Source organism: Oncorhynchus kisutch, linkage group LG25, assembly GCF_002021735.2.
Source record: "Oncorhynchus kisutch isolate 150728-3 linkage group LG25, Okis_V2, whole genome shotgun sequence".
Taxonomy (NCBI): Eukaryota; Metazoa; Chordata; class Actinopteri; order Salmoniformes; family Salmonidae; genus Oncorhynchus; species Oncorhynchus kisutch.
This window is the reverse complement of record NC_034198.2, coordinates 45,397,768-45,458,715: the sequence shown is the minus strand read 5'-3', so window position 1 is coordinate 45,458,715 and position 60,948 is coordinate 45,397,768. Positions and strand designations below refer to the sequence as shown.

At 34.0% G+C, this 60,948-nt stretch overlaps 1 protein-coding gene across 2 annotated transcripts; it reads right to left on the bottom strand.

The window, feature by feature from the left end:
- Window positions 1-278: 278 nt before the first annotated feature.
- On the bottom strand, window positions 279-23,548 carry LOC109879242 (myosin-7-like). 2 transcript variants are annotated; one of them, XM_031805096.1, is made up of 40 exons: window positions 23,488-23,548; window positions 23,295-23,337; window positions 19,692-19,900; window positions 19,378-19,521; window positions 19,130-19,286; window positions 19,008-19,035; window positions 18,808-18,913; window positions 18,394-18,486; window positions 18,223-18,286; window positions 18,034-18,132; window positions 15,966-16,069; window positions 15,732-15,870; window positions 15,515-15,633; window positions 15,166-15,315; window positions 14,438-14,608; window positions 13,941-14,250; window positions 13,133-13,203; window positions 12,755-12,960; window positions 11,408-11,531; window positions 10,386-10,522; window positions 10,040-10,295; window positions 8,984-9,226; window positions 8,730-8,906; window positions 8,472-8,617; window positions 8,280-8,370; window positions 7,801-8,190; window positions 7,529-7,655; window positions 7,310-7,428; window positions 7,023-7,219; window positions 6,389-6,572; window positions 5,482-5,647; window positions 5,249-5,373; window positions 4,845-5,153; window positions 3,981-4,184; window positions 3,584-3,880; window positions 3,342-3,446; window positions 3,145-3,240; window positions 2,918-3,052; window positions 777-824; window positions 279-392 (listed from the first exon to the last, which is right to left on the bottom strand). In XM_031805096.1, the coding sequence occupies exons 3-39, from the start codon at window positions 19,890-19,892 to the stop codon at window positions 804-806; spliced, it is 5,811 nt and encodes a 1,936-aa protein (XP_031660956.1). In that variant the 5' UTR covers window positions 19,893-19,900; window positions 23,295-23,337; window positions 23,488-23,548; the 3' UTR covers window positions 279-392; window positions 777-803. The 2 variants fall into 2 exon arrangements, with proteins under 2 accessions (XP_031660956.1, XP_031660957.1); XM_031805097.1 differs by having other exon boundaries at window positions 23,295-23,334; window positions 23,488-23,518.
- Between the last annotated feature and the right edge of the window lie 37,400 nt (window positions 23,549-60,948).

The window sequence follows — 60,948 nt, the reverse complement described above, 5'->3', positions numbered from 1 at the left end:
TACAGAACCAAAACAAACACATAAAACATGCACTGTCCCAATACTTTTGGAGCTCACTGTATTACTACAATATTATAATAATGTAGGCGATACATGTATCTGTTAAACGTCTTTTTCTCTGGTACCATTTGAGGTAAGTTATCAATATATTCTATTAAAATCAGTGTTTACATAATTCCTATTCTTAATAGCATCAACACAAACTCTTTACGTCTATACCAGACATGAAAAAACCTTTTTCGCACACAGCGTAACATATTACAAGCAATACACAGAGATGCAATTTCAATTGTCTTTATTCCGCTCATGTTACATGGAGAATAGAGAGAAACTAAAGTCAGGAGATTTTCAGAACGGTCCGTCTGAGAGCTTCACTCTTCATCGTGTCCTTTCTGTGGCAGAAGGTAGATAAAGGTTGTGAAAATTAGCTCTATATTCTGGAAACATTTTGTATTTTATACTTTGTGTCATTTACATTTCAAGACCCAATGAGGCAACTCCAATGAGTGTTTATGCTGCACTAAAACACTGTTCATTGAATAAAACATTTACACCAACTGTGTTTTCTAACAAATTCACTTTGTTATTATTAGCAACATTTAAAGGTGCAATGATGTCAAATCAAATAATTAAATTAACATTAAATTCATTTGGCTATTGCTTTAATTTCAACTACTGTCCTTATTACAATAAACATCTCCAAAAAAACGATGTAATTGCATTGTAAGTGACCACTGAAACCAGGAAGTGTGCAAATGATAACCAAAGCAACTGACCTGGGAGCAGGATCACAACTCTATGTCTCACTCCTCATCCTTTCCTTTCTGTGACAGAGAAGATAGATTGTCTATGAGATGTGTAATCCTACTGGAAAACCTTTATTTTGTCATATACGTTACAATTACAATAAGCTTCAACAGGTAAGTAGTATACACTTGGAATGAACTATGAACATCATGTTGTCCCCATACAGATACCAACCCTGTACTGGTCCTGCTTCTCCTTAGATCTGCTATGTAATCAATTCAAAGTTTACAATACCTTTTATAGTTGCAATATTGTCCAATGAACAATTCAAGTAAAATTAACAGTAGTTTAATTTGATTCTTAAACTGTAGATATTACATCAAATCTGTTAGTTTTTTTAAATGGTCCCAGTTCCTTTAGATCCTGTGTATTACCATGGTAGTAGCTACATAGGTAGGTACAGTGGTATTACCATGGTAGTAGATACATAGGTAGGTACAGTGCTATTACCATGGTAGTAGATACATAGGTAGGTACAGTGCTATTACCATTCCTACATAGGTAGGTACAGTGGTATTACCATGGTAGTAGATACATAGGTAGGTACAGTGGTAGTACCATTCCTACATAGGTAAGTACAGTGGTATTACCATGGTAGTAGCTACATAGGTAGGTACAGTGGTAGTACCATTCCTACATAGGTAGGTACAGTGGTATTACCATGGTAGTAGATACATAGGTAGGTACAGTGCTATTACCATGGTAGTAGATACATAGGTAGGTACAGTGCTATTACCATGGTAGTAGATACATAGGTAGGTACAGTGGTAGTACCATTCCTACATAGGTAGGTAGAGTGGTATTACCATGGTAGTAGATACATAGGTAGGTACAGTGCTATTACCATGGTAGTAGATACATAGGTAGGTACAGTGCTATTACCATTCCTACATAGGTAGGTAGAGTGGTATTACCATAGGTAGGTACAGTGCTATTACCATGGTAGTAGCTACATAGGTAGGTACAGTGGTAGTACCATTCCTACATAGGTAGGTACAGTGGTATTACCATGGTAGTAGCTACATAGGTAGGTACAGTGGTAGTACCATTCCTACATAGGTAGGTACAGTGGTATTACCATAGGTAGGTACAGTGGTAGTACCATAGGTAGGTAGAGTGGTATTACCATAGGTAGGTACAGTGGTAGTACCATAGGTAGGTAGAGTGGTATTACCATAGGTAGGTACAGTGGTAGTACCATAGGTAGGTACAGTGGTAGTACCATAGGTAGGTAGAGTGGTATTACCATAGGTAGGTAGAGTGGTAGTACCATAGGTAGGTAGAGTGGTATTACCATAGGTAGGTAGAGTGGTAGTACCATAGGTAGGTAGAGTGGTATTACCATAGGTAGGTACAGTGTTTCAGTGGAATTTGCAGTGTAGGTACATATTCTTACTAAAGACCAAATTCAGTAAGTGAAAGCATGAATATCAATGTTGCGTAGTGGTTTTATTACATACAGTATAATTGTTAGTAATTATAATGCTATGGGTAATCACCCTATAACATAATACTCTTCAGTGATGTTCTACCGAGGGAATGACTTGAAGCTATGATAGACACAAGGTTGACAAATCAAAGTTGATATTGAAGTTGTCCTTTAATTTGAATGAGTTTATCAAATAAATGAACGTCTGGCACTGCAACAGGTATGAAGTATAAATCTGTGACTGTTATTACACTGTACGTACTTATAAAACTACCATGGAAATATATTTCATGTTAAGTGGGGGCCTTTTTTTTTCTTCAGGAAATGTATCTATGAAACCGTTGGGACCATTAGCAGTTGGCTATTACGTTTAGAGTTGATCCTGTCTTGTATAGTTTTAGAACACAATGGATGCCCGCAAATGAATTCATATAAACGTAGCTATTCAGATGTTAAATGATATTATGGCTATTGGATATCATATGCCTTAAAAGGCTTCAGCCATTCATTACATGGGGGGGGAGTCATTAAATCCGTGCTTCTACACCTGCATTGCTGTTTGGGGTTTTAGGCTGGGTTTCTGTACAGCACTTTGAGATATCAGCTGATGTACGAAGGGCTTTATAAATACATTTGATTTGAAATTATAATTCATTAAAGATTAAAACAGCAACTACTGACCTTGGAGCCGACATCCCGACTCTTGGCTCTCATCTTATTGACCTGAGACTCAGCAATATCAGCCCTCTCCTCTGCCTCATCCAGTTCATGCTGAATCTTGCGGAATTTGCCCAAATTGGAATTGGCTTGTTCCTCCTGTGAAAAAGAATATGGATGATTTAGTCTCTAGCAATCGCAACAATTCATAAATGATGCATCAGTTGGACGATGAAAGGTTTTATACTTACAGCCTCCTCTGCTGTTCTCTTGAAGGATTTGACCTTCAGCTGCAGTTTGTCCACCAGGTCCTGCAGACGGCTCAAATTTTTACGGTCTTCCTCAGTCTGCACCAGTAAGTAAACAAGGGGGAAAACAAGGGTCATATATTAAGCTTCATTTTATTCATAGTTCATAGTTCATAGTTCATAGTGCAACTTTGATGTACCTGGTAGGTGAGTTCCTTGATGCGTCTCTCATATTTACGGACTCCTTTCACAGAATCGCCACTTCTCCTTTGTTCACTTTCCACTTCAGTCTCTAGCTCCCTCACCTAGTAAAATATAACGGATGTTAACTTTATTTCCAATCATGTCGTTACAATGACATTCAACATTGAAGCTAGAAATATGAATTAATATTTATTTATTTATTTATAGAATACAAGGTAGGTTAGTCTCAAACACTTACTCTGGCCTCCAGCTTCTGGATCTGCTTCTTGCCTCCCTTCATGGCAATTTGTTCAGCTTCATCCAGGCGGTGCTGCAGGTCCTTAATGGTCTGCTCCATGTTCTTCTTCATGCGCTCCAGGTGAGAACTGGTGTCCTGCTCCTTCTTCAGCTCCTCTGCCATCATGGCAGCATCAGTAATGGCCTTCTTGGCCTTCTCCTCAGCGTTTCTGCACTCCTGGACTGCCTCCTCCACTTCAGTCTGAAGCTGGGATGTGTCGCCCTCTAGCTTCTTCTTCTGGCTCAACAGACTGGTGTTCTACACATATGTTTTAAGGAATTACTTTCATATTATCTTCAACATTTTCAAGTTGTGTATATTTAGTAAGGCTATCTATTGTTGTCTATCAATGCCTTACCTGAGAGTGCAGTAGCTGAACTCTCTCACTAACATCCAGCAGTTCCTGCTCGGCCAGTTTGCGGCCTCTCTCAGTCTGCTCAACCATGGCTCTCAGCTCATCCAGTTCAGCCTGCATCAGGTTGTTGCGTCTCTCCACAATGGCAATGTTCTCCTTCAGGTCATCACCACCACGTAGAGCATCATCCAGCTGCAGTTGAGAATCCTGTGGAGAGAATTTTGGTTTTGTTAGAAAGAGGTCCCCCAAATGACCCCAGGTCTGTTTGACAATCGTTGTTTTTGGCTTGGTCTTCATAATAAACAATGTAGTAGGTATTGTGTTTAAGATTAAATCAGGATTGCGGTCAATTCCACTAATTCAATTCTAATTCAATTCCATCTCCCTGTAAATTTAATTCAATTAAAATTCAAGTTTAGTCTTTAAAATCAGAGATAATTCAATTCCAAGAATGTAATTCTCAATTATCCCAAACAATTATATATGTTTTACCTTTATTTAACTAGGCAAGTCAGTTAAGCACAAATTCTTATTTTCAATAATTGTTTAGGAACAGTGGGTTAACTGCCTTGTTCAGGGGCAGAACAGCAGATTTTTATCTTGTCAGCTCTGGGATTTGATTTAGCAAACTTTCGGTTACTAGTCCAACGCTCTGACCACTAGGCTACCTGCCGCCCTCTTACACAAATATGAAATTGATTTACAATTCAAACAGTCCTATTATTATTATAACTTGGTCATGAAATTAGAATTTAATTCAAACTAAATTCAAGAATTTAATTCAACCTAAATTCAAGAATTGAATTGTAATTTCTAATTAAATTGGAATTGACCCCAACTCTGGATTAAATGCTGTGGAAGTGTTACCTTCAGATGGGCATGAAGACCCTTAAGTTGCTTCTGGGCCTCTCCTGCCTGCCTGTTAGCCTGGCTGAGCTGGATCTCCATCTCATTGAGATCTCCCTCCATCTTCTTCTTCAGCCTGAGAGCTTCATTCCTGCTGCGAGTCTCTGACTCCAGGGAGCTCTGCAGGGTATCCACCACTCTCTGTTGGTTCCTCTTATTCATCTCCATCTCCTCATCCTTCTCCACCAGTTTGCGCTCAATGTCAGCTTTGACCTGGTTGTACTCCAGCTGTGCTCTCAGGATCTTGCCCTCCTCGTGCTCGAGGGAGCCCTATGGGAACAACACACATTGTATGTAAAATATTCTAGTATTTTAGCCTTAGTAAATGGTGTCTATCCCTACCAGTAAATATCTTCCAGTCTCACCTCAGCTTCCTCTAGTGCAGTCTGTATCTCAGCCTTCTCCTGCTCCAGCTGTTTACGGACCTTCTCCAGCTCATGGATGCTTTTTCCTCCCTCACCAAGTTGCTCAGTCAGATCAGAAATTTCCTCTGTGTGGGGGAGAAAAAGACAAATGTACATCAGTATCTTGTGATAACAAATCTCTGTAATAATATTGAAATGATTGGCTGAAATGGCAATAATACTGATGCTCTGACCTTGTAGGTTCTTGTTCTCTCTCTTCATGGTCTCCAGATGATCCAGAGACTCCTCATAAGAGTTCTTGAGTTTGAAGAGCTCAGTGCTGAGAGATCTGGCCTCTTTCTGGGAGCTTTCCAGCTCAGTCTGAGACTCCTCAAACTTCTGCTTCCATTCAGCCAGGACCTAGTAGAATCACACAGGTATTGTAAATGGTTTGAATAAACAGCATATGATTATTTGCACCTGTACTTAGCCTATCTGTAAACAGCCCATCTACCTACCTCATCCCCATACTGGTATTTATTTATTTTGCTCCTTTGCACCCCAGTATGTCTACCTGCACATTCATCTTCTGCCAATCTACCATTCCAGTGTTCAATTATATATTATATAGCTATATTGTAATTACTTCGCCACCGTGGCCTATTTATTTCCTTAACTTACCTAATTTGCACTCACTGTATATAGACTTTTTGTTTTCTTTTTTTCTACCATACTATTGACTGTATGTTTGTTTACTCCACGTGTAACTCTGTGTTGTTGTTTGTGTCGAATTGCTACGCTTTATCTTGGCCAGGTCACAGTTGCAAATGAGAACTTGTTCTCAACTGGCCCACCTGGTTAAATAAAGGTGTTCTCAACTAGCCTACCTGGTTAAATAAAGGTGTTCTCAACTAGCCTACCTGGTTAAATAAAGGTGTTCTCAACTAGCCTACCTGGTTAAATAAAGGTGTTCTCAACTAGCCTACCTGGTTAAATAAAGGTGTTCTCAACTAGCCTACCTGGTTAAATAAAGGTGTTCTCAACTAGCCTACCTGGTTAAATAAAGGTGTTCTCAACTAGACTACCTGGTTAAATAAAGGTGAAATAAAAAAAAATAAAAAAAAGATCATGTATTGTAATAAAAGTGTCCCATAATAATACCTTGTCGAAGTTCCTCTGCTTCTTGTCCAGAGCGGCAGCAGCCGCATTGGATCTCTCCACATCCACCATGAGATCTTCAATCTCATTCTGGAGTCTGTGTTTAGTCTTCTCCAGGGAGGAGCATTTAGCATTAACAGCTTCCACAGCTTCCTCTGCATCCTGCAGACGCTGAGCCAGCTTCTTCCTAGATCGACATGGATGGGAAGCTCATTTCAGAGCATCTGATTTTATTTCTCTCTCTCTATGTATCTCTATATATATAATGGCCAGCTTCTTCCTAGATCGACATGGATGGGAAGCTCATTTCAGAACATCTGATTTTATTTCTCTCTCTCTATGTATCTCTATATATATAATGGCCAGCTTCTTCCTAGATCGACATGGATGGGAAGCTCATTTCAGAGCATCTGATTTTATTTCTCTCTCTCTATGTATCTCTATATATATAATGGCCAGCTTCTTCCTAGATCGACATGGATGGGAAGCTCATTTCAGAGCATCTGACTTTATTTCTCTCTCTCTATATATATAATGGTTGTTTATCACGTAATTCATGTATCATTCATCATATACTGTTGTGCATCGCTCATTCAGCCAAGGTTGAATAGCCTTGAAAGAAAGAAAACATCCTTACTTTGCCTCTTCAAGCTCCTCGGTCTTCTGGATGGCATCAGTTTCATACTTGGTTCTCCACTGAGCCACTTCAGCATTAGCCTTGGACATGCCGCGCTGCAGCTCAGCCTTGGCCTCCTGCTCCTCCTCATACTGCTCCCTCAGCAGGTCCGAGTCATGGCGAGCAGACTGCACTGCATGGGCGAGTGCGTTCTTTGCCTTGGAAAATAAATGTCAAAAAATAACATGTAGTTATGCCGCAGGATGAAAGTAGTTGGATAGCAGATTCTACATTTATTGTATAAATACCTTGACTTCCTCCTCCAGTTGTCTCTTGAGGTCTTCAATCTGCTGAACATTGGACTGCTTACCCCTGGTCAGTTGGGAGACCAGAGAGTCCTTCTCCTCCAGTTGTCTGGCAAGTTCACCTGTTTTCATCGATTTTTAATTATTTAAACCAGTCTCTTATTGTGGATGTGGCTATTCATTGTAGCGGTTTGTGTGAATGTTCATGTTAAGTTGTTGTACCGTTCTCAGTTTGAAGCTTTGCTTTCTGCATGGTGAAATCATTGATGGATCGCTGTCCTTCTTCAGCTTTCGTCCTGTATTCACTCATCTGGTCCTCTAGAGTGCGGCACATTTTCTCCAAGTTTGTCTGAAAATGTGTTTTAAAAAATAGATATAATGCAGCAAAACCTTCATAGATCATATCTCTGAAACTAAGGACATGTGCAGTGCCATTTGCGATATCTATCTGATCTCATAAAATGCTTGTATTTCATAATGATTAATCCACTGACCTTAGTCTTGACAATCTGCTCCATGTTGGAGACCACGTCATCTAGCTCCAGCCTGAGCTCACTCTTCTCCTTCTCCAGCTTCTGCTTCACTCTCTGAAGGTTGTCAATCTGCTCTCCCAGGTCAGCTACACTGTCAGCATTTTTCTTCCTCAGAGTGGCAGCTGTAGCCTCATGCTGCAGAGTAGCCTCTTCAAGGTCTCTACGCACCTTCTGGAACTCAGCCTCCCTCTTCTTGTTCATCTCAATCTGGGAAGCAGTGGCTCCTCCAGCCTCCTCCAGCCTCTCGCTGATCTCTTCCAGCTCTCTGGACAAGTCTGCCCTCTGTTTCTCCACCTTGGCACGGGCAGCTCTCTCGGCCTCCAGCTCTTCCTCCAGTTCCTCAATGCGGGCCTGAAATGGTCGGAATTCAACTTTTCTGGTAAAAGCAGAACATAATCAAGTGTAACAGAAAGATATTTTCACCGATAATATTGGAATACCTGCAACTCCTTCAGTTTCTTCTGAAGCTGAGCACTCATTGCCTGCTCATCCTCAATCTTACTGCTGAGTTGGCTCATCTCAAAGTCCTTCCTGATGAGTGAAAATGATTAATTATTTTTTGGGGAGTTGTGGTCTTTTCTGCTAAAAAATAATATTAGTATGTAAACAGTTGAATTGATTTGTGATCTTACTTCTTCATCCTCTCCTCCATCTGCTGCTTGTCGTTCTCCAGGTCCATTAGGCTCTCCTGGGTCAACTTCAAATCTCCCTCCAGCTTTCTCTTGGCTCTCTCAAGGTCCATCCTCACCTTCTTCTCCTGCTCCAGAGAGCCTTCAAGCTGATAAAGGATATATTAAACAATATTAGGAGTAAACCATTTACTGTAGCCTATTGTGTTAGGATATGACTAAATATGTTGTCATTTTTATCAAGACTAATTCGATTCTCACGTCATCAACTTGCTGTTCCAGTTTGGCTTTGGCCTTGGTCAGCGTGTTGACCTTGTCCTCCTCACTCTGCAGGTCATCCAATGTTTGCTGATGAGCCTCCTGCAGAGCCTTCTTCTCCTTGGTCAGCTTAGCAATGATTTCATCCAGAGCTGCCATCTCCTCAGTCAGGTTTTTAACCTAAAAGAAACACTTGTGTCATTACACTTATCATCATCCAGAGTTTTAACAACCCAAGAATGAAGAGAAACTTTGACCTTGTTCTCTGTGGCGTGCTTCTCCTTCTCCACTTTAGCCAGAGTGAGCTCCAGATCATCAATGTCCTTCTTGAGTTCTGAGCACTCATCCTCCAGCTTCCTCTTCTTAGCAGTCAGCTCTGAATTCATCTCCTCCTCATCCTCCAGCCTCTCGGTCAGCTCTTTGGCTTTGGCCTCGAGCTGGATCTTATTCTTGATCAGCCCCTCACATCTCTCCTCAGCATCACCTAGAGTGTCTTCTGACTGTCAACGTGTCAATATATTGTAAGTATATATCAAATCCTGTCCAATTTCAGAAATTTGGTTGGTTTGTAAAATATTCTGTATTAATTAATTGTCTGACATATCGATTTATCAAATCATGTCTCATCCCTCTCTTGTTTTTTTCTCTTTGTGAATCCCAAACCAGTCCCTTCCCGTAGTAAGCCCTCAATTTGCACGTTCACAAGTGTCTCCTCCATATTCACAAAGCCGAGGGAGTGAAAATTAGAGACCCTCCGACCCTTTGACCAGCCCCTCCGTAGGCTCCAGGGCAAAGCGCTATCCCAACATGCATCGGAATATGTTTGGACTTGGCCCAATGTCATATGAAATAATGCAAAGTCTCGCCTAATGATATGACACCAGCATTTGTTTGTGTCTTATTTTCAAAGTGTGAAACATGTAACAAAATGAAATGTTTAACTGTTATTGAGGTTTAGATTTAGTTAATCTTGTATCTTATTATATCTTGAAAGAATTTATAAAATACATTTTCATTATTGTACTTTTTTCCTTAAATTGCATCATTGAAGTCACGAACGTGTCCTGTAGTTGATCGGGTTTATTGATTATTATTATTATTATCCTACTCTGCTCTGGAAGTCACCCTTTGAGTTTTGCAGTGTGGCAACAGATGAACCTTCAAAGGAGTTAAAGCTGGTTTGGGATTGTGCCTCAGTCATGCTAAGAACTCGAAAGGCCTTTTTTTTTTTTACAAAGGATGCGAATGCAACAAAAGGGACTAGTGCCGTTAAAGTTAAATCAAAGTAGTTTAGCAATGTGTCTTTTACTCACAGACAGGACTGCCATTTGCAGGTCGTTCTTCTCTTGGAGAAGGGAGACCATCTTCTCTTCCAGCTCCTTTCTACGGGCGTCCGTTTTAGCAAAAAGCTCTTTAAGCTTCAGGAATTCTTCCTTCATGTTGGCCATCTCTTTCTCAGTCTCTGCTGAAACCAGCAGAGGTTTGATCTTAAAGAACATCTTCATCCAGGGCCAATTCTTGACGCCCATGAAGGCACGAATGTTCCATTGGATCACAAGCAAGGCGTCCCTGTGAAATTGTTATAAAATTAGCTTGTCATACAACCTTTTCCACCTCCACCATATTGTCTGCAGAAGTTCTATCTATTGTTTTTCCAACCTGCGGTCAACAATTTTCTGGAACTCAATCCTGGCAAGTAGACCACGTGCTCTGGCCTGCATGCCGGTGATGATGAGAGCAAGACGGTCATCTCTCATCTCCTCAAGGGTACCCAGGAGACCAGCCTTGAAGAACACCTAATAAAGAGAGAGAGAGATAAAGGTGTGTATATATGCAGTACACATCAATGATTTTACAGATCACAGAATTCCATTCAGATCAGCAGGGGTCAGCCAATGAATTATATTCCTTAGCATTCAGTAACAGCAGCCAATTAATTATATTCCTTAGCATTCAGTAACAGCAGCCAATTAATTATATTCCTTAGCATTCAGTAACAGCAGCCAATTAATTATATTCCTTAGCATTCAGTAACAGCAGCCAATTAATTATATTCCTTAGCATTCAGTAACAGCAGCCAATGAATTATATTCCTTAGCATTCAATAACAGCAGACAATGAATTATATTCCTTAGCATTCAGTAACAGCAGCCAATTAATTATATTCCTTAGCATTCAGTAACAGCAGCCAATGAATTATATTCCTTAGCATTCAATAACAGCAGACAATTAATTATATTCCTTAGCATTCAGTAACAGCAGCCAATTAATTATATTCCTTAGCATTCAGTAACAGCAGCCAATTAATTATATTCCTTAGCATTCAGTAACAGCAGGTGGCGGTAAATCACCAACTATGTTGCTTTTATACTTCTAGATTGTGCACTCCAGCTTAGTAGGTGCTAGTATGAACCTTTTCAGTTTATTTACGAACTTCCAATAATACACACATGGAAGTTGACCTCTTTAAAATAGATTGTCCTCAATGGCGCTGATCATTCTATCATAGAAGTGGCCATTGCATCAGTTCTCTAGTACAACTCTGTGGGTATTGCTCAGGTTGGCCTGGTTTTGGTGATAGTGGTGTAATGGCAATATGTTGCTAGGACCCTTTAGTTGGTCCTATCTTTCCCTCCTGATCCAACAGGCCATATTGCCTTCCGTCTATTTAGAGAACTTACCTTAGTGTGTCCTAATCTGTACTGGGTGTGGTCAATGTCCAGAGAGCCCAGCAGTTTTTCGGCCGCCTTCACGTTGTCAATGAACTGACCCTCAGGGATGGCATTTGGATTGAGGATGCGGTATCTGAATGAAAATCACCAAACAATTGTCTTCAATATTCATTACAAGTCAAAAGTTTGACACTCATTCCAGGGTTTTTCTTTATTTTTACTATGTTCTACATTGTAGAATAATAGTGAAGACATCAAAACTATAAAATAACACATATGGAATCATGTAGTAACCAAAAAAGTGTCAAACAAATCAAAATATATTTGAGATTCTTCAAAGTAGCCACCCTTTGTCTTGATGACAGCTTTGCACACACTTGGCATCCTCTCAATACTTTAATATATTGTTGGTACTTTGTATATTGTTGGTTACTACATGATTCCATATGTGTTATTTCATAGTTTTTATGTCTTCACTATTATTCTACAATGTAGAAAATAGTTGTAAAATAGTTGTAAAATAGTTGTAAAAAACTTGTAAAAAACTTGTAAAAAACTTGAATGAGTTGACTGGTGCTGTACGTTTTATTTCACTTAATTTGAACATTCTTTCATAAACAGCACATCTTAACAAAAACATGTTTTCCCATCTCAAAAGGTAAAAAAAAAAAAGACTATCATAAGTACTATCATTAAGTCTCAAATAAAGTGATAGGGTTGACGACTTAATCTTCAATCATTCATAATTCGCCTTGTAAGGGGGGAATGGAAGCTTATTGTGTGCAACAGGGAAGGGCAATTGAATGCAATCTTCACAAGGAAATGGACATTTCTAGCCTGTCTATCTATGGCTAACAGTGTTGACATGTTGTGCTTCACCCACTCCGTTTCCCACCACAAAACATCAGAAAATGAGCAAAAAGAGTAGAACCAGCTCATCTACTTTTACACTATTGGATGTCCATGTTGTTTTTCTTCTCATTTTTGAAGGAACAGTTTCAGTTCGGTTCATGTAACAGACCTTCACATTATTATTATTATTATTATTATTATTATTATTATAAATAATACTCTTCAGATATCAAAGCAACAAACTAGGGCTTTAGAATTATGGTGAAAACTTGGATTAATGTTGCTATTGAGTTGGTTAAAATCTTCCCGAGAGGTCGCATAGGATGCACATCTTAAGGAATTCTGTACTTTAGCAAATCTGATTTATTGAATTTTCCATGTGGACTATATTAAAGGGCACTTCATTTAATCTAAACGGGCTTAAAACAATTTCTACTTAAATTGTCAAAGGGACTCAAAAGGCCCTCCTTTCCTGTTAGAAAGAAAATATATAACCTTATTTACCTTTGTTTGAAGTCAGCATACAGGATCCTGTTGGGGAAGCCCTTTCTGCAGATCCTGATGCCTTCCAGCACACCGTTACAGCGTAGCTGGTGCATGACCAGAGGATTCTCCATGGCCCCAGGAGTCTTGGTCTCGTTGGGGATGAGGCAACGCACAAAGTGAGGGTGAGTAGACCTCAGGTTGGTCATGAGTTTACCCAAGTTCTCCTGTCAGTATGACAAATGTAGAATTCTCCATCAGTGAATGAGTCTCAAGAGTACCTCACGAGTCACAATGGCATTAAATGCTAACATGCCAATCCACAACATACTGACATCTCAAATGTAATGTAATATGGTGCTATGTGAAAAGCTAGATTAATGTTCATGTCAGATCTACCCTGTGCAGTGCAGACACCGTCTGGAAGGAAGAGCCTTTCTTCTTCTTTCCTCCAGCCGCTTTGTCTTCACCTGATAACCACAGAACACTTAGATTATACATGTTGTTATTGTCTTCACCTGATAACCACAGAACAATTAGATTATAGATGTTGTTATTGTCTTCACCTGATAACCACAGAACAATTAGATTATAGATGTTGTTATTGTCTTAACCTGATAACCACAGAACAATTAGATTATAGATGTTGTTATTGTCTTCACCTGATAACCACAGAACAATTAGATTATAGATGTTGTTATTGTCTTCACCTGATAACCACAGAACAATTAGATTATAGATGTTGTTATTGTCTTCACCTGATAACCACAGAACAATTAGATTATAGATGTTGTTATTGTCTTCACCTGATAACCACAGAACACTTACATTATAGATGTTGTTATTGTCTTCACCTGATAACCACAGAACACTTAGATTATAGATGTTGTTATTGTCACATACACCGGATAGGTGCAGTGAAATGTTTTGGAGTAAATTAGTTTTAAGTGCCTTACTCCATGTCGGTTCAGGTATTCGAACATTTAACCTTTCGTTAACTGCCCCAACACTCTAACCGCTAGGCTACTTGTCGCTCCTCTTTCGTTAACTGCCCCAACACTCTAACCGCTAGGCTACTTGTCGCTCCTCTTTCGTTAACTGCCCCAACACTCTAACCGATAGGCTACTTGTCGCTCCTCTGTTCTATCATGCCAAATGTTATTTACTTTAGTGGTTTGTAGTCTTAGCAGATAGAAACATATAGTACCTCCTTCTGCACCAGCATAGCTTGCAAAGAGATTGGACAAGAACTTAAGACTTGACTTCTGGAACAGTCCGACCACAGTCTCATTCAGCGGGTCCTTGTTCTTCACCAGCCAGTTACCGATGTTGTAGTCAACAGTGCCAGCGTAGTGAACCAGGGAGAAATGGGCTTCCGGTCTTCCCTTGACAATCTTGGGTTTCTGGAAACATGCGTTTTTTCCCAGATGTGTGTCATACAGCTTAGCTTTGAATGTAGAATCACTGGCCTTGGGGAACATGCACTCCTCTTCAAGGATGGACATGATACCCATGGGCTGGTGGAAGGAGTGGAAATCCATTAGTACTAAGGGAAAAGCATAGTGATTAAATATCAGAATCATTTGTCTATGAAGATTTCCCTTGTAATGCTCATTTTAAAAAGTACTCCCGTTAAATGTTTTGAAATCTCAAAGATAACTCAGGACACTTCATATAAACTACTACAAAACTGAAGACACCAACCCTTTCAATGAGGTCAATGCAGGCAGCCAAGTCCATGCCGAAGTCAATGAACTCCCAGACGATGCCCTCTTTCTTATACTCTTCCTGCTCCAGCACAAACATGTGGTGGTTGAAGAACTGTTGCAGCTTCTCATTAGTGAAGTTGATGCACAGCTGCTCAAAGGTGTTGAACTGGAATAGAAGCTCGTAGTTACTTCATGTTGCTGTGATGTTTTATCATTTTATGATGTGTTCTTTTTGTTGTTGTTGTTGTTGTATTTTACCCCCATTTTCTCCCCAATTTTGTGATATCCAATTGCGATTCAATTACGATCTTGTCTCATCGCTGCAATTCCCCGAGGGGGTTTGGGAGAGGTGAAGGTCGAGTTGTGCATTCTCCGAAACATGACCCTCCAAACCATTCTCCTTAACACCCGCCTGCTTTACCCAGAAGCACCAATGTGCCAGAGGAAACACTAATCAACTGACGATAGAAGTCAACCTGCAGGCGCCTGGCCTGACACAAGGAGTCGCTAAAGCGCAATGAGCCAAGTAAAGTCCCCCTAGGCCAAACCCTACTGTAACCCGGACGAACACTGGGCCAATTGTGCGCCGCGCTATGGGACTCCCGATCATGGACAGTTGTGACACAGCCTGGGTTCGAACCCTTGTCTGTAGTGACCGCTGCGCCACTTGGGAGGCCCATGATTGGTTATTTTTACGAAATATAGCCTACATCAAACACTCACATCAAAGATCTCAAAGCCAGCAATGTCCAGCACACCAATGTAATGCTGCCGAGCGTTCTTGGTGTCCAGAGTAAGGTTGATTCTTATCACCATCCAGAGGAACATGTTCTCGTAAATTTTCTTTGACAGTGCACCAATAGAGTAGTACACCTATAAAATATAGAGAGAAAATGAATTACTAAAACATAGGTTCAACATGAACGAATAGGGACAGTTTCCCAGACACAGATTAGGCCTAATCTTGGACTTAACATCCTGCTCAATGGGGGAATTAAAATATTAGCAACTCTAAACAGAAGTTTTCACAATTATTAGCTTCTGGAAATGTACAACGTTTTTTTAGACTCACCTGGTCGACACTCTGACCTTTGGTGACCCATTCATTTCCTACTTTGACCCTTGGGTGACACAGCCCCTTGACTAGGTCCGCAGAGTTCAGGCACATCAGATATGCGACTTTGTCAACATCTGGAAAGGAAAGGTTTTATGGTTGTAGGAGGAGGCATTCTGACCGTTCGATTTTTCAAAGATCCTATATATTAAAGTGAGAGGTTTTATTTCCTCACCCTCAGTGCCATCAGATTCTGCTTGCTCCTCCCTCTGCTTGTTCTTAAACTTCATGTTGCCGTAGTGCATTATGGCCCCAGTCAGCTTGTAAATGCCATTAATCTCTTCTTGAGAGAAGCCCAGCACATTAAAGGCATCCTAGTTCAGAATAAAATAACATTTTTGCATTGGATAGAAAGTTGGACAGATGAGCAAGGTGAGATAAATGTAAATTGTCATGAAAATTGACTTACATCAGTAGCCATTAGCTCATCAGAATCATCAATGGAAGTTACTTTAATCTCGCCTTGGGAGATGAAGGCGTAGTCATAGGGATTGCTGGTGATGAGGAGCATCTCTGAAAAGATTTCAACAGCACAGTTGAATGTGTTTAGGGTACTGTTTATTATGCATTGTTTCTCAATCTTTTTTTTTGTAACTGTGGCAGCTAATTTAACTGACAACAGTAACATCTCAAGGACTGGTGCTGGTCCACAGACCTGAGGTTGAGAGTAGAGGTCGACCGATTAATCGGAATGGCCGATTAATTAGGGCCGATTTCAAGTTTTCACGACAATCGGTAATCTGCATTTTTGTACACCGATTATGGCCGATTACATTGCACTCCACGAGGAGATTGTGTGGCAGGCTGACTACCTGTTACACGAGTGCAGCAAGGAGCCAAGGTAAGTTGCTAGCTAGCATTAAACTACCTGTTACACGAGTGCAGCAAGGAGCCAAGGTAAGTTGCTAGCTAGCATTAAACTACCTGTTACACGAGTGCAGCAGGAGCCAAGGTAAGTTGCTAGCTAGCATTAAACTACCTGTTACACGAGTGCAGCAAGGAGCCAAGGTAAGTTGCTAGCTAGCATTAAACTACCTGTTACACGAGTGCAGTAGAAGCCAAGGTAAGTTGCTAGCTAGCATTAAACTACCTGTTACACGAGTGCAGCAAGGAGCCAAGGTAAGTTGCTAGCTAGCATTAAACTACCTGTTACACGAATGCAGTAGAAGCCAAGGTAAGTTGCTAGCTAGCATTAAACTACCTGTTACACGAGTGCAGCAGGAGCCAAGGTAAGTTGCTAGCTAGCATTAAACTACCTGTTACACGAGTGCAGCAGGAGCCAAGGTAAGTTGCTAGCTAGCATTAAACTACCTGTTATGTGAGTGTAGCAGGAGCCAAGGTAAGTTGCTAGCTAGCATTAAACTACCTGTTACACGAGTGCAGCAGGAGCCAAGGTAAGTTGCTAGCTAGCATTAAACTACCTGTTACACGAGTGCAGCAGGAGCCAAGGTAAGTTGCTAGCTAGCATTAAACTACCTGTTATGTGAGTGTAGCAGGAGCCAAGGTAAGTTGCTAGCTAGCATTAAACTACCTGTTACACGAGTGCAGCAGGAGCCAAGGTAAGTTGCTAGCTAGCATTAAACTACCTGTTATGTGAGTGTAGCAGGAGCCAAGGTAAGTTGCTAGCTAGCATTAAACTTATCTTATAAAAAAACAATCGATCTTCACATAATCACTAGTTAACTACACATGGTTGATGATATTACTAGGTTAACTAGCTTGTCCTGAGTTGCATATAATCAAAGCGGTTAATTTATCAGCGAATCACTTTGCTTAACAGGTGATGATGTAACAAGCGCATTCGAGAAAAAAGCACTGTTGTTGCACCAATGTGTACCTAACCATAAACATCAATGCCTTTCTTTAAAATCAATACACAAGTATATATTTTTAAACCTGCATATTTAGTTAATATTGCCTGCTAACATGAATTTCTTTTAACTTGGAAATTGTGTCACTTCTCTTGAGTTCTGAGCAACAGAGTCCGGGTATATGCAGCAGTTTGGGCTGCCTGGCTCGTTGCGAACTGTGTGAAGACCCTTTCTTCCTAACAAAGACCGTAATTAATTTTCCAGAATTTTCCATAATTATGACATATCATTGAAGGTTGTGCAATGTAACAGCAATATTTAGACTTAGGGATGCCACCCGTTAGATCAAATACGGAATGGTTACATATTTCACTGAAAGAAATTATAGTTTCTGGATTTGACCATATTAATGACCAAAGGCTCATATTTCTGTGTGTTATTATGTTATAACTAAGTCTATGGTTTGATATTTGAAATAGTCCTATAATTCCTATAATAACTACAACCTAAAACTTCTTACCTGGGTACATTGAAGACTCATATTAAAAGGAACCACCAGCCGATACCAATAATCGGTATCGGCGTTGAAAAATCATAATCGGTCGAACTGTTATTGAGAGGCACTGATATAGTGTTCAGTACCTAATTGAGTGGTCTATTACTCACCTAGCAGTTCTGGTTTCTTTTGGGACAGAATCTGGTAGAAGATGTGGTAGTCTCTCTCAGCCTTGAGCTGGAAAGTGACACGTGACTTTTCCAGAAGATCTGATATGCATGAAAAAGTGAATGTGTATTGTATGAATCTGTTGTCAAAAGAGATTTGTTTAAACCTGATCAAATTGAACTTTTACTTACAAGTCTCAATGTCAGCAGAGGACAGCTTCCCAGTGACTCCAAAATGAATTCGGATGAATTTACCCTGTAAGGTTTTACCAACATATTAATGAATAGGTACATATGCACCTGACAATATGATGGTAGGATTTGATAAAAAGACATGTTCTCAAACAAGAGGGACAAACGTACGAATCGGGAGGAGTTGTCATTCCTGATGGTCTTGGCATTACCAAACGCCTCCAGTGCAGGATTGGCCTGGATGATTTGATCCTCCAGAGTCCCCTACAAAACCAACATCCATATTATCATGTTACATTTCTGTCATGAATATCTCAATGTATTATTTTTATTGTACCTTTATTTAACCTTATTTAACTTTATTTAACCAGGCAAGTCAGTTAAGAACAAATTCTTATGTTCAATGACAGCCTAGGAACAGTGGGTTAACTGCCTTGTTCAGGGGCAGAACCTTGTCAGCTCTGGGGTTTGAACTTGCAACCTTCCAGTTACTAGTCCAACGCTCTAACCACTAGGCTACCCTGCTGCGCAATGAATTTGTTCAACATGCTCATGCAGCCAGGAAGTGTTTCATTTAGGATGGACCTTCTTTTCTTCAGCTGCACTTTTCTTCCCAGCAACAGCAGCAATGCTGGCGAAGTACTGAATGACTCTCTTGGTGTTCACAGTCTTTCCAGCACCGGATTCTCCACTGGGAATGGAAATACAAATGTGGATTTTTCAACATTTCTCCTAATTGGAAATAGCCTCATAATTGATAAAAACCTTTTGGTTGAGGTGCTTACGTGATGAGGACAGACTGGTTTTCCCTGTCTGTTGAAAGAAAATGGATTATCAGTAAATAGCACTTTACCAAATAATAGTTTGATGTTTTAAATGTACTTAGAAAACAACAGTTGCATTTTACCTGATAGCATGTACTGGTAGGCGTTGTCTGAGACGGAGAACACATGAGGAGGAGCTTCAGTCCTCTTCTTGCCTCTGTAAGCATTGACAACAGACTGATCGTACACCGGCAGCCACTTGTAGGGGTTGACAGTGACACAGAACAGCCCTGAGTAGGTCTGTGGAAGACGCGAGAAAGGTGCAGATTGAAGTTCTATTCATTTGAATCGATGTTTTGATATAATGGAGAGCAGGCAGGTCATTACTTACGTAGATCATCCAGGCTGCGTAACGCTCTTTGAGGTTAAACAGCACAGCGGGCTCGTGCAAGAAGGTGAACATCGCCATGTCCTCAATTTTATCAAACTTTGGCGGGTTCTGGGGGTGGCAGTCAATCTCCTTCACGACAACAGTCTGAAAGAAGAGTAAATTACATTTCCACAGTTTATTTTTCATTTCATTTTCAAAGTACAGCGGTATTCTATTTAATAATCAGTAAAGGAAAAATAACATTAATCATTATATAGACTACATATTGTTCCTGTTGTCTAGCCACGGTAAAAGCATTTTATTAAAACATTCACCTTCCCGAACTCCGTGTTAACTGTGATTTTGTCCCCATCTCTGGTGGTGATTGTGCCCTTGACGTACTCAACCTCAGGGTCAGGCACATAGCACTCCCTTTTTATGTCAAAGGGTCTAGTCTGGCATTCCATCCTCTCCTTGTCTGGTTTACGCAGAAAGGGAGCTGCTGCCCCGAACTCCTCCATAACCATGTCCCCCATCCTGAAATCTGGACAGGGAGGAACAGACGATATCTACATCCATCCACAGTTTCATTCAAGATATCCCATTCTGATATCCCATTCTGACATTAGTAGTAGTAAGGCCAGCAGCATTACCACCCTGCATACCACTGCTGGCTTGCTTCTGAAGCTAAGCAGGGTTGGTCCTTTTTGTTAAACAAAAAACCCAGACATATGGCAGCAGATCCACAAGGTCTGCCATGAGAGGTGACTGTATAGTTCCCCTAAGGAAAAGCACCTTTAGTAAATCTGCATTCTCTGTGAGAGCTTCCCATGTCTGGAATACACTGCCATCAGACACACATAACTGCACCACATATCACACTTTTACAAAATGCTTGAAGACATGGCTAAAGGTCAATCAGATTTGTGAACATGGTCCCTAGCTGAGTGTTGCCGCTCTCCATGTTGTCTGTTGTCTGTAGCTTGTGAGGTGTGGAAACACTTTGTTGCTTTTATGAATTTTGTCTTGCTGCTTTTTGTTTTATGCTGCTCTGTCTGTATGCTACGTCTTGCTTGTCCTATGTTGCTCTGTCTGTATGCTATGTCTTGCTTGTTCTATGTTGCTATTGTCTATATTGTAATTGTTTTTAATAACCTGCCCAGGGACTGCGGTTGAAAATTAGCCGGTTGGCTAAAACCGGCACTTTTACTGAAATGTTGATTAATGTGCACTGTCCCTGTAAAAATAAAAATAAACTCAAACTCAGTCCCTGGATGGGAGACCAGATGCTGCTGGAAGTGGTGATGGAGGGCCAGTAGGAGGCACTCTTTCCTCAGGTCTAAAAATTAATATCCCAATGCCCCAGGGCAGTGATTGGTTACATTTCTTTGTGTAGGGTGGTCTTTCAGATGGGATGTTAAACGGGGTGTCCTGACTGTCAGTGGTCACTAAAGATCCCATGGCACTTATTCTAAGAGTAGGAGTGTTAACCCTGGTGTCCTTGCTAAATTCCCAATCTGACCATCATGACCACCTAATCATCACCAGTTTACAATTGGCTCATTCATCCCCCCTGTAACTATTCCCCAGGTTGTTGCTGTAAATGAGAATGTGTTCTCAGTCAACTTAGATGGTAAAATAAGGGTTAAATAAAAAAATAGTTTTAAAATAATATTTATTCTGTGCAGTCTGAATTGATTTGCAGTTTTGTTTCACACTGAATACGTGTTTTTGTGGAGTACAATGCTAAAGAAGACAGTTTATTTACATCACAGGGATTGGCCCTTCAGTCTTAGAATCATTAGGTAATAGTTAATTCTGTATAAAGGCCTTCAGTCTTAGAATCATTAGGTAATAGTTAATTCTGTATAAAGGCCTTCAGTCTTAGAATCATTAGGTAATAGTTAATTCTGTATAAAGGCCTTCAGTCTTAGAATCATTAGGTAATAGTTAATTCTGTATAAAGGCCTTCAGTCTTAGAATCATTAGGTAATAGTTAATTCTGTATAAAGGCCTTCAGTCTTAGAATCATTAGGTAATAGTTAATTCTGTATAAAGGCCTTCAGTCTTAGAATCATTAGGTAATAGTTAATGTTGTATAAAGACCTTCAGTCTTAGAATCATTAGGTAATAGTTAATGCTGTATAAGTCAATTCCATTTGAATGAGATGCTGACATGGTTTATTTTGTGTTAATGGGTTGTGGTTATACAGTTATAATGTATTGTCATTACTGTTATATGTATGAGTCCTTATAATGTTTCATAATTCAACATATATGTTGTCTTTCTATATGACAATTTACAATAGGTTCTACATGACTGGTAATAACTCCAGCTTCTTGTAATAGAATACTGCATCCAATACTTGCTAATACGAGCCAAGTTACAATTCTCAGTAAGTCAACATTGGTGTTAGAAGTGGAATGGTGGTCATGAGGGAACGCGCAGACAGCCGTGTGAGGGGGGCTAGAAGTGGATTGGTGGTCATGAGGGAACGCGCAGACAGCCGTGTGAGGGGGGCTAGAAGTGGTCGAAGCACTGGGATGCTTCTTTCCTGTTCAGAGCTGGATGGGTAACGAGCCTCACTAATGTGAGCCATGTTACAATTCCCCCTAAGTGAGGTAACCCTATCAGTGCGATGTGTTTGCCTTTTCTCCCCAGCGCCCCGGGTTCGTTTCCCTGCCCCGCTGTTCGCGGGTTCGTTTCCCTGCCCCGCTGTTCGCGGGTTCGTTTCCCCGCCCCGCTGTTCGCGGGTTCGTTTCCCTGCCCCGCTGTTCGCAACAATACTTACATATTATAAGCAGTTCATAGTCACTTATGGCAAGTCTTATAATGCTTAATGATCGTGTCATAATAATATTTGTATGGCTTCAATAAAATGTTACTCTTGGCTAGGATTCTCAATTGGTGTTCTGGTTGAAATACACACTGATCTCAAGCTAGAGAGACTGACCTGACCTGAATATCAAGTTGATCTCAAGCTAGAGAGACTGACCTGACCTGAATAACAAGTTGATTACAAGCTAGAGAGACTGACCTGACTTGAATATCAAGTTGATCTCAAGGTAGAGAGACTGACCTGACCTGAATATCAAGTTGATCTCAAGCTAGAGAGACTGACCTGACCTGAATATCAAGTTGATCTCAATCTAGAGAGACTGACCTGACCTGAATATCAAGTTGATCTCAAGCTAGAGAGACTGACCTGACCTGAATGACAAGTTGATCTCAAGCTAGAGAGACTGACCTGACCTGAATATCAAGTTGATCTCAAGCTAGAGAGACTGACCTGACCTGAATATCAAGTTGATCTCAATCTAGAGAGACTGACCTGACCTGAATATCAAGTTGATCTCAAGCTAGAGAGACTGACCTGACCTGAATGACAAGTTGATCTCAAGCTAGAGAGACTGACCTGACTTGAATATCAAGTTGATCTCAAGCTAGAGAGACTGACCTGACCTGAATATCAAGTTGATCTCAAGCTAGAGAGACTGACCTGACCTGAATATCAAGTTGATCTCAATCTAGAGAGACTGACCTGACCTGAATGACAAGTTGATCTCAAGCTAGAGAGACTGACCTGACCCGAATGACAAGTTGATCTCAAGCTAGAGAGACTGACCTGACCTGAATATCAAGTTGATCTCAAACTAGAGAGACTGACCTGACCTGAATGACAAGTTGATCTCAATCTAGAGAGGGTGACTCTGACACATGTCGAGGTGAAATTTCGTGATTTTTAACAAGTTGATCTCAAGCTAGAGAGACTGCTGTCTTCAGTCCTCAACACGTGCTCTTCAATTCATTGCAGATACAGTTAAGGAAACTATAAAATCTATTTCTCAACAAAGAAAATGCATGCCGTGACTTTAAATATATATATATGTAGGCCTATGCCTTAGTCAACCTTAGTGTAGAAGTTTACGTTCCTTACCTGTTGTTGGTCAGACCTCTTGGTTTGGTAGAAAGGATCTCTGCTGAGAATGAAATAGACAAATACAAAGACCAGCATCAATCACCTGACCAGCTATGTATTTGCTGATTGGTGCCTTGTGATGCTGTGGGAATCATCGTTGTTAGGTCCTTTAATCATTATGTTCCTCATCCGACGGCCTCCATGTGCTTACCTGTAGGATGACAGTCCTGTGCTTTGTGTCTCCCTGGTCTGTTTCTCTCCAGACCGGCATCCCCCTTTATAAAGGCTGTTGTTCAGCCCTATATGGAGATGAGCCGATAAAAAAGTCACTCTGATTATTTTAAAAGATCTGTATTTGGAAGTAGAGGTGTGTGTAGAAGGCAGGCTATCAACGAGGGCAGAGGAGGGGACAAAACCCCCCCAGGGTGCGTAACCCTTTGTTTATGGCTTCCTGATGACAATAGCACCCTCCTCCGCAGGTCAGTCTGACACCATGTACATCCAAGTATGATGCATGTATGGTATGTATGTTTGAGCAAGGACAGAATGACAATCTCATGTTCATTTGTATCATGTAATCGTGCTTTTAAATAAAGCATTCCTAATGTTCATACTATGGATCATTTAGCTATTTGAGTTTGAATTTTAGGACCCCTGTAGGTTTGATCAAATATTGAATTTAGCCTTTACTACTATAGCACATAGAAACGCATTGAATAGCACATTCCTAAATAGGAAAAAGACAGTCAAATCATAAATAGTAGGGAATACGGTTTTGAAGTGTCTGTGCTAATTCTAGGAGATTTATAAAAATGCTAAATAGTTTTTAGTTTTTTTGACATGTTGAACTCTTTTTGGGGGAGGGGCACAACTTTTCTTTGGGGGGGGGGCACAACTTGTTTTTTGGGCGGGAGGGGGGCAGTTTTCGGGATGTCTCCCTGTTGCTCGCCAGATGCGGAAGGCCAGATATCTCTAGTTTAAAGCTGCAGTACGTAGCTTTTTGGGCGACCTGACCAAATTCACATAGAAATATCTGTTATAGAGTTGTCATTCTCATTGAAAGCAAGCCTAATAAGTGGTAGATCTGTTCTATCTCCGCTATTTCTATGTTTCCCGTTCTTAAGTTTTGTTGTTGCATCTTTACGTTCAGTTTTGTACACCAGCTTCAAACAGCTGAAAAACACAATATTTTTTAAATATTTTTGGTTACGGAAAATATATTTCACACTGGTTTTGATGGTACAATGATTCTCAACGCTATAATTGCTTTTGTCACAAACTGAAATTATGTGAACTATTAGGTTTTTAGCCACCAGGAAATGTATTTTATCAGGTACAGTATGTGGTACAGTATGTGTAAAGTTGTATTGTGCAACATAGAATGTGGCCCCTCCAACAACCTGTGCTGTAACACCACTGACACAATGTAACACCACTGACACAATGTAACACAATGTAACACCACTGACACAATGTAACACAATGTAACACCACTGACACAATGTAACACAATGTAACACCACTGACACAATGTAACACCATTGACACAATGTAACACAATGTAACACCACTGACACAATGTAACACAATGTAACACCACTGACACAATGTAACACAATGTAACACCACTGACACAATGTAACACAATGTAACACCACTGACACAATGTAACACAATGTAACACCACTGACACAATGTAACACAATGTAACACCACTGACACAATGTAACACAATGTAACACCACTGACACAATGTAACACAATGTAACACCACTGACAATGTAACACCAATGTAACACCACTGACACAATGTAACACAATGTAACACCACTGACACAATGTAACACAATGTAACACCATTGACACAATGTAACACAATGTAACACCACTGACAATGTAACACCACTGACACAATGTAACACCACTGACACAATGTAACACCACTGACACAATGTAACACCAATGACATGAGACAAATTATTTAAACTATTTGTAGGAATTGTTGATTTCTTTTCTCTGTATATTTTCTGTAAACATAATGCTTTTGTTTAATTACTGAAATAAGTATCTACTCAAATCGTGTCACTACATATCTACACATCAGCATTGGGATAAGCCAATTTGTTCGCCCCCAGTAGTTTTTGCAGTATAATTTTATTTATTTAACCAAGCAAGTCATTTAAGAACACATTCTTATTTAAATTGACAGCCTCCCAGGGAACAGTGGGTTAACTGCCTTGTTCAGGGGAAGATCTTGTCAGCTCGGGGATTCAAACCAGAAACCTCTCGGTTATTGGCCCAACGCTCTAACCACTAGGCTACCTGCCGCCCCAAGTATAAATGTATATATATATGTTGTTTTCTTATTAAATAACCGTATTGTCATTATTTTAGCATTTTAAAGTGTTTTAACATGGTGCTAAAGTCCAGGCACAGCATTACCACCACAATTCAAGAAGGACCCTCCTAATTTGCGCTGTCACGATGAGATGGTTTCATGTTGACAATAGGACATTTCAGAATATGTCAAGACAACTGCAGCTGTACTCCTGTGTTCACAGAGGTCACGGTTCTTTCCGTTGTCACAGAGTAACAGCTACTGTAAGTATAACCCGAGGCGCCATCTTGTTTACGTGTCTTTGTCCCTTCCCTGTATCCTTGAGGACAAAGATAAACCTGTGAAATTGTTCTTGGATTCCAGCTGAGGCACTTCAATGCGCTTCACTGTCTGGGCCTCACCATCTGACATTGTAATAGCTGCGGCCTGTTTGCAACGGTCTCACATAAATACATCTAGGCATGAAAGAACACTTGTCACCTTCCTTAACCCTTGTGTCGTGTTCGTGTTTTTGTTATTCACCCAATGTTCTGATGGTTCTGATGGACCCACAACATGATTGGGTTTTTAAAACCATACAGCCATACCAATTCACATAAACATACTTCATACCTAACATAGACAGCATACATGGTTAACATAGACAGTATACAGTATACATGGTTAACATAGACAGTATACATGGTTAGTATAGACAGTATACAGTATACATGGTTAGTATAGACAGTATACATGGTTAATATAGACAGTATACAGTATACATGGTTAGTATAGACAGTATACATGGTTAACATAGACAGTATACATGGTTAGTATAGACAGTACACATGGTTAATATAGACAGTATACAGTATACATGGTTAATATAGACAGTATACATGGTTAGTATAGACAGTATACATGGTTAATATAGACAGTATACAGTATACATGGTTAATATAGACAGTATACATGGTTAATATAGACAGTATACAGTATACATGGTTAATATAGACAGTATACATGGTTAGTATAGACAGTATACAGTACACATGGTTAATATAGACAGTATACAGTATTTTTTTTATTTATTTATTTTACCTTTATTTAACCAGGTAGGCAAGTTGAGAACATGTTCTCATTTACAATTGCGACCTGGCCAAGATAAAGCAAAGCAGTTCGACAGATAAAACGACACAGAGTTACACATGGAGTAAAAACAAACATACAGTCAATAATGCAGAATAAACAAGTCTATATACAATGTGAGCAAATGAGGTGAGAAGGGAGGTAAAGGCAAAAAAAGGCCATGATGGCAAAGTAAATACAATATAGCAAGTAAAATACTGGAATGGTAGTTTTGCAATGGAAGAATGTGCAAAGTAGAAATAAAAAAATAATGGGGTGCAAAGGAGCAAAATAAATAAATAAATAAAAATTTAATACAGTTGGGAAAGAGGTAGTTGTTTGGGCTAAATTATAGTATACATGGTTAGTATAGACAGCATACAGTATACATGGTTAATGTAGACAGTATACAGTATACATGGTTAACATAGACAGTATACATGGTTAGTATAGACAGTATACAGTATACATGGTTAATATAGACAGTATACATGGTTAATATAGACAGTATACAGTATACATGGTTAGTATAGACAGTATACAGTATACATGGTTAATATAGACAGTATACAGTATACATGGTTAATATAGACAGTATACAGTATACATGGTTAATATAGACAGTATACATGGTTAATATAGACAGTATACATGGTTAGTATAGACAGTATACATGGTTAATATAGACAGTAGACAGTATACATGGTTAGTATAGACAGTATACATGGTTAGTATAGACAGTATACAGTATACATGGTTAGTATAGACAGTAGACATGGTTAATATAGACAGTATACAGTATACATGGTTAGTATAGACAGCATACATGGTTAATATAGACAGTATACATGGTTAATATAGACAGTATACAGTATACATGGTTAGTATAGACAGTATACATGGTTAACATAGACAGTATACAGTATACATGGTTAGTATAGACAGCATACATGGTTAATATAGACAGTATACAGTATACATGGTTAATATAGACAGTATACAGTATACATGGTTAATATAGACAGTATACATGGTTAATATAGACAGTATACAGTATACATGGTTAATATAGACAGTATACAGTATACATGGTTAATATAGACAGTATACATGGTTAATATAGACAGTATACATGGTTAATATAGACAGTATACATGGTTAATATAGACAGCATACAGTATACATGGTTAATATAGACAGTATACATGGTTAGTATAGACAGTATACATGGTTAATATAGACAGTATACAGTATACATGGTTAGTATAGACAGTATACAGTATACATGGTTAATATAGACAGTAGACATGGTTAATATAGACAGTATACAGTATACATGGTTAATATAGACAGTATACATGGTTAATATAGACAGTATACATGGTTAGTATAGACAGTATACAGTATACATGGTTAATATAGACAGTATACAGTATACATGGTTAATATAGACAGTATACAGTATACATGGTTAATATAGACAGCATACAGTATACATGGTTAGTATAGACAGTATACAGTATACATGGTTAATATAGACAGTATACATGGTTAGTATAGACAGCATACATGGTTAATATAGACAGTATACATGGTTAATATAGACAGTATACAGTATACATGGTTAATATAGACAGTATACATGGTTAATATAGACAGTATACAGTATACATGGTTAACATAGACAGTATACAGTATACATGGTTAATATAGACAGTATACATGGTTAATATAGACAGTATACAGTATACATGGTTAACATAGACAGTATACAGTATACATGGTTAGTATAGACAGTATACATGGTTAATATAGACAGTATACAGTATACATGGTTAATATAGACAGTATACATGGTTAATATAGACAGTATACATGGTTAATATAGACAGTATACATGGTTAATATAGACAGTATACATGGTTAGTATAGACAGTATACATGGTTAGTATAGACAGTATACATGGTTAATATAGACAGTATACATGGTTAATATAGACAGTATACATGGTTAATATAGACAGTATACAGTATACATGGTTAGTATAGACAGTATACAGTATACATGCTTAATATAGACAGTATACATGGTTAATATAGACAGTATACAGTATACATGGTTAATATAGACAGTATACATGGTTAATATAGACAGCATACAGTATACATGGTTAATATAGACAGCATACAGTATACATGGTTAATATAGACAGTATACATGGTTAATATAGACAGTATACAGTATACATGGTTAATATAGACAGTATACAGTATACATGGTTAATATAGACAGCATACATGGTTAATATAGACAGTATACAGTATACATGGTTAATATAGACAGTATACAGTATACATGGTTAATATAGACAGCATACAGTATACATGGTTAGTATAGACAGTATACAGTATACATGGTTAATATAGACAGTATACATGGTTAGTATAGACAGTATACATGGTTAATATAGACAGCATACAGTATACATGGTTAATATAGACAGTATACAGTATACATGGTTAATATAGACAGTATACATGGTTAGTATAGACAGTATACAGTATACATGGTTAACATAGACAGTATACATGGTTAGTATAGACAGTATACAGTATACATGGTTAACATAGACAGTATACATGGTTAGTATAGACAGTATACAGTATACATGGTTAATATAGACAGTATACATGGTTAGTATAGACAGTATACAGTATACATGGTTAATATAGACAGTATACATGGTTAATATAGACAGTATACAGTATACATGGTTAATATAGACAGTATACAGTATACATGGTTAATATAGACAGTATACATGGTTAATATAGACAGTATACAGTATACATGGTTAGTATAGACAGTATACATGGTTAGTATAGACAGTATACAGTATACATGGTTAATATAGACAGTATACAGTATACATGGTTAATATAGACAGTATACAGTATACATGGTTAGTATAGACAGTATACAGTATACATGGTTAATATAGACAGTATACAGTATACATGGTTAGTATAGACAGTATACATGGTTAATATAGACAGTATACATGGTTAATATAGACAGTATACAGTATACATGGTTAATATAGACAGTAGACAGTATACATGGTTAATATAGACAGTATACAGTATACATGGTTAACATAGACAGTATACAGTATACATGGTTAATATAGACAGTAGACAGTATACATGGTTAATATATACAGTATACATGGTTAATATAGACAGTATACAGTATACATGGTTAATATAGACAGCATACAGTATACATGGTTAATATAGACAGTAGACAGTATACATGGTTAATATATACAGTATACATGGTTAGTATAGACAGTATACATGGTTAATATAGACAGTATACATGGTTAATATAGACAGTATACAGTATACATGGTTAACATAGACAGTATACAGTATACATGGTTAATATAGACAGTAGACAGTATACATGGTTAATATATACAGTATACATGGTTAATATCGACAGTAGACAGTATACATGGTTTAATATATACAGTATACATGGTTAATATAGACAGTATACAGTATACATGGTTAATATAGACAGTATACAGTATACATGGTTAACATAGACAGTATACAGTATACATGGTTAATATAGACAGTATACATGGTTAATATAGACAGTATACAGTATACATGGTTAACATAGACAGTATACAGTATACATGGTTAGTATAGACAGTATACATGGTTAATATAGACAGTATACAGTATACATGGTTAATATAGACAGTATACATGGTTAATATAGACAGTATACATGGTTAATATAGACAGTATACATGGTTAATATAGACAGTATACATGGTTAGTATAGACAGTATACATGGTTAGTATAGACAGTATACATGGTTAATATAGACAGTATACAGTATACATGGTTAATATAGACAGTATACATGGTTAATATAGACAGTATACAGTATACATGGTTAGTATAGACAGTATACAGTATACATGCTTAATATAGACAGTATACATGGTTAATATAGACAGTATACAGTATACATGGTTAATATAGACAGTATACATGGTTAATATAGACAGCATACAGTATACATGGTTAATATAGACAGCATACAGTATACATGGTTAATATAGACAGTATACATGGTTAATATAGACAGTATACAGTATACATGGTTAATATAGACAGTATACAGTATACATGGTTAATATAGACAGCATACAGTATACATGGTTAGTATAGACAGTATACAGTATACATGGTTAATATAGACAGTATACATGGTTAGTATAGACAGTATACATGGTTAATATAGACAGCATACAGTATACATGGTTAATATAGACAGTATACAGTATACATGGTTAATATAGACAGTATACATGGTTAGTATAGACAGTATACAGTATACATGGTTAACATAGACAGTATACATGGTTAGTATAGACAGTATACAGTATACATGGTTAACATAGACAGTATACATGGTTAGTATAGACAGTATACAGTATACATGGTTAATATAGACAGTATACATGGTTAGTATAGACAGTATACAGTATACATGGTTAATATAGACAGTATACATGGTTAATATAGACAGTATACAGTATACATGGTTAATATAGACAGTATACAGTATACATGGTTAATATAGACAGTATACATGGTTAATATAGACAGTATACAGTATACATGGTTAGTATAGACAGTATACATGGTTAGTATAGACAGTATACAGTATACATGGTTAATATAGACAGTATACAGTATACATGGTTAATATAGACAGTATACAGTATACATGGTTAGTATAGACAGTATACAGTATACATGGTTAATATAGACAGTATACAGTATACATGGTTAGTATAGACAGTATACATGGTTAATATAGACAGTATACATGGTAATATAGACAGTATACAGTATACATGGTTAATATAGACAGTAGACAGTATACATGGTTAATATAGACAGTATACAGTATACATGGTTAACATAGACAGTATACAGTATACATGGTTAATATAGACAGTAGACAGTATACATGGTTAATATATACAGTATACATGGTTAATATAGACAGTATACAGTATACATGGTTAATATAGACAGCATACAGTATACATGGTTAATATAGACAGCATACAGTATATATGGTTAATATAGACAGTATACATGGTTAGTATAGACAGTATACAGTATACATGGTTAGTATAGACAGTATACATGGTTAGTATAGACAGCATACAGTATACATGGTTAATATAGACAGCATACAGTATACATGGTTAATATAGACAGCATACAGTATACATGGTTAATATAGACAGTATACATGGTTAATATAGACAGTATACAGTATACATGGTTAATATAGACAGTATACATGGTTAATATAGACAGTATACAGTATACATGGTTAATATAGACAGTATACATGGTTAATATAGACAGTATACAGTATACATGGTTAATATAGACAGTATACATGGTTAATATAGACAGTATACATGGTTAATATAGACAGTATACATGGTAATATAGACAGTATACAGTATACATGGTTAATATAGACAGTATACAGTATACATGGTTAGTATAGACAGTATACAGTATACATGGTTAGTATAGACAGCATACAGTATACATGGTTAGTATAGACAGTATACATGGTTAATATAGACAGTATACATGGTTAATATAGACAGTATACATGGTTAATATAGACAGTATACAGTATACATGGTTAGTATAGACAGTATACAGCATACATGGTTAATATAGGACAGTATACATGGTTAGTATAGGACAGTATACAGTATACATGGTTAATATAGACAGTATACAGTATACATGGTTAATATAGACAGTATACAGTATACATGGTTAATATAGGACAGTATACATGGTTAGTATAGACAGTATACAGTAACATGGTTAATATAGACAGTATACAGTATACATGGTTAATATAGACAGTATACAGTATACATGGTTAATATAGACAGCATACAGTATACATTGTTAATATAGACAGTATACAGTATACATGGTTAATATAGACAGTATACATGGTTAGTATATACAGTATACAGTATACATGGTTAATATAGACAGTATACATGGTTAATATAGACAGTATACAGTATACATGGTTAATATAGACAGTATACAGGATACATGGTTAATATAGACAGTATACAGTATACATGGTTAATATAGACAGTATACATGGTTAATATAGACAGTATACATGGTTAATATAGACAGGATACAGTATACATGGTTAATATAGACAGTATACAGTATACATGGTTAATATAGACAGTATACATGGTTAATATAGACAGTATACATGGTTAGTATATACAGCATACATGGTTAGTATAGACAGTATACAGTATACATGGTTAATATAGACAGTATACAGTATACATGGTTAATATAGACAGTATACATGGTTAATATAGACAGTATACATGGTTATATAGACAGTATACATGGTTAGTATAGACAGTATACAGTATACATGGTTAATATAGACAGTATACATGGTTAACATAGACAGTATACATGGTTAATATAGACAGTATACAGTATACATGGTTAACATAGACAGTATACATGGTTAATATAGACAGTATACAGTATACAGGGTTAATATAGACAGTATACAGTATACATGGTTAATATAGACAGTATACAGTATACATGGTTAATATAGACAGTATACAGTATACATGGTTAATATAGACAGTAGACAGTAGACATGGTTAATATAGACAGTATACATGGTTAATATAGACAGCATACAGCTATACATGGTTAATATAGACAGTATACAGTATACATGGTTAATATAGACAGTATACAGTATACATGGTTAATATAGACAGCATACAGTATACATGGTTAATATAGACAGTATACATGGTTAATATAGACAGTATACATGGTTAGTATAGACAGTATACAGTATACATGGTTAATATAGACAGTTATACAGTATACATGGTTAACATAGACAGTATACATGGTTAGTATAGACAGTATACAGTATACATGGTTAATATAGACAGTATACATGGTTAGTATAGACAGTATACAGTATACATGGTTAGTATAGACAGCATACATGGTTAATATAGACAGTATACAGTATACATGGTTAATAGACAGTATTACATGGTTAATATAGACAGTAGACAGTATACATGGTTAATATAGACAGTATACATGGTTAATATAGACAGTATACATGGTTAATATAGAAGTATACATGGTTAATATAGACAGTATACATGGTTAACATAGACAGTATACATGGTTAATATAGGACAGTATACAGTATACATGGTTAACATAGACAGTATACATGGTTAATATAGACAGTATACAGTATACAGGGTTAATATAGGACAGTATACAGTTATACAGGGTTAATATAGACAGTATACAGTATACATGGTTTAATATAGACAGTATACAGTATACATGGTTAACATAGACAGTATACAGCATACATGGTAATATAGACAGTATACATGGTTAATATAGACAGCATACAGTATACATGGTAATATAGACAGTATACAGTATACATGGTTAATATAGACAGTATACAGTATACATGGTTAATATAGACAGCATACAGTATACATGGTTAATATAGACAGTATACATGGTAATATAGACAGTATACATGGTTAGTATAGACAGTATACAGTATACATGGTTAATATAGACAGTATACAGTATACATGGTTAACATAGACAGTATACATGGTTAGTATAGACAGTATACAGTATACTGGTTAATATAGACAGTATACATGGTTAGTATAGACAGTATACAGTATACATGGTTAGTATAGACAGCATACATGGTTAATATAGACAGTATACAGTATACATGTTAATATAGACAGTATACATGGTTAATATAGACAGTAGACAGTATACATGGTTAATATAGACAGTATACATGGTTAATATAGACAGTAACATGGTTAATATAGACAGTATAATGGTTAATATAGACAGTATACATGGTTAACATAGACAGTATACATGGTTAATATAGACAGTATACAGTATACATGGTTAACATAGACAGTATACATGGTTAATATAGACAGTAACAGTATACAGGGTTATTAGACAGTATACAGTATACATTGGTTAATTAGACAGTATACGTAACATGGTTAATATAGACAGTATACAGTATACATGGTTAATATAGACAGTAGACAGTAGACATGGTTAATATAGACAGTATACATGGTTAATATAGACAGCATACAGTATACATGGTTAATATAGACAGTATACAGTATACATGGTTAATATAGACAGTATACAGTATACATGGTTAATATAGACAGCATACAGTATACATGGTTAATATAGACAGTATACATGGTTTATATAGACAGTATACATGGTTAGTATAGACAGCATACATGGTTAATATAGACAGTATACATGGTTAATATAGACAGTATACAGTATACATGGTTAATATAGACAGTATACATGGTTAATATAGACAGTATACAGTATACATGGTTAACATAGACAGTATACAGTATACATGGTTAATATAGACAGTATACATGGTTAATATAGACAGTATACAGTATACATGGTTAACATAGACAGTATACAGTATACATGGTTAGTATAGACAGTATACATGGTTAATATAGACAGTATACAGTATACATGGTTAATATAGACAGTATACATGGTTAATATAGACAGTATACATGGTTAATATAGACAGTATACATGGTTAATATAGACAGTATACATGGTTAATATAGACAGTATACATGGTTAGTATAGACAGTATACATGGTTAATATAGACAGTATACAGTATACATGGTTAATATAGACAGTATACATGGTTAATATAGACAGTATACAGTATACATGGTTAGTATAGACAGTATACAGTATACATGCTTAATATAGACAGTATACATGGTTAATATAGACAGTATACAGTATACATGGTTAATATAGACAGTATACATGGTTAATATAGACAGTATACAGTATACATGGTTAATATAGACAGTATACAGTATACATGGTTAATATAGACAGTATACATGGTTAATATAGACAGTATACAGTATACATGGTTAATATAGACAGTATACAGTATACATGGTTAATATAGACAGTATACATGGTTAATATAGACAGTATACAGTATACATGGTTAATATAGACAGTATACAGTATACATGGTTAATATAGACAGTATACAGTATACATGGTTAGTATAGACAGTATACAGTATACATGGTTAATATAGACAGTATACATGGTTAGTATAGACAGTATACATGGTTAATATAGACAGTATACAGTATACATGGTTAATATAGACAGTATACAGTATACATGGTTAATATAGACAGTATACATGGTTAGTATAGACAGTATACAGTATACATGGTTAACATAGACAGTATACATGGTTAGTATAGACAGTATACAGTATACATGGTTAACATAGACAGTATACATGGTTAGTATAGACAGTATACAGTATACATGGTTAATATAGACAGTATACATGGTTAGTATAGACAGTATACAGTATACATGGTTAATATAGACAGTATACATGGTTAATATAGACAGTATACAGTATACATGGTTAATATAGACAGTATACAGTATACATGGTTAATATAGACAGTATACATGGTTAATATAGACAGTATACAGTATACATGGTTAGTATAGACAGTATACATGGTTAGTATAGACAGTATACAGTATACATGGTTAATATAGACAGTATACAGTATACATGGTTAATATAGACAGTATACAGTATACATGGTTAGTATAGACAGTATACAGTATACATGGTTAATATAGACAGTATACAGTATACATGGTTAGTATAGACAGTATACATGGTTAATATAGACAGTATACATGGTTAATATAGACAGTATACAGTATACATGGTTAATATAGACAGTAGACAGTATACATGGTTAATATAGACAGTATACAGTATACATGGTTAACATAGACAGTATACAGTATACATGGTTAATATAGACAGTAGACAGTATACATGGTTAATATATACAGTATACATGGTTAATATAGACAGTATACAGTATACATGGTTAATATAGACAGCATACAGTATACATGGTTAATATAGACAGTATACAGTATACATGGTTAATATAGACAGTATACATGGTTAGTATAGACAGTATACATGGTTAATATAGACAGTATACATGGTTAATATAGACAGTATACAGTATACATGGTTAATATAGACAGTATACAGTATACATGGTTAATATAGACAGTAGACAGTATACATGGTTAATATATACAGTATACATGGTTAATATCGACAGTAGACAGTATACATGGTTAATATATACAGTATACATGGTTAATATAGACAGTATACAGTATACATGGTTAATATAGACAGTATACAGTATACATGGTTAACATAGACAGTATACAGTATACATGGTTAATATAGACAGTATACATGGTTAATATAGACAGTATACAGTATACATGGTTAACATAGACAGTATACAGTATACATGGTTAGTATAGACAGTATACATGGTTAATATAGACAGTATACAGTATACATGGTTAATATAGACAGTATACATGGTTAATATAGACAGTATACATGGTTAATATAGACAGTATACATGGTTAATATAGACAGTATACATGGTTAGTATAGACAGTATACATGGTTAGTATAGACAGTATACATGGTTAATATAGACAGTATACAGTATACATGGTTAATATAGACAGTATACATGGTTAATATAGACAGTATACAGTATACATGGTTAGTATAGACAGTATACAGTATACATGGTTAATATAGACAGTATACATGGTTAATATAGACAGTATACAGTATACATGGTTAATATAGACAGTATACATGGTTAATATAGACAGTATACAGTATACATGGTTAATATAGACAGTATACAGTATACATGGTTAATATAGACAGTATACATGGTTAATATAGACAGTATACAGTATACATGGTTAATATAGACAGTATACAGTATACATGGTTAATATAGACAGTATACAGTATACATGGTTAGTATAGACAGTATACAGTATACATGGTTAATATAGACAGTATACATGGTTAGTATAGACAGTATACATGGTTAATATAGACAGTATACAGTATACATGGTTAATATAGACAGTATACAGTATACATGGTTAATATAGACAGTATACATGGTTAGTATAGACAGTATACAGTATACATGGTTAACATAGACAGTATACATGGTTAGTATAGACAGTATACAGTATACATGGTTAACATAGACAGTATACATGGTTAGTATAGACAGTATACAGTATACATGGTTAATATAGACAGTATACATGGTTAGTATAGACAGTATACAGTATACATGGTTAATATAGACAGTATACATGGTTAATATAGACAGTATACAGTATACATGGTTAATATAGACAGTATACAGTATACATGGTTAATATAGACAGTATACATGGTTAATATAGACAGTATACAGTATACATGGTTAGTATAGACAGTATACATGGTTAGTATAGACAGTATACAGTATACATGGTTAATATAGACAGTATACAGTATACATGGTTAATATAGACAGTATACAGTATACATGGTTAGTATAGACAGTATACAGTATACATGGTTAATATAGACAGTATACAGTATACATGGTTAGTATAGACAGTATACATGGTTAATATAGACAGTATACATGGTTAATATAGACAGTATACAGTATACATGGTTAATATAGACAGTAGACAGTATACATGGTTAATATAGACAGTATACAGTATACATGGTTAATATAGACAGTATACAGTATACATGGTTAATATAGACAGTAGACAGTATACATGGTTAATATATACAGTATACATGGTTAATATAGACAGTATACAGTATACATGGTTAATATAGACAGCATACAGTATACATGGTTAATATAGACAGTATACAGTATATGGTTAATATAGACAGTATACATGGTTAGTATAGACAGTATACAGTATACATGGTTAGTATAGACAGTATACATGGTTAGTATAGACAGTATACAGTATACATGGTTAATATAGACAGCATACAGTATACATGGTTAATATAGACAGCATACAGTATACATGGTTAATATAGACAGTATACATGGTTAATATAGACAGTATACATGGTTAATATAGACAGTATACATGGTTAATATATACAGTATACATGGTTAATATAGACAGTATACATGGTTAGTATAGACAGTATACAGTATACATGGTTAATATAGACAGCATACAGTATACATGGTTAATATATACAGTATACATGGTTAGTATAGACAGTATACAGTATACATGGTTAATATAGACAGTATACATGGTTGGTATAGACAGTATACAGTATACATGGTTAATATAGACAGTATACAGTATACATGGTTAGTATAGACAGTATACAGTATACATGGTTAGTATAGACAGCATACATGGTTAATATAGACTAGCATACAGTATACATGGTTAATATAGACAGTATACATGGTTAATATAGACAGTATACAGTATACATGGTTAATATAGACAGTATACATGGTTAATATAGACAGTATACAGTATACATGGTTAATATAGACAGTATACATGGTTAATATAGACAGTATACAGTATACATGGTTAATATAGACAGTATACATGGTTAATATAGACAGTATACATGGTTAATATAGACAGTATACATGGTTAATATAGACAGTATACAGTATACATGGTTAATATAGACAGTATACAGTATACATGGTTAGTATAGACAGTATACAGTATACATGGTTAGTATAGACAGTATACAGTATACATGGTTAGTATAGACAGTATACATGGTTAATATAGACAGTATACATGGTTAATATAGACAGTATACATGGTTAATATAGACAGTATACAGTATACATGGTTAGTATAGACAGTATACAGTATACATGGTTAATATAGACAGTATACATGGTTAGTATAGACAGTATACAGTATACATGGTTAATATAGACAGTATACAGTATACATGGTTAATATAGACAGTATACAGTATACATGGTTAATATAGACAGTATACATGGTTAGTATAGACAGTATACAGTATACATGGTTAATATAGACAGTATACAGTATACATGGTTAATATAGACAGTATACAGTATACATGGTTAATATAGACAGTATACAGTATACATGGTTAATATAGACAGTATACAGTATACATGGTTAATATAGACAGTATACATGGTTAGTATAGACAGTATACAGTATACATGGTTAATATAGACAGTATACATGGTTAATATAGACAGTATACAGTATACATGGTTAATATAGACAGTATACAGTATACATGGTTAATATAGACAGTATACAGTATACATGGTTAATATAGACAGTATACATGGTTAATATAGACAGTATACATGGTTAATATAGACAGTATACAGTATACATGGTTAATATAGACAGTATACAGTATACATGGTTAATATAGACAGTATACATGGTTAATATAGACAGTATACATGGTTAGTATATACAGCATACATGGTTAGTATAGACAGTATACAGTATACATGGTTAATATAGACAGTATACAGTATACATGGTTAATATAGACAGTATACATGGTTAATATAGACAGTATACATGGTTAATATAGACAGTATACATGGTTAGTATAGACAGTATACAGTATACATGGTTAATATAGACAGTATACATGGTTAATATAGACAGTATACATGGTTAATATAGACAGTATACAGTATACATGGTTAATATAGACAGTATACATGGTTAATATAGACAGTATACAGTATACATGGTTAATATAGACAGTATACAGTATACATGGTTAATATAGACAGTATACAGTATACATGGTTAATATAGACAGTATACAGTATACATGGTTAACATAGACAGTATACAGCATACATGGTTAATATAGACAGTATACATGGTTAATATAGACAGCATACAGTATACATGGTTAATATAGACAGTATACAGTATACATGGTTAATATAGACAGTATACAGTATACATGGTTAATATAGACAGTATACAGTATACATGGTTAATATAGACAGTATACATGGTTAATATAGACAGTATACATGGTTAGTATAGACAGTATACAGTATACATGGTTAATATAGACAGTATACAGTATACATGGTTAACATAGACAGTATACATGGTTAGTATAGACAGTATACAGTATACATGGTTAATATAGACAGTATACATGGTTAGTATAGACAGTATACAGTATACATGGTTAGTATAGACAGCATACATGGTTAATATAGACAGTATACAGTATACATGGTTAATATAGACATAATACATGGTTAATATAGACAGTAGACAGTATACATGGTTAATATAGACAGTATACATGGTTAATATAGACAGTATACATGGTTAATATAGACAGTATACATGGTTAATATAGACAGTATACATGGTTAGTATAGACAGTATACAGTATACATGGTTAATATAGACAGTATACATGGTTAATATAGACAGTATACAGTATACATGGTTAATATAGACAGTATACAGTATACATGGTTAATATAGACAGTATACATGGTTAATATAGACAGTATACAGTATACATGGTTAATATAGACAGTATACATGGTTAGTATAGACAGTATACAGTATACATGGTTAATATAGACAGTATACAGTATACATGGTTAATATAGACAGTATACAGTATACATGGTTAGTATAGACAGTATACAGTATACATGGTTAATATAGACAGTATACAGTATACATGGTTAGTATAGACAGTATACATGGTTAATATAGACAGTATACATGGTTAATATAGACAGTATACAGTATACATGGTTAATATAGACAGTAGACAGTATACATGGTTAATATAGACAGTATACAGTATACATGGTTAACATAGACAGTATACAGTATACATGGTTAATATAGACAGTAGACAGTATACATGGTTAATATATACAGTATACATGGTTAATATAGACAGTATACAGTATACATGGTTAATATAGACAGCATACAGTATACATGGTTAATATAGACAGTAGACAGTATACATGGTTAATATATACAGTATACATGGTTAGTATAGACAGTATACATGGTTAATATAGACAGTATACATGGTTAATATAGACAGTATACAGTATACATGGTTAACATAGACAGTATACAGTATACATGGTTAATATAGACAGTAGACAGTATACATGGTTAATATAGACAGTATACATGGTTAATATAGACAGTATACAGTATACATGGTTAATATATACAGTATACATGGTTAATATAGACAGTATACAGTATACATGGTTAATATAGACAGTATACAGTATACATGGTTAACATAGACAGTATACAGTATACATGGTTAATATAGACAGTATACATGGTTAATATAGACAGTATACAGTATACATGGTTAACATAGACAGTATACAGTATACATGGTTAGTATAGACAGTATACATGGTTAATATAGACAGTATACAGTATACATGGTTAATATAGACAGTATACATGGTTAATATAGACAGTATACATGGTTAATATAGACAGTATACATGGTTAATATAGACAGTATACATGGTTAGTATAGACAGTATACATGGTTAGTATAGACAGTATACATGGTTAATATAGACAGTATACAGTATACATGGTTAATATAGACAGTATACATGGTTAATATAGACAGTATACAGTATACATGGTTAGTATAGACAGGTATACAGTATACATGCTTAATATAGACAGTATACATGGTTAATATAGACAGTATACAGTATACATGGTTAATATAGACAGTATACATGGTTAATATAGACAGCATACAGTATACATGGTTAATATAGACAGCATACAGTATACATGGTTTAATATAGACAGTATACATGGTTAATATAGACAGTATACAGTATTACATGGTTAATATAGACAGTATACAGTATACATGGTTAATATAGACAGCATACAGTATACATGGTTAGTATAGACAGTATACAGTATACATGGTTAATATAGACAGTATACATGGTTAGTATAGACAGTATACATGGTTAATATAGACAGCATACAGTATACATGGTTAATATAGACAGTATACAGTATACATGGTTAATATAGACAGTATACATGGTTAGTATAGACAGTATACAGGTATACATGGTTAACATAGACAGTATACATGGTTAGTATAGACAGTATACAGTATACATGGTTAACATAGACAGTATACATGGTTAGTATAGACAGTATACAGTATACATGGTTAATATAGACAGTATACATGGTTAGTATAGACAGTATACAGTATACATGGTTAATATAGACAGTATACATGGTTAATATAGACAGTATACAGTATACATGGTTAATATAGACAGTATACAGTATACATGGTTAATATAGACAGTATACATGGTTAATATAGACAGTATACAGTATACATGGTTAGTATAGACAGTATACATGGTTAGTATAGACAGTATACAGTATACATGGTTAATATAGACAGTATACAGTATACATGGTTAATATAGACAGTATACAGTATACATGGTTAGTATAGACAGTATACAGTATACATGGTTAATATAGACAGTATACAGTATACATGGTTAGTATAGACAGTATACATGGTTAATATAGACAGTATACATGGTTAATATAGACAGTATACAGTATACATGGTTAATATAGACAGTAGACAGTATACATGGTTAATATAGACAGTATACAGTATACATGGTTAACATAGACAGTATACAGTATACATGGTTAATATAGACAGTAGACAGTATACATGGTTAATATATACAGTATACATGGTTAATATAGACAGTATACAGTATACATGGTTAATATAGACAGCATACAGTAACTATGGTTAATATAGACAGCATACAGTATATATGGTTAATATAGACAGTATACATGGTTAGTATAGACAGTATACAGTATACATGGTTAGTATAGACAGTATACATGGTTAGTAAGACAGCATACAGTATACATGGTTAATATAGACAGCATACAGTATACATGGTTAATATAGACAGCATACAGTATACATGGTTAATATAGACAGTATACATGGTTAATATAGACCGTATACCTGGTTAATATAGACAGTATACATGGTTATATACATACAGTATACATGGTTAATATAGACAGTATACATGGTTAGTATAGACAGTATACAGTATACATGGTTAATATAGACAGCATACAGTATACATGGTTAATATATACAGTATACATGGTTAGTATAGACAGTATACAGTATACATGGTTAATATAGACAGTATACATGGTTGGTATAGACAGTATACAGTATACATGGTTAATATAGACAGTATACAGTATACATGGTTAGTATAGACAGTATACAGTATACATGGTTAGTATAGACAGCATACATGGTTAATATAGACTAGCATACAGTATACATGGTTAATATAGACAGTATACATGGTTATATAGACAGTATACAGCATACATGGTTAATATAGACAGTATACATGGTAATATAGACAGTATACAGTATAACATGGTTAATATAGACAGTATACATGGTTAATATAGACAGTATACAGTATACATGGTTATATAGACAGTATACATGGTTAATATAGACAGTATACATGGTTAATATAGACAGTATACATGGTTAATATAGACAGTATACAGTATACAGGGTTAATATAGACAGTATACAGTATACATGGTTAGTATAGACAGTATACAGTATACATGGTTAGTATAGACAGCATACAGTATACATGGTTAGTATAGACAGTATACATGGTTAATATAGACAGTATACATGGTTAATATAGACAGTATACATGGTTAATATAGACAGTATACAGTATACATGGTTAGTATAGACAGTATACAGCATACATGGTTAATATAGACAGTATACATGGTTAGTATAGACAGTATACAGTATACATGGTTAATATAGACAGTATACAGTATACATGGTTAATATAGACAGTATACAGTATACATGGTTAATATAGACAGTATACATGGTTAGTATAGACAGTATACAGTATACATGGTTAATATAGACAGTATACAGTATACATGGTTAATATAGACAGTATACAGTATACATGGTTAATATAGACAGCATACAGTATACATTGTTAATATAGACAGTATACAGTATACATGGTTAATATAGACAGTATACATGGTTAGTAATACAGTATACAGTATTACATGGTTAATATAGACCAGTATACATGGTTAATATAGACAGTATACAGTATACATGGTTAATATAGACAGTATACAGGATACATGGTTAATATAGACAGTATACAGTATACATGGTTAATATAGACAGTATACATGGTTAATATAGACAGTATACATGGTTAATATAGACAGGATACAGTATACATGGTTAATATAGACAGTATACAGTATACATGGTTAATATAGACAGTATACATGGTTAATATAGACAGTATACATGGTTAGTATAGTACAGCATACATGGTTAGTATAGACAGTATACAGTATACATGGTTAATATAGACAGTATACAGTATACATGGTTAATATAGACAGTATACATGGTTAATATAGACAGTATACCATGGTTAATATAGACAGTATACATGGTTAGTATAGACAGTATACAGTAACATGGTTAATATAGACAGTATACATGGTTAACATAGACAGTATACATGGTTAATATAGACAGTATACAGTATACATGGTAACATAGACAGTAATACATGGTTAATATAGACAGTATACAGTATACAGGGTTAATATAGACAGTATACAGTATACATGGTTAATATAGACAGTATACAGTATACATGGTTAATATAGACAGTATACAGTATACATGGTTAATATAGACAGTAGACAGTAGACATGGTTAATATAGACAGTATACATGGTTAATATAGACAGCATACAGTATACATGGTTAATATAGACAGTATACAGTATACATGGTTAATATAGACAGTATACAGTATACATGGTTAATATAGACAGCATACAGTATACATGGTTAATATAGAACAGTATACATGGTTAATATAGACAGTATACATGGTTAGTATAGACAGTATACAGTATACATGGTTAATATAGACAGTAACAGTATACATGGTTAACATAGACAGTATACATGGTTAGTATAGACAGTATACAGTATACATGGTTAATATAGACAGTATACATGGTTAGTATAGACAGTATACAGTATACATGGTTAGTATAGACAGCATACATGGTTAATATAGACAGTATACAGTATACATGGTTAATATCGACATAATACATGGTTAATATAGACAGTAGACAGTATACATGGTTAATATAGACAGTAATACATGGTTAATATAGACAGTATACATGGTTAATATAGACAGTATACATGGTTAATATAGACAGTATACATGGTTAACATAGACAGTATACATGGTTAATATAGACAGTATACAGTATACATGGTTAACATAGACAGTATACATGGTTAATATAGGACAGTATACAGTATACAGGGTTAATATAGACAGTATACAGTATACAGGGTTATATAGACAGTATACAGTATACATGGTTAATATAGGACAGTATACAGTATACATGGTTAACATAGACAGTATACAGCATACATGGTTAATATAGACAGTATACATGGTTAATATAGACAGCATACAGTATACATGGTTAATATAGACAGTATACAGTATACATGGTTAATATAGACAGTATACAGTATACATGGTTAATATAGACAGCATACAGTATACATGGTTAATATAGACAGTATACATGGTTAATATAGACAGTATACATGGTTAGTATAGACAGTATACAGTATACATGGTTAATATAGACAGTATACAGTATACATGGTTAACATAGACAGTATACATGGTTAGTATAGACAGTATACAGTATACATGGTTAATATAGACAGTATACATGGTTAGTATAGACAGTATACAGTATACATGGTTAGTATAGACAGCATACATGGTTAATATAGACAGTATACAGTATACATGGTTAATATAGACAGTATACATGGTTAATATAGACAGTAGACAGTATACATGGTTAATATAGACAGTATACATGGTTAATATAGACAGTATACATGGTTAATATAGACAGTATACATGGTTAATATAGACAGTATACATGGTTAACATAGACAGTATACATGGTTAATATAGACAGTATACAGTATACATGGTTAACATAGACAGTATACATGGTTAATATAGACAGTATACAGTATACAGGGTTAATATAGACAGTATACAGTATACATGGTTAATATAGACAGTATACAGTATACATGGTTAATATAGACAGTATACAGTATACATGGTTAATATAGACAGTATACAGTAGACATGGTTAATATAGACAGTATACATGGTTAATATAGACAGCATACAGTATACATGGTTAATATAGACAGTATACAGTATACATGGTTAATATAGACAGTATACAGTATACATGGTTAATATAGACAGTATACAGTATACATGGTTAATATAGACAGCATACAGTATACATGGTTAATATAGACAGTATACATGGTTTATATAGACAGTATACATGGTTAGTATAGACAGTATACAGTATACATGGTTAATATAGACAGTATACAGTATACATGGTTAACATAGACAGTATACATGGTTAGTATAGACAGTATACAGTATACATGGTTAATATAGACAGTATACATGGTTAGTATAGACAGTATACAGTATACATGGTTAGTATAGACAGCATACATGGTTAATATAGACAGTATACAGTATACATGGTTAATATAGACAGTATACAGTATACATGGTTAATATAGACAGTATACATGGTTAATATAGACAGTATACATGGTTAGTATAGACAGTATACAGTATACATGGTTAGTATAGACAGCATACATGGTTAATATAGACAGTATACAGTATACATGGTTAATATAGACAGTATACAGTATACATGGTTAATATAGACAGTATACATGGTTAATATAGACAGTATACATGGTTAATATAGACAGTATACAGTATACATGGTTAATATAGACAGTATACAGTATACATGGTTAATATAGACAGTATACATGGTTAGTATAGACAGCATACATGGTTAGTATAGACAGTATACAGTATACATGGTTAACATAGACAGTATACATGGTTAGTATAGACAGTATACAGTATACATGGTTAATATAGACAGTATACATGGTTAGTATAGACTGTATACAGTATACATGGTTAATATAGACAGTATACATGGTTAATATAGACAGTATACATGGTTAGTATAGACAGTATACATGGTTAATATAGACAGTATACATGGTTAATATAGACAGTATACAGTATACATGGTTAATATAGACAGTATACATGGTTAATATAGACAGTATACAGTATACATGGTTAATATAGACAGTATAATGGTTAGTATATACAGTATACATGGTTAATATAGACAGTATACAGTATACATGGTTAATATAGACAGTATACAGTATACATGGTTAATATAGACAGAATACATGGTTAATATAGACAGTATACAGTATACATGGTTAATATAGACAGTATACAGTATACATGGTTAATATAGACAGTATACAGTATACATGGTTAATATAGACAGTATACATGGTTAATATAGACAGTATACATGGTTAATATAGACAGTATACATGGTTAATATAGACCCAGTATACATGGTTAGTATAGACAGTATACAGTATACATGGTTAATTATAGACAGTATACAGTATACATGGTTAATATAGACAGTATACAGTATACATGGTTAATATAGACAGTATACAGTATACATGGTTAGTATAGACAGTATACAGTATACATGGTAGTATAGACAGTATACAGATACATGGTTATTATAGACAGCCATACATGGTTAGTATAGACAGTATACAGTATACATGGTTAATATAGACAGTATACAGTATACATGGTTAGTATAGACAGTATACATGGTTAATATAGACAGTATACAGTATACATGGTTAATATAGACAGTATACAGTATACATGGTTAATATAGACAGCATACAGTACTTCCATGGTTAATATAGACAGTATACATGGTTAATATAGACAGTATACATGGTTAGTATAGACAGTATACAGTATACATGGTTAATATAGACAGTATACAGTATACATGGTTAACATAGACAGTATACATGGTTAGTATAGACAGTATACAGTATACATGGTTAATATAGACAGTATACATGGTTAGTATAGACAGTATACAGTATACATGGTTAGTATAGACAGCATACATGGTTAATATAGACAGTATACAGTATACATGGTTAATATAGACAGTATACATGGTTAATATAGACAGTAGACAGTATACATGGTTAATATAGACAGTATACATGGTTAATATAGACAGTATACATGGTTAATATAGACAGTATACATGGTTAATATAGACAGTATACATGGTTAACATAGACAGTATACATGGTTAATATAGACAGTATACAGTATACATGGTTAACATAGACAGTATACATGGTTAATATAGACAGTATACAGTATACAGGGTTAATATAGACAGTATACAGTATACATGGTTAATATAGACAGTATACAGTATACATGGTTAATATAGACAGTATACAGTATACATGGTTAATATAGACAGTATACAGTATACATGGTTAATATAGACAGTATACATGGTTAATATAGACAGTATACAGTATACATGGTTAATATAGACAGTATACAGTATACATGGTTAATATAGACAGTATACAGTATACATGGTTAATATAGACAGCATACAGTATACATGGTTAATATAGACAGTATACATGGTTTATATAGACAGTATACATGGTTAGTATAGACAGTATACAGTATACATGGTTAATATAGACAGTATACAGTATACATGGTTAACATAGACAGTATACATGGTTAGTATAGACAGTATACAGTATACATGGTTAATATAGACAGTATACATGGTTAGTATAGACAGTATACAGTATACATGGTTAGTATAGACAGCATACATGGTTAATATAGACAGTATACAGTATACATGGTTAATATAGACAGTATACAGTATACATGGTTAATATAGACAGTATACATGGTTAATATAGACAGTATACATGGTTAGTATAGACAGTATACAGTATACATGGTTAGTATAGACAGCATACATGGTTAATATAGACAGTATACAGTATACATGGTTAATATAGACAGTATACAGTATACATGGTTAATATAGACAGTATACATGGTTAATATAGACAGTATACATGGTTAATATAGACAGTATACAGTATACATGGTTAATATAGACAGTATACAGTGTACATGGTTAATGTAGACAGTATACATGGTTAGTATAGACAGCATACATGGTTAGTATAGACAGTATACAGTATACATGGTTAACATAGACAGTATACATGGTTAGTATAGACAGTATACAGTATACATGGTTAATATAGACAGTATACATGGTTAGTATAGACAGTATACAGTATACATGGTTAATATAGACAGTATACATGGTTAATATAGACAGTATACATGGTTAGTATAGACAGTATACATGGTTAATATAGACAGTATACATGGTTAATATAGACAGTATACAGTATACATGGTTAATATAGACAGTATACATGGTTAATATAGACAGTATACAGTATACATGGTTAATATAGACAGTATACATGGTTAGTATATACCAGTATACATGGTTAATATAGACAGAATACATGGTTAATATAGACAGTATACAGTATACATGGTTAATATAGACAGTATACAGTATACATGGTTAATATAGACAGAATACATGGTTAATATAGACAGTATACAGTATACATGGTTAATATAGACAGTATACAGTATACATGGTTAATATAGACAGTATACAGTATACATGGTTAATATAGACAGTATACATGGTTAATATAGACAGTATACATGGTTAATATAGACAGTATACATGGTTAATATAGACAGTATACATGGTTAGTATAGACAGTATACAGTATACATGGTTAATATAGACAGTATACAGTATACATGGTTAATATAGACAGTATACAGTATACATGGTTAATATAGACAGTATACAGTATACATGGTTAGTATAGACAGTATACAGTATACATGGTTAGTATAGACAGTATACAGTATACATGGTTAATATAGACAGCATACATGGTTAGTATAGACAGTATACAGTATACATGGTTAATATAGACAGTATACAGTATACATGGTTAGTATAGACAGTATACATGGTTAATATAGACAGTATACAGTATACATGGTTAATATAGACAGTATACAGTATACATGGTTAATATAGACAGTATACAGTATACATGGTTAGTATAGACAGTACACATGGTTAATATAGACAGTATACATGGTTAATATAGACAGTATACAGTATACATGGTTAATATAGACAGCATACATGGTTAGTATAGACAGTATACAGTATACATGGTTAATATAGACAGTATACAGTATACATGGTTAGTATAGACAGTACACATGGTTAATATAGACAGTATACATGGTTAATATAGACAGTATACATGGTTAATATAGACAGTATACAGTATACATGGTTCATATAGGCAGTATACAGTATACATGCTTAATATAGACAGTATACATGGTTAATATAGACAGTATACAGTATACATGGTTAATATAGACAGTATACATGGTTAATATAGACAGCATACAGTATACATGGTTAATATAGACAGTATACAGTATACATGGTTAATATAGACAGTATACATGGTTAATATAGACAGTAGACATGGTTAGTATAGACAGTATACATGGTTAATATAGACAGCATACAGTATACATGGTTAATATCGACAGTATACATGGTTAATATAGACAGTATACAGTATACATGGTTAATATCGACAGTAGACATGGTTAATATAGCCAGCATACAGTATACATGGTTAGTATAGACAGTATACATGGTTAATATAGACAGTATACATGGTTAATATAGACAGTATACAGTATACATGGTTAATATAGACAGTATACAGTATACATGGTAATATAGACAGCATACATGGTTAGTATAGACAGTATACAGTATACATGGTTAATATAGACAAGTATACAGTATACATGGTTAGTACAGCATACATGGTTAATATAGACAGCATACAGTAACATGGTTAATATAGACAGTATACATGGTTAGTATAAGACAGCATACATGGTTCGTATAGACAGTATACAGTATACATGGTTTAGTATAGACAGTATACATGGTTAGTATAGACAGTATACAGTATACATGGTTAGTATAGACAGTAACAGTATACATGGTTAATATAGACAGTATACAGTAGACATGGTTAGTATAGACAGTATACAGTATACATGGTTAATATAGACAGTATACAGTATACATGGTTAATATAGACAGTATACAGTAGACATGGTTAGTATAGACAGTATACAGTATACATGGTTAATATAGACAGTATACAGTATACATGGTTAATATAGACAGTATAAAGTAGACATGGTTAGTATAGACAGTATACAGTATTACATGGTTAATATAGACAGTATACATGGTTAATATAGACAGCATACAGTATACATGGTTAATATAGACAGTATACAGTATACATTGGTTAATATAGACAGTATACAGTATACATGGTTAGTATAGACAGTATACAGTATACATGGTTAATATAGACAGTATACATGGTTAGTATAGACAGCATACATGGTTAATATAGACAGTATACAGTATACATGGTTAATATAGACAGTATACATGGTTAGTATAGACAGTATACATGGTTAGTATAGACAGTATACATGGTTAATATAGACAGTATAAAGTATACATGGTTAATATAGACCAGTATACAGTATACATGGTTAATATAGACAGTATACAGCATACATGGTTAATATAGACAGTATACATGGTTAATATAGACAGTATAGCAGTATACAGGTTAATATAGACAGTATACATGGTTAAATAGACAGTATACAGTATTACATGGTTAATATAGACAGTATACAGTATACATGGTTAATATAGACAGTATACATGGTTAGTATAGACAGTATACATGGTTAATATAGACAGTATACATGGTTAATATAGACAGTACATAGACAGTATACATATACATGGTAATATAGACAGCATACAGTATACATGGTTAATATAGACAGTAGACATGGTTAATATAGACAGTATACAGTATACATGGTTAATATAGACAGTATACATGGTTAATATAGACAGTATACAGTATACATGGTTAACATAGACAGTATACATGGTAGTATAGACAGTATACATGGTTAATATAGACAGTAGACAGTATACATGGTTAATATAGACAGTATACATGGTTAATATAGACAGTATACAGTATACATGGTTAACATAGACAGTATACATGGTTAATATAGACAGCATACAGTATACATGGTAATATAGACAGTATACAGTATACATGGTTAGTATAGACAGTATACATGGTTAATATAGACAGTATACAGTCATACATGGTTAATACAGACAGTATACAGTATACATGGTTAGTATAGACAGTATACATGGTTAATATAGACAGTATACAGCATACATGGTTAATATAGACAGTATACAGTATTACATGGTTAATATAGACAGTATACATGGTTAGTATAGACAGTATACATGGTTAATATAGACAGTATACATGGTTAATATAGACAGTATACATGGTTAATATAGACAGTATACAGTATACATGGTTAATATAGACAGTATACAGTATACATGGTTAATATAGACAGTATACATGGTTAGTATAGACAGTATACATGGTTAATATAGACAGTATACATGGTTAATATAGACAGTATACATGGTTAATATAGACAGTATACAGTATACATGGTTAATATAGACAGTATACAGTATACATGGTTAATATAGGCAGTATACAGTATACATGGTTAATATAGACAGTATACATGGTTAATATAGACAGTATACAGTATACATGGTTAATATAGACAGTATACATGGTTAATATAGAGAGTATACATGGTTAATATAGACAGCATACAGTATACATGGTTAATATAGACAGTATACAGTATACATGGTTAATATAGACAGTATACATGGTTAATATAGACAGTAGACATGGTTAGTATAGACAGTATACATGGTTAATACAGACAGCATACAGTATACATGGTTAATATCGACAGTAGACATGGTTAATATAGACAGCATACAGTATACATGGTTAGTATAGACAGTATACATGGTTAATATAGACAGTATACATGGTTAATATAGACAGTATACAGTATACATGGTTAATATAGACAGTATACAGTATACATGGTTAGTATAGACAGCATACATGGTTAATATAGACAGCATACAGTATACATGGTTAATATAGACAGTATACATGGTTAGTATAGACAGCATACATGGTTAGTATAGACAGTATACAGTATACATGGTTAGTATAGACAGTATACATGGTTAGTATAGACAGTATACAGTATACATGGTTAGTATAGACAGTATACAGTATACATGGTTAATATAGACAGTATACAGTATACATGGTTAGTATAGACAGTATACTGTATACATGGTTAATATAGACAGTATACAGTATACATGGTTAATATAGACAGTATACAGTAGACATGGTTAGTATAGACAGTATACAGTATACATGGTTAATATAGACAGTATACAGTATACATGGTTAATATAGACAGTATACAGTAGACATGGTTAGTATAGACAGTATACAGTATACCTGGTTAATATAGACAGTATACATGGTTATATAGACAGCATACAGTATACATGGTTAATATAGACAGTATACAGTATACATGGTTAATAAAGACAGTATACAGTCTACATGGTTAGTATAGACAGTATACAGTATACATGGTTAATATAGACAGTATACATGGTTAGTATAGACAGCATACATGGTTAATATAGACAGTATACAGTATTACATGGTTAATATAGACAGTATACATGGTTAGTATAGACAGATAACATGGTTAGTATAGACAGTATACATGGTTAATATAGACAGTATACAGTATACATGGTTAATATAGACAGTATACAGTATACATGGTTAATATAGACAGTATACAGCATACATGGTTAATATAGACAGTATACATGGTTAATATAGACAGTATACAGTATACATGGTTAATATAGACAGTATACATGGTTAATATAGACAGTATACAGTATACATGGTTAATATAGACAGAATACATGGTTAATATAGACAGTATACAGTATACATGGTTAATATAGACAGTATACAGTATACATGGTTAATATAGACAGTATACATGGTTAGTATAGACAGTATACATGGTTAATATAGACAGTATACATGGTTAATATAGACAGTATACATGGTTAATATAGACAGTATACAGTATACATGGTTAATATAGACAGCATACAGTATACATGGTTAATATAGACAGTAGACATGGTTATATAGACAGTATACAGTATACATGGTTAATATAGACAGTATACATGGTTAATATAGACAGTATACAGTATACATGGTTAACATAGACAGTATACATGGTTAGTATAGACAGTATACATGGTTAATATAGACAGTAGACAGTATACATGGTTAATATAGACAGTATACATGGTTAATATAGACAGTATACAGTATACATGGTTAACATAGACAGTATACATGGTTAATATAGACAGCATACAGTATACATGGTTAATATAGACAGTATACAGTATACATGGTTAGTATAGACAGTATACATGGTTAATATAGACAGTATACAGTATACATGGTTAATACAGACAGTATACAGTATACATGGTTAGTATAGACAGTATACATGGTTAATATAGACAGTATACAGCATACATGGTTAATATAGACAGTATACAGTATACATGGTTAATATAGACAGTATACATGGTTAGTATAGACAGTATACATGGTTAATATAGACAGTATACATGGTTAATATAGACAGTATACATGGTTAATATAGACAGTATACAGTATACATGGTTAATATAGACAGTATACAGTATACATGGTTAATATAGACAGCATACAGTATACATGGTTAATATAGACAGTATACATGTTTAATATAGACAGTATACAGTATACATGGTTAATATAGACAGCATACAGTATACATGGTTAATATAGACAGTATACATGGTAATATAGACAGCATACAGTATACATGGTTAATATAGACAGTATACATGGTTAATATAGACAGTATACAGTATACATGGTTAACATAGACAGTATACATGGTTAGTATAGACAGTATACATGGTAATATAGACAGTATACAGTATACATGGTTAGTTATAGACAGTATACAGTATACATGGTTACTATAGACAGTATTACAGTATTACATGGTTAACATAGACAGTATACATGGTTAGTATAGACAGTTACATGGTTGTATAGACAGTATACAGTATACATGGTTAGTATAGACAGCATACATGGTTAGTATAGACAGTATACATGGTTAATATAGACAGTAGACAGTATACATGGTTAATATAGACAGTAGACATGGTTAATATAGACAGTAGACAGTATACATGGTTAATATAGACAGTAGACCATGGTTAATATAGACAATATACAGTATACATGGTTTAATATAGACAGTATACAGTATACATGGTTAACATAGACAGTATACAGCATACATGGTTAATATAGACAGTATACATGGTTAATATAGACAGTATACAGTATACATGGTTATATAGACAGTATACAGTATACATGGTTAATATAGACAGTATACAGTATACATGGTTAGTATAGACAGCATACATGGTTAATATAGACAGCATACAGTATACATGGTTAATATAGACAGTATACATGGTTAGTATAGACAGCATACCATGGTTAGTATAGACAGTATACAGTATACATGGTTAGTATAGACAGTATACATGGTTAGTATAGACAGTATACAGTATACATGGTTAGTATAGACAGTATACAGTATACATGGTTAATATAGACAGTAACAGTATAACATGGTTAGTATAGACAGTATACTGTATACATGGTTAATATAGACAGTATACAGTATACATGGTTAATATAGACAGTATACAGTAGACATGGTTAGTATAGACAGTATACGAGTATACATGGTTAATATAGACAGTATACAGTATACATGGTTAATATAGACAGTATACAGTAGACATGGTTAGTATAGACAGTATACAGTATACATGGTTAATATAGACAGTATACATGGTTAATATAGACAGCATACAGTATACATGGTTAATATAGACAGTATACAGTATACATGGTTATAATAAGACAGTATACAGTCTACATGGTTAGTATAGACAGTATACAGTATACATGGTTAATATAGACAGTATACATGGTTAGTATAGACAGCATACATGGTTAATATAGACAGTATACAGTATACATGGTTAATATAGACAGTATACATGGTTAGTATAGACAGTATACATGGTTAGTATAGACAGTATACATGGTTAATATAGACAGTATACAGTATACATGGTTAATATAGACAGTATACAGTATACTGGTTAATATAGACAGTATACAGCATACATGGTTAATATAGACAGTATACATGGTTAATATAGACAGTATACATGGTTAATATAGACAGTATACAGTATACATGGTTAATATAGACAGTATACAGCATACATGGTTAATATAGACAGTATACATGGTTAATATAGACAGTATACAGTATACATGGTTAATATAGACAGTATACATGGTTAATATAGACAGTATACAGTATACATGGTTAATATAGACAGTATACATGGTTAATATAGACAGTATACAGTATACATGGTTAATATAGACAGTTATACAGTATACATGGTTAATATAGAACAAGTATACATGGTTAGTATAGACAGTATACATGGTTAATATAGACAGTATACATGGTTAATATAGACAGTATAGCATGGTTAATATAGACAGTATACAGTATACATGGTTAATATAGACAGCATACAAGTATACATGGTTAATATAGACCAGTAAGACATGGTTAATATAGACAGTATACCAGTATACATGGTTAATATAGACAGTATACATGGTTAATATAGACAGTATACAGTATACATGGTTAACATAGACAGTATACATGGTTAGTATAGACAGTATACATGGTTAATATAGACAGTAGACAGTATACATGGTTAATATAGACAGTATACATGGTTAATATAGACAGTATACAGTATACCTGGTTAACATAGACAGTATACATGGTTAATATAGACAGCATACAGTATACATGGTTAATATAGACAGTATACAGTATACATGGTTAGTATAGACAGTATACATGGTTAATATAGACAGTATACAGTATACATGGTTAATACAGACAGTATACAGTATACATGGTTAGTATAGACAGTATACATGGTTAATATAGACAGTATACAGCATACATGGTTAATATAGACAGTATACAGTATACATGGTTAATATAGACAGTATACATGGTTAGTATAGACAGTATACATGGTTAATATAGACAGTATACATGGTTAATATAGACAGTATACATGGTTAATATAGACAGTATACAGTATACATGGTTAATATAGACAGTATACAGTATACATGGTTAATATAGACAGCATACAGTATACATGGTTAATATAGACAGTATACAGTATACATGGTTAATATAGACAGCATACAGTATACATGGTTAATATAGACAGTATACATGGTTAATATAGACAGCATACAGTATACATGGTTAATATAGACAGTATACATGGTTAATATAGACAGTATACAGTATACATGGTTAACATAGACAGTATACATGGTTAGTATAGACAGTATACATGGTTAATATAGACAGTATACAGTATACATGGTTAGTATAGACAGTATACAGTATACATGGTTAATATAGACAGTATACAGTATACATGGTTAACATAGACAGTATACATGGTTAGTATAGACAGTATACATGGTTAGTATAGACAGTATACAGTATACATGGTTAGTATAGACAGCATACATGGTTAGTATAGACAGTATACATGGTTAATATAGACAGTAGACAGTATACATGGTTAATATAGACAGTAGACATGGTTAATATAGACAGTAGACAGTATACATGGTTAATATAGACAGTAGACATGGTTAATATAGACAATATACAGTATACATGGTTAATATAGACAGTATACATGGTTAATATAGACAGTATACAGTATACATGGTTAACATAGACAGTATACAGCATACATGGTTAATATAGACAGTATACATGGTTAATATAGACAGTATACAGTATACATGGTTAATATAGACAGTATACATGGTTAATATAGACAGTATACAGTATACATGGTTAATACAGACAGTATACAGTATACATGGTTAGTATAGACAGTATACATGGTTAATATAGACAGTATACAGCATACATGGTTAATATAGACAGTATACAGTATACATGGTTAATATAGACAGTATACAGTATACATGGTTAATATAGACAGTATACAGTATACATGGTTAATATAGACAGTATACAGCATACATGGTTAATATAGACAGTATACATGGTTAATATAGACAGTATACAGTATACATGGTTAATATAGACAGTATACATGGTTAATATAGACAGTATACAGTATACATGGTTAGTATAGACAGTATACAGTATACATGGTTAATATAGACAGTATACAGTATACATGGTTAGTATAGACAGTATACTGTATACATGGTTAATATAGACAGTATACAGTATACATGGTTAATATAGACAGTATACAGTAGACATGGTTAGTATAGACAGTATACAGTATACATGGTTAATATAGACAGTATACAGTATACATGGTTAATATAGACAGTATACAGTAGACATGGTTAGTATAGACAGTATACAGTATACATGGTTAATATAGACAGTATACATGGTTAATATAGACAGCATACAGTATACATGGTTAATATAGACAGTATACAGTATACATGGTTAATAAAGACAGTATACAGTATACATGGTTAGTATAGACAGTATACAGTATACATGGTTAATATAGACAGTATACATGGTTAGTATAGACAGTATACATGGTTAATATAGACAGTATACAGTATACATGGTTAATATAGACAGTATACATGGTTAGTATAGACAGTATACATGGTTAGTATAGACAGTATACATGGTTAATATAGACAGTATACAGTATACATGGTTAATATAGACAGTATACAGTATACATGGTTAATATAGACAGTATACAGCATACATGGTTAATATAGACAGTATACATGGTTAATATAGACAGTATACATGGTTAATATAGACAGTATACAGTATACATGGTTAATATAGACAGTATACAGCATACATGGTTAATATAGACAGTATACATGGTTAATATAGACAGTATACAGTATACATGGTTAATATAGACAGTATACATGGTTAATATAGACAGTATACAGTATACATGGTTAATATAGACAGTATACATGGTTAATATAGACAGTATACAGTATACATGGTTAATATAGACAGTATACAGTATACATGGTTAATATAGACAGTATACATGGTTAGTATAGACAGTATACATGGTTAATATAGACAGTATACATGGTTAATATAGACAGTATACATGGTTAATATAGACAGTATACAGTATACATGGTTAATATAGACAGCATACAGTATACATGGTTAATATAGACAGTATACATGGTTAATATAGACAGTATACAGTATACATGGTTAATATAGACAGTATACATGGTTAATATAGACAGTATACAGTATACAT

What these genes read in the sequence shown, in the direction of transcription:
- LOC109879242 (XM_031805096.1), bottom strand. Translation starts at nt 19,892, where the DNA reads ATGGGGGACATGGTTATGGAGGAGTTCGGGGCAGCAGCTCCCTTTCTG. An exon ending in CTACCAGTACATGCTATCAG is followed by an intron (nt 19,036 to 19,129) that starts GTAAAATGCAAC and finishes TTCTTTCAACAG; the next exon opens with ACAGGGAAAACCAGTCTGTC. An exon ending in GCATTGACCTCATTGAAAGG is followed by an intron (nt 14,251 to 14,437) that starts GTTGGTGTCTTC and finishes TCCTTCCACCAG; the next exon opens with CCCATGGGTATCATGTCCAT.